Genomic DNA, 50,684 nt, shown 5'->3' with positions numbered 1-50,684 from the left:
TTCGAATTTGGACAATTTGTTTATCCAAAAGCGAGGATTTTCTGGGCTTTTTTTGTTGTTGTAATCTTTAATTGCAAATGTACACTACTGTGCAAAAGTCTTGAGCAACCCAAGACAATTCTTTTTAAAAATTATAACTTGAGATAAAAATGGATATGCAGTACATTACGGTAAAACAGAGTTTGTGGAGTTCAGACAAGCTTGAAAGTCAATATTTTCTATGACCACCTTTGTTCTAAAGCACAGCCTGAACTTCCCGAGACAAGGTTTTCAGTCTACTTCTTGCGTAATTTGGCGTACCTCAGCACCTTCTCTCTGTTTCCCTTCCTTAAAAGCAGCTTCTTGACAGTCACCCTTTCACTGAGAGCATTTCTGATGAAGCTACAGTGAACAGTAGATGAATAAAAAAGGGCCAGATGCATACTTCAGGTCCTGCGGCAGGGCTTTGCTGGAGTTTTTTCTTGGTCAGTTGCAGGAAAATTAATGAAAAAAGCCTGGAGTTTTGTTGCTTAAGACTATTTAGAAAAAATTATAAGAATGTTCAGGTCCTTAAGGAAAATGTAAAGAAAAGAGGGCTGACCCTGATCTGGATCTCAGCCGTCTTATGGCACAAACGTACTTATTCTATGTGTGTTATATCAACAAGTTTAGCTGTTTTTATTTTAGTAAAAGATATTAATACTTGTCTGAATTTCCCCCCAGTTTTTCCTTCTAACTACAGCATGTAAATCTATTAAATTAAATTTCCAAAAGTCTTAAGCAGAGCTGCAGAAAAAAAAACAAGAAACATGCCCCATTTATATTTATATAAGATCTTTAAAAAGAAGACTTTTTTTCAGGAATTAACTTTTTTAAAAAAAAGATGTGAGTCACGCATTCACGTAGAGATACCTAACGCATGACTTGCTCACGAATTCCAGTCACACTGAAGGGACCTTCATCTTCCATGTTGCCAGAGTCCTCTTAATCATTACTGAATCATAACTCAAGTAAAGCAAAATCTCCTTGAGCTTACTCTTGTTTGGAAAGAGGTCTTAAAAGGACACCAATTGGAAAAGATATATAACACTTAATAGTTTTCACTGTAGAGTAACTTATAAACTTCCTTGTAGGTTTTACATTTGTATTAATTTTAGTTTGATGCTTAGTCTCGTGTTTGTCTTTCTTTAATGTATGACCATTTATATCCTTTTAAGCTGATTCTGGTTCTTGCACAATTTTCAAACTATTTTTTAAAAATGAATCCTTTAGAAAAGAAGACAGGAAAACATTTTATTAAGCAGCAAATGTGCTATCACCATCCTGGTCTAACTCAGAATACACAAATATCTCTGTGAAGCTCAATCTCAGAAAGCTCTGAGGTTCCACAGAAATAAAAATAATACAAAAGCAACAAGGATTTTCCAATTCAGCTTCAGCATGTGGCAGATTAAGCTGGATACCAGACCTCAGCATCCTGGCAGAAATGGCGAGACAGTCTCTGTTTGTGTAAACATTGCTTATCTTCCACAATCTGTCTCCTGCAGGTCCTTTGTGAGGACGGCAAACAGAAAGTCGCTGCAGCAATGGTACAGTGATTCAGAAATGCTGGAGACTCTTCATCTTTGTTCGGATCTGGAAATTGCATCACTTTGTCTTGATTTCAGCATTTCTGCATTGAGCACGTTATTTAAATGGTAGTTGTTCTAAATGTTCATCTTGTGCAATTCTAACAGTTTAGTGTGTGCATATTTACATATACTAAAGTCTTTCTATGTTCATACGACAGACAAATCAAAGGCAAGTGTTGTACGGCACTGAATAAATCACACGCTGAGAACAACAGAGCAGATTGTACAGCTGATCATTTATTTATTTGTTGTGGGTTTGCGATGACAGTTATTGCATAAATGTGTGTGTGAAATAACCAAAGACTGCAGTGGATGTACAGCAGGATGGACAGTTCTTCAAATATTATGCTATGTTTATGTACATATACATGTATATATTTTTAAAAAATCATCTTCCACTTGTAAAGACAACATGGTTATGAACTACCCGCACAGTTACTGTGCTACAAGAACAATACATTCAAAGACACCAACCGACTCACACACTTCTTAGGAACACACTTTTAACACAATGGCTCCGGGAGAGAAAGGGGGAAACGCTAGTGCATTGTTGCCACCTAGTGGCTGAATCCATTCATAACAACATCCAAGCAGGACCGCTTGCTTTTTCTTTGAGGGACCTTCAAAAAGAAAATCCTGTAAAAGGCTACATTCTCTCATTTCTGTGCACAGAAGACTTCTGACTAGTATAGGACTGACTTCACTGACAGGCTTTGAGATTGCAGTGCTATTATTTCCGAGTTAGGTTTTTATGTTTGCCTGCAGGTATAGTGCAATCAGGTCAACAAGTGGTTCAAATGACAGTCTCTACCACGGCTTTTAAATAATTACAAAAACAATGTCATAAGGAAATAGATATTTCTGACGCTTGATAAGGCACTTTATCGAAGAGCTTCACAGTTTCTACCATACTGCGATCTTGTCTATTTATTGCAAATCTTTTTTTCTTTTTTTTTTTGCATTTGTGTGTGACAAAAATCAGCTAATCTGTAGTTAACTGGTTTAAAATGAAAGGACTCTCTACTCCTAATGTGCAATAGTCAGGTGTCAAACCTGTTACTCTGTTCTCATTATTCTCCTTTACAGCTTGTTTTGCAGTTTTTCTTTAGAGCTCTAGGACACAAAGCTCACACAAGTCAAGTTCACATTATCCACTCATCACATGTGCTCAAGTGTCAGGCCTTGGTGCTACAGTTCATAGTTAGCCTCAGCTCATGCCTCCATCACAGAGATCTATCTCCCAGACACACATTTCTTCCGAAGGTCCAGCCCTTCTTCCTCTCTTCCTCATCCACCACACTTTGTGAATTTATACTGCCAGGTCATCTTGGCGAGCCCTGCTGCTGGTCCCGCTGGTCTTGCTCAGGCGCCGTTTGTCCTTCAAGTACACTGAGTGTAGCAGAGGCAATGGCGAGCAGTTATTGGGCAGGCCTGTTGGTACCTGGTTGTATCTCATCCTGAGGAAGTCTTCATCATCCTCCAGGTTGTCGCAGCTACGATGTCGCTCAGTTGCCAGATTGGCTGAGTTCTGCTGCAGCGCCATTCTGGTGTTGAAGGGATGAGAGGCCATGGAGGTCATGCGGTTTATGGAGGCGGGGGCTGTAAGGCACTGGTTGAAGTCAGGAGGTGGGGTGCAGGAGACTGAGGGTTGTGGTGAGGTGTTGGACTCCAAGGCTGCAGACACCGCTACCGTCACAGCTCTCTGCTTGCTCTTTTGCATCATCTTTTTGTGTATGCACCTCTTGATGCTCTTCCAGCCGAGATGGTAGAGCTCCAACACAGAGAGCAGCAGAGAAACGCCGGCCACCACCAGCATGAAGACGATGAAGACATTCTTCTCCGTGGGCCGTGACATGTAGCAGTTAACCGGATTGGGACAGGGCAATTCCTTGCATAGGTACAATGCATCGAGGAACACCCCATAGATAAGATACTGCACCACAATGAAAGTCACCTCCATCATTGTACGGATTAAAATGCTCAGGATGTAGGTCCGCAGCAGCGCCCCTTTTAGGCGAACTCTGCCACTCCCGTCAGCAACCACCTCCTTTCCGCTCTCCTTCTGCTGGAGGTACTCCTTCTCCCCCTCCAGGTCTCCTCCCTCTTCACCTCTCGCCTCTCTCTCCTCCTGCTCCCTCTTTCGCCGCTTCTCCTCCCTGCGCACTGTGTGCATGGCGTGGCCCATATAGATGAGGGAGGGCGTAGAGACAAAGACAATCTGCAGCACCCAGTAGCGGATGTGTGCGATGGGGAAGGCCCTGTCGTAGCACACATTGGTGCAACCTGGTTGCTGGGTGTCACAGAGGAAATCGCTCTGCTCGTCCCCCCACGAGGACTCTGCCGCCGTGCCCAGCACCAGGATACGAAAGATGAAGAGGATGGTGAGCCAAATCTTTCCGACCGAAGTGGAGTGTTCCTGGACTTCCTCTAGGAAATTCCCCAGGAGGGTCCAGTCCCCCATCACTACTCACGGCCTGGGCGCACACCTGAAGCACAAAGAGCTGGTAGGAACAACGGGGAAGGTGAAAAGAGGGTGCACCGGAGGGGGAAAGGGGGAGTTTCTGAGGTGGAGGATGAATAGAGTGGAAGAGGAGGGGGAAAAGGGGAAAAGAGAAATACAAGCAGACAATCAGTGACAGCTGTAGGTCATCTGCATTCCCGCTGATGGGAATGACCTGGTGTATGAGTGGCATTGTGTGGCACAAAAATAGCCTCTCTGCCTGTGAATCGCTTTAGGGCTGGATACTGTCACATGAGAACAGCCATTTTTTCCCCTGAGAGACAGACGGAGGAGAAGAAATTTGGTAGCCATGTAAAAGAAAATAATAATATTATTATTAAACATTAGATTATGTGTGTTTACATTCCCTCTTGTCCTGTTCCAAATTATTAAAACAGATTAAATTACAGAAAGCGAAACACACCTCCATCAAAGGGGCGAGTCAGCACAGAAAGACTTTGCCCTTTTTCAGTGCTGTGACCTGGCCTGAACTGGACATTTCCCATTTCCCCCCGCGGCACACCACTCACAATTTCAGTGCAATGGCTTAGATGGCCACTGTTCTCCTTTGCTGTGATGAAACCCTCCTTCAGATTCCAGTCTCCATCTATCTGGAGGTGTCAGTCAGACTGCTTCTTCTCTCTCTTTTTTTTTTTTTCAAACTAATCTCTTGACTTAAGCATTATTGAGAGTCTGGGTAAGATCCAAACATGGCAGTGACAGGCTGGGAAGTCTCAGCTGAGAATGACCCTATAAGGCGGTTTACTAGACAGCTTTATGGGTGACACAGATGACCGCCATCATGGAGGGGTTAAGAAAACCTGTCAAACTGGATCAAGTGGTGACTTCTAACATTTATGGGCTGAATATGCATGTAGCTACTTTTAGCTTTTACTACGCAATTAAGAAATAAAAGCCGGTTAAAACACCTCAGAAAGAAAAAAGGGTTGAAGGTCACAGGTCAACAGGTTTTTCCAACGCGTCACGCATTTGAAGTTAATGCTCTGTTTGGTGGTGTAGCAGAACATGTAGACATTACTCTAAAGGAGCCAAAAGCCAAATATACTTTCATGGAAGGAAATTATATACAGTATAATCCCTACAAGCAAAGTAAGTAAGCAAGATTTTATTTATACAGCACCTTTCAAGATAAAGTGCTTCACAATAAAACGCCAGAACATAAAACTAAAAGTTAACCAAGCACAAGTCTAAAGAGAGAGAGAGAGAAAGAGAGCTACAAAAGCCACAGGGGATGTTAATATGATTTCTTACCACCTCTCATCTCTTCCTGAAGGAAATCCTCGAGCAGCTGTTTCCATAGCAAATAGCTGTTTGGTCCACAGTGCAAGGTTTTGAATCGACTGGCTAACACTGACTCTGGTTATGTGTGACAGCGAGATATGGTCTAAATGACCATGACCATCTGTCTCGCCCCCTCCCTCTGTGTCTCTATGAAGTATATATATGGCAATAAGATGGAAAATCAGGGCATTGTGCTCCGTATCTCTACAGCACAGAGTGGTAGAAAACAAAACACCAGTATGACAACATTTTGGAAAAGAAACGTTTAACCTCCATCCACAGCCCAAGGCTGACAAGCCAATGCGCAGCACAGGAAAACTGCGCTGTGCTATTTTTCCAGCATACATCTGACACCTTGGATAACTGGACAGCAGCTGGCCCAGAGCCTTAAACGGATAAAAAGCTCACGATCTTTACTGGAAGTAAATCGCAAACAGCCGCAGAGTTGAGGAAGTGACTGAGAATCCAGCCAGCACAATGCCAGGAGACCGCACATTAAAACAGCCACGCTCTTATCAGCTGATACTGACAACAAACCTGTGCAAACCTGGGTAACAATGCATTTCCCCCTGGGCTATGACAAACTATGTGACAATCTCTTGCTGGTTTGCATGTGTCATTTTCTAAATGAATCCCAGATTCGAGCCGTGAGCATAGAAGAGATCCAGAACAAGTCATTTTGTAAAATGATGTTCTTTAAGAGGATACACGTTTTTAATGAGTTTTGCTTTTTAAAGGGAGATTAGGTGAAGACTGATTGTTCCCTAATCTATTTGTACAATGGTACAGTGGTATTCAGACTCTCACACAGTTTCTTAATTTAATGCAATATTAGTTTCAAGGCTGCCAAAGTTCCCCCCGTGGTTCTAAAGCTGTGCACCATTTAGATGCTGATATCTTGTAAGCAGGATTTGATTGCGTAAACTGCCTCTTTTAGAAAGGACTTATAGTCCGTCAGTCTGGGCACATGGTGTACATACACAGCGATGAGAAAGGAAGGCAAAGCAGAATTCAGAACAAGTGGTGTGAGGCTGTTTTCTTGGCTACGGTCTCCTTCCCTCGAATACCTCTTCCTGCTCTCAGAGGAAGCAATCTCAAACAATATGATTTCCTGTGGACAGCAGGAGCAAGACATTGAAATGAGCAGAAGGTGAAAGGGGTGGAGGTCAGAGACGAGCTGCTCCTATGAACCGTTTCTGTCAAAGTGCCTTTTACTGCTACTGGTTGTCGATCACACCTGTGCTGCAGGGATTTACTGTGATCCACTGTGCCCTTTTCTGAACAGTGCGCTTTGCCTGTGCACCATCACAGCTGTCAGGTCTGTTTATAATCTCAGTGGTATTGTAATGGAGGAGTAATGGAGAATCTAGTTAGGTTGTATTCAAAATAGCAAAGTGCGTAAATGCAACATTACGTATCCCTGACTTATTTCCTTTGACGCTGATCGAAGTGCCTGTGTTTGCACTGAGAGAGCTTCACAGAAGGAATGTTTATGTGGTGGAGGGATCCTGTGATGAACCAAACAATAAGCTTAGCTTTCTACGAACTGAAGGAAAAACGATGATGTTTCAGCACTGCAAGGTCAACTCAAACCGGGCTCACAGTGTGCAGCCTTATTGTAATTTCCAGTCAGAACATCAGTCAGGCAGCTGAGACAAGTTAAGAGAAAAGCAGCAGCTACTTCACTGAGAGGTGATGGCTGCTGCTGTGACTCACTGTAGACCAACAGGAAAATTGTTGTGTGTTTTCTCTCCCTCTTGCGGTGCCAGAGGGCGGTGGAGCTTGTTTAAGAACCAGTGAGGCTGGTGGCAAGGCCCGAGGCTAGGGAAATCTTACAGGAACACGAAGCTATGTTTGTATTGCTATAAATTTATGCCCACCAGAGTCACCTTGTGTCATAACACAAAAGAGACATAGGCACATTCCCTCAGTTGTGGTTTCTAAATCTTAGACAATAAAATCCTTTTGATGATATTTTACTGATGAGCTTTATAAACTACACACTCTTTTTCCAACTCCCCCTCAGCCTGCAGTGTATCCACAGCCCGGTAACAACAGGGGGCAGGGTTGATTTAAACTTTCCTTCAGTGATGTGCACCTTTCAGCACTAAGCCGTGTTTGACAGACTCCGGATGCTCTCAGGGGATCAGGATACACTGGTTGATCTGCGCTGTCATCACAAGCACACAGACAGTAAGGTGGTGAGTTATACACTTTCCTGGCTCGCTTCCCTCTGATGGGGCATTGTTTAGACTACCATCAGTGGAGGAAAACGTATGTTGTGCATTAAGAACAATCGTGTTATTCGTGTCTGAAAGGATTTGCTGAAGAGATCAGGAAAAGTCATTTCTTTCCTACGGAAGGACAAATTTGGCCTAATTGTATTTTGGAGTTACCAGCATACAAAACCCTGTTAACTGAATAGCCAAACTAGGGAAGAAAATGGTCATGTGCGTTATTTGAAGATATTTAATCGGCAGCTATAAGGCCTGATGCATTTATAAAGCCTCTGTAATGAGCTGCATGCGCTAAGATGGTTTTTTAGTGTCAGAAATGTGATCAGTGCTGGGAAAAAACAAAACAATCCATAACGCTGCATAGATTTCTGCAGGAAAAAGTTAAATAAACAGCAAGACACTAATGGTGCACATTGTGTTTTAAGCACCTAATTGTTTTTACATGAACCAGAGTTGGGTTGTTATGCTTTTAATTCAATTTTAAATCTAAAAATTATGATATATTGTAGTGATATTCATCTCTATCACATCCTCTAACCAGGTATAGCATACAATAAAACTTTATTATCTGAAGTTTTTTTTTTACTCTTGTCACTATTTTACTCTATGACCTTGGTTGTGTTGTGTTGTGTTCCTCTCAATGAAACAGCCTCAGTATAGCTTTACTACAGAACCGCCATGTGTTAAAAACAGTACATACAAGTTTTCTGAGCTTATTTCAGTTAGATATCAATAGCATAGTGGATAAGGATATACAAGTTGAAGTCACTCACACTTGGTTATTTTTACTCTCTCGTACTATTTTTCCCAGTTACAATGCACACACATATTTATTTTTCTAATGCTTGAACTTTAGCACGTCTCCAGAGTCAGTCCCAGTCCTGCAGCAGCTGTTTGGGTTAGGGACTTGTTCCTGAAATGCCAGGATTACAATCGAGGATGAGCGTGTTTAAGTTTAGCTATAGTGGCACGCTGGCTGGTGTTAGATTGGTGTAGGGTGACCTACAAAGTGGATCTGATTTGGCACGAGAGCGAGAATTCTTCGCTCTCATGTGAGTCACCTGTTGCCACTTCTTACAGACCCGCACGGGTCTGGGCTCCCATATATCAGTCACACCAGCAGAAGCCAGCAGGCCGATGTGCTGTCTGCTACCTTACATGGCTGTCTGGCTCTTCATCTACCCACTACTGTACACAGACCCACAGCCCTGTTATGATCTATTGTTGTGCTGCATATGGCATTACGCTGGAACCTTCAGGCCAGAAAGCTGCAAGGTGTTTCAGGGAGCAAAACAACCTCCTAACAACCTCCTGATCATGAAAAGCAGTTTTATCTATTTTTATTTCGGTGTTTACTTATTTGAAGACAGTCTATATACTCAGTAATACACATACCATTCAGCCGTGGCATAGGGCACTGCTTTCAGATTAGCGAGCTGGTAATCTTTTATCTTTTACTGGCAGGTATTTAAACAAATCTCTTTTTTTATGATGGCAGAGGGAGTCTCGATTCACACTAAGACATGCTAATGGCTACTTTTAAGTGTGAATGTATCAGCTGTTGGTGCTTGAATGTCAAACAGAGGAACACTGATACAGATTTAGGTTGAATATCCTGCTGAAATCACAGAGTAAGATTTTTTTTTTTTTTTTTACTGAGCATCACATGAAGTTATAAATCTGTTATTTTGAAATATGAAGTCCTAAAAGTTCTTATTTCCTACATAAAAACGGCACTTTTTGGGGAGTAAGTTAAAAAGAAATGTACAGTTCATCTTTGAAACAAATCCCTAAATAGTAAGTAAAGGAGAAAAAAACGCCCCAAACTGTATCATTACGACATTAAATACCGCCCGTGTATTTAAGAGGCCTCTTTGATTATGAAAAACTTGCTTATAATAGAGCAGTTGTGCTCCGTAGCACTGTTACTAAAGAATTTAAATGTCTTCCACCGTTGTTCAAGCCTGCTTGAACAAAAGAGTCCTTTAGTTTTTTGTTTTTTTTCGCCTGTATTTCTCTATGAACACTCAGAAGAGTAACTGGTATCTACAGGCAACTCATTAATTTGATTTTTATCACTTCTCTGTAGAAGAACAGAAACTGTAAGGGTAAATTGTGCTAGCATTAAAGTAGAATTATCACGGCACAGGGATGACGATTTCTTAAAGTCTTCATTGAGTAGGTATGCATTGCTGGTGGCTCTGTGCTTTAGGTTACCTCCAGTACTGTGCTTTGTTTGAGTATATTTGTCTTATATGAAAGCCACGAGGGAAGAAGAGCGAGACGAAAAGAGTTAACGTAAGTGGGTTGACAGCTGTACCTGCCGGGGAGGACAGGGGGTTTAACACAGGCCAGGCCTCTCACTCCATCGTACCTCTCTTCAAGATATCATCACTCCCTTAAAGACTGCTTTAGTAAGATGCTCGCAGCTTTTTACCAGACAGTCTGCATCATTTCACTGAAATGTCATTGAGTATTATTAGAGGCTTCTATGCTTACCCACCGTTCTGCTTTAGTGCCGATATTCGAGAAGCTGCTTTCAATCAAGCAGAGATGGTCCCTCAGAGGAACTAAGTCTTCCTTAAGTTAGCGGACAGATGGCAGGTGTAGATGTAGATGACCACAGCGCGATTGTAGGACCACCTTCTTGTGGACATCAGCAGAAGATGACTCTTGACGCCGGCATCTGAGCGTCGTGTCTTCCCACCACGAGCTGTTTGTCCACACAGGGGGCACGAGAAGAAAAAACAGGGCATCACGAGAGAGTGTTTCCCCCATGGACCTCCCTTCTCTTTCCCTCTCTCTCTCTCGCTTCCTCCTCCTCCATCTCCTCCTCTTCCTCTCCACACTCCCCCTTAATTCTTACATCCCTGGTGCTCTATTTTTTGCTGGGAAGCGTTCTCTGGAAGGGGAAGTTGAATTGTTTGTCTGGGATCAATGGCAATTCCTGTCAGAGTAAACTTCAAGACAGTTATTTACCATGCGACTCTTGGGTTTACTGCTGAGTTTTCTGTGTTCAGGGTGAAATTCCCACAGTGTGAGATGTAAACTGTAATGAGGTGAGGTAAATCCAAATTATCTAGTGAAAATGGGATTAGCTTTAATTCAACGACCAACAACTTTACTCTAAGTTGTGTTTTCAGGAAACCAGTAAACACAGGAGAATCAAGATTTTGGTCAAAACACCGTACCTGCTTTGTTCACTTGTTCGTCTCAAGGTTTCCCTTCATCCCTCCTCAAAAGTCACGCAGACCTGCAACCAGTTGGTGAAGTTTGGGATTGCAACAAAGAGTCACAAACAAAACCAAAATAGCTCATCCTCCTCTTCCCTTGTTTCCCTGTTTGCTGAATGTAATGTGAGTGTCAGCCGAGGACCCCCTGTACTGGCCTCTGCCTGCAGACACATGTTCTATTATATAACAGGAATCTTTCAGGTTTAATTCCTCCTTGCTGGAGGCCATTCCAACGGTTATAATGAAGCATTGAGAGCAAAAACACACAGGCAGATAACTTCCCTTCTCGCATGTCCTTAACGTCTTTCAGAAACATTCAGGTTTCCCACCACTTCACATTTCATTTTAAAAATAATACTAGGTCATTTAGGAAAATACATGTACTTTATGTGGAACTATACCCATTATGCAGTGTTAGCGTCATAGAAAATGTAACAGCAACACCAGACTGGTTAGCTTGGCTTCCAGGAAGTTACTGCACCTGGCCAGGAAATAACCTGCCTCGTACCCACGCCTATAACCACAACAGGGAGGAATGAAGATTAAACAGGTCCTGTAATCAGACGAGAGGTTATTTGCTGGGAACAGAGAGGAGCTGCTGGGGACAATTTACAAGGTTTATCTGAACTTGGTTATTGATGAGAAGATTTTAATGTTAAATTTACAATAGGTCTACATACAGAGTTTTAAAGGTAATTTTTTGTGGGGTTTGTTATGTTGAATCAAGTTGTCGTCGTTTACTTGATAATAGTCTCTCACAAAGATTATGCAGCATATTGAAGAGCGGAGCTTTAACTCAAGCTATAAGAGGTACAACTACTGTACCAAAAATGTTGTGACTTTTAGTTTCTACTGGTAATTTAATTAAGAGGATACTTCAAAGCCTACAAATGAAATTATTCTAAGTCAGATATCAACAATGAAGATTTGGCTTGCACCAGATTACACTGCCTAACTGTCTTTTTTAGCGATACTGAGGCCTCGAGGTCTTCAGCGCTGATGAGTGTCCAATAAAACTCTAAAAATGCTGGGAGCTAAAATTTTGTTTACTATTATGTACAAATTGTTTTTTTTTCCTAAACAACACCAGGTTCTGGAAAGAAAAGCAGATTTAACTTACAGACTTACAGACCTTTTTTTTTTAAGCATTGTAGTCCAGTCTTCCTTTTTTGAAATGGTTTTAATGCTCTGTCTAATTGTCTCAAGATTCTGGGACAAAGAAAAACCCTTAATAAAAATGTCTATTCACAGACCACAGTAAAGTATTCCCATCAAACGTCTGCAACTGTATCTACTTTTTACACATTCAGAATAAACATGGGTATTTATCCATTTGATTATGTGGCACAAAAGACCCTTTTCAGGGTCTCAGGAGCCTATCCCAGCTCTCTTAGGGTACACCCTGGACAGGTTGCCAGTCTGTTGCAGGGCTAACACATAGACACAGACAACCATTTGCACCTATGGGCAATTTAGAGTTACCAATTAACCTATCCCTACTAAATGCATGCGATTGAACTGTGGGAGGGAGCAGGAGTACCTGGAAGGAGCCCACACAAACACAAGGAGAACAAGCAAACTCCACATCAAAAGGCCCCGGGCTGATGAACCGAACTCAGGACCTTCTTGCTGTAAGGCAACAGTGCTAACCACCAGAGGTGGGACCAAGTCATTGTTTTGCAAGTCTCAAGTAAGTCTCAAGTCTTTATCCTCAAGTCTCAAGTCAAGTCTCAAGTAATGTCAGGCAAGTCAGAGTCGAGTCTCAAGTCACTGGTGTAAAAGTCCGAGTCAAGTCACAAGTCTGAAACTTTGAATTTCAAGTCCTTTCGAGTCTTTAAAAAAAAAAAACAACGAAAAAATAATGTTGCAGTTATGCTAAATGTAAATATTAGACCATGTAATTTTAAAATCTGTGTTTTTCTCAACACATGACAAAATAGTGAACTTAGAAAATATACACAAATTGTGAAATTGCACCTCTTTAAAATGCAGCTCAATTAAACCTAGCTCCAAGAATAGTTTTCACCGACAGTTCTGAGATACGCTGCATGTTATTCTTGGATGCGGTTGTAGGACCGGCTTTAAAATCGCATGACAAAAATATCATACACATTAAAAAAACTGTATCACCAACGTAGCCTGGACAACATTTGCTAGTTAGATGAAGTCAGCTATCTCATCGTAGCATATTTATATGCATATTTATAATCATACGGTTCTTGGAGTGAGTGCATACACTCATGAAGTTTAGTAACTTCAGGTCACTGCAACAAGCCCAGGTACAGTTTACCGACGGATGGGTGCAGGACCTTGAAATGCACCGTGTAGAACGAAAGACCATCGTACGTATCATAAGTTTACCAGTCTCACAAATCGTCATCATAAATACACATTCCTTAACCGTTTATTAATATAACCTTTGAGCTCAACGGTAATTAATTAGTAGTGGAAATAATTTCTGGTAGCATCACAGAAATGTAGCAGTGACAATAATACTGTATGCTGTAATCGTACTGGGCAATTAGTGATACAAAAAACCTGTTTTATCCTGTGAATAAAAGTATATGTTTTTGTCAATGTACCATAATAACAGAGGCGAAACGCAATATTGTGTCAGGACAATTCACTATTTATGCACAATAAATAAAGGAGCATAGCGCGACAATTTCTGTTCAGGGCCAGACTTGCTTGTAACCTATATCACCAGTTATGTTATGAAAATGACGTATTAACTACTAAAAAACACTGACCTTTGTGTAAATGCTTGGAGCAGACTAACATGTGAGCTGGAGTGTTCTGGGACGTTATATTTGATCTTTGAATGGCTGCAATCCAGGCCACCCGTGGCCTCTTTGTTACTTCGGAAACATGGCTTGAACAATTTCTCTTCAATGAGGTAATCCGATAACAACCGATCTCTTTACCCGTCAGCTTCCAGTGGCTGTCATGCGACCGGCTATTGCAGTTAATAATACAACGGCTTCTTGTGTTTCTTTTTATCGCTGTATAACTGATTTTAATTGAAAGCCTGCGTGCGCTAGTACCGCTTGCCACGAGTTCCCAGAATCCTTTGCGGTTCTACCCGTGAATGACGTCACATTTTCAATCTCTATATAATATGCATGTTAAATTTTGTATTTGGGGTAAAATATCAAGTCTTTTCAAGTAAACCGGTTCAAGTCCAATTCAAGTCCCAAGTCATTGGTGTAAAAGTCCAAGTCAAGTCACAAGTCTTAGAACATTTTTTCAAGTCAAGTCTAAAGTCATAAAATTAATGACTCGAGTCTGACTCGAGTCCAAGTCACGTGACTCGAGTCCACACCTCTGCTAACCACTGTGCCACCATGTGCCATGTTGTTTAAGAGAAGTAGGACCTCTAAGTGCTCAGATAATTTGTATATAATTCTGATCTGATGTGATTTGATTGTTGATTTTATCTCTGAAATTGTATATGTCACCTTTTGTGTTATCTTTTCTTTAACTTGTCGGCCCATGTGACCTGACTTTCCTTCTTAACTCTTCAGGATTTGTCAAAAGGTTGTCAACTGCACCTTCACATTTAATACTTAGGCTCTTGACAAGAAAGCAAATAGGATTATTTACCATAAAGTCAAACTTTTCTTTTACAGAAGAGTTTCCATCGACCTTGTTATTCTATTCAAAGACTCCCATAACTTCTTAATTACTGATTTGGGCCTCTTATCCTTGCCAATTTCATGGCCTAAATTGTCATATGAATGGTTAAATTCTCCTCTTTAACAACTGTGCCTTTGACTGTGGAACTGGAAATTTTTTTAAGTATAAATAGCAGGAGCACCAAGTAAGAAGGATCTTGTGACAAACTCATTAACTTCTGGCCCGAGGAGGTATGACCTCTGCTGTACCCCCACCCATATACATACAGTATGGCCATATATATGTTTTACATTAGTTTTATATAAGTCTGTTCTTTCCCACTCTTTGCATGCAAGCTTAATTTAAAGAAATGTGTCTGGGTGTAATGTTTCTGAATATTTCTTCTTTCCTTCTTCATTTTTCAAAGGTTGCTGGTCATTAATTAAATAATTTACTCTTTTTTCCCTTCATTTCCTTCTTCAAAAGCCCATGGAGTATCTAACACCCCTTAAAGGCTTCAGTTAGCTTCACTCCATTTTTTTGAAGGGATGGAAAAGTTGTTGCTAATTCCTAATTACGAAGCTTTCCACAGTTTAAAGGATGTGCTCTGATGGTCCCATTGTGTTGAACATCAGGATGGATTTAGAAGCGGAACAGCATTCACATCCAATAACAGCACGAAGAGATTTGTAACAAAGAAGTGCTGTCCATGACTTCAAGTAATCTTGTCGCTTAGAGCTTCTCAGTAGTGCCAGGATGAGGTCTGAACATGTGTGTATGTGTGACAGTGAGCTCAAGAGTGGGAGAGGATTGCATTATATGAATTTCTATGAGTGAGCGTAGTATGCAGAATTTGTACTTGAGTGTTTGATGGAAAAATCCCACACTGCCAGGATGCATTAACATAACCCTCCCCAATAGCCTGAGAGTCTGACCCCTGCACATTTCAGCCCTGCCTCACCCAAGTCCAAGGGAAGCCATGCTTGATGGACATGTACTTCTGAATGGTCATCACAGCCTTATGTGCACCCACTAACGGGAATTTGTAATCCACAGTAGGAAATTCTCAACACGGAAAGTCAAGGTTGTTTAATGTAATTAAAATAATTATATGCGCTTGTATGTACGCCTATATCACCACAGACTCTAGCTGTGAGTTCATAACCAACGGATGGGTCCCTCTTTTCTTAAGCCCAGACAAGTGTTGGCCCAGAATGTCACTTCCAGAAACAATTCAAAATTTCAGATGATCAACCCACAGGGCAGTTTACAACTTTGCCTCAGTCCATCCAGCGAAAGTGGCGGTTTTTAGTAATGTTGTTAATTCATTTATGTATTTATTTATTTATGAGTATAATAGTGAAACATGTTCCTAAGGTTATGTCAGGATTTCCAGCACAGAAGTGTGTCTGGTTTTACAGCCGACGGGGCCAGAAGATCACAGAGGCTCAATGATAATTTTTTTGAAATACACAGTCATGCCACTGACTACCAATAAGCATATTTAGCTATGATATTTCCAGATGTTTTTTCTTAACCACTACACATATTTTGGGTCTTAAATAAAAAAAAACAAACAAAACAAAAACATAAAATACGCTCAAAGTGAATTTTTTGGCAGGTTTTAACTAAGATCATGCTTTAGAGATAACCCCATGAGCTAATGATAATCTTTCTTGAGTTACAAAGAGACATATATACGGTGGCCAATTTCCCAAGGTCTAGCTCGCGTAGTCCCATGTGCTCCAGAATCAGTGTCCTCCTCAATCCTGGTGATTGGTGCAGATCCTGCCACTATAAACCAAGTAATTAACACGGGTTTAGTTGTTACTAGAATAACTTATTTGCAATATGCGTATTTAACATTTTCATTACAAAAACACAATACTTCATTTTAGTTGTAGTTGAGGGAGCACAGTGATCTACAGTGAATAGTGGGGTTATCCAGCTAAGTTCAGGCTTAAGGAAATGGTGGGTTTTCAGAATAACAAATCTTATCAGGGTTTATCACCATGGTAACCTGTTGCTACAGACACCTTAAGTCTGCAGAAGATTTCCCAGAATACATATTAACATTGGTACCAAACGGAGAGATCATATATCTCCAGCTTTAGCCTCCCTACACTGGCTGCCTGTCTACTACAGGATCCAATTTAAACTTTTACTTTTTGTTTTTAAGTCACTTCACGCCCGAGCCTCTTCTTACCTGTCTGAGCTCCTTTCTGTTTATGCTCTAGGAAAAGTCATGAGGTGTAGCTCAAAATTAATGCTATCCATCCCACGGACTAATCTCACATCTCGTGGTGATAGAGCCTTCTCTGTGGCAGGTCTCATACCTGACCAAGTGCACAAACACTTGATCAATTTAAATCACTTCTGAAGACATATTTTTATGTCCTGGCTTTTAACACACTATGACCCAAGCATTTTGGTCTTATTTAATAGTCTTAGTTATTTTTTAAATTCTTTTATTATCCTATCATTGTTTTATATTGTTATTATTGTTTATATATTGTTTCTTTTTAATGGCATTTTTATATTGTTAAGCACTTTGTGAAGCATCATCTTTCTGGAAGTGTGCTTTATAAATAAATTTGACCTCTGACCTTAACAGGTACGAAGTCACCGCCTACTTACCAATCAGCTGAGTCACCATTCCTGATCCTTTGGATGTCTGCACATGTCTATGTTTTTCCCTGATGAGCATCAATATAGATACTTGACTTTATTTCTCGATTTATTTCTTTTTTCTTTGTTAACAGCAAAAATGCCATAATGAATGATCCTAAAATGCTACACCTCTAGTAGACCTTACATCAAATCTGCACAAAATCTAAGTATGTGGTTGAATTTTGCTTTTACATTTAATCTTTAGTATATTCTTAGATGGTTTAAACTCACTGGGCCTGCAGGTGAAATAAACTATGACTGTCTTACACCCCTCTAAACATTAATTTAATGGATTAACAATATTAATTGTTAATCCATCTGATTGTTCTGTGTCTAAATGTCAGGGCATTGAAACCCTGTTAACTGATATAGTAAGGACACTTTCAACCTTCAAATAGGCTAAACTTTGTTAATACAGTGTGCCCTTTCCAGTCTTCAAATATTCATAAAGTGTTTCAAATACTGCACCAATATTATACAAGACACATCTCCTGGATGCACTGGTACGCATCTTCAGTGATGTATCCTGGGGTCATCAGGTGTTTCGGGTCTCACAACATCATACACCCTCACCCAGGTGACCCAGCCAGGGTGATCAGGCCCCGACTTGCGTACCAGTAGCTACCCACGGATCAGCCCTCTTAATCCACAACCACCAAGTGGCTATCTCTGCCGCTTCGCTCACAGCCTGGATGACCCTCTGTTTGGCTGCCCCAGCCACACCCAGTCGGCCTAGGACTTTGCAGAGTGATCGTCCCGCAAGGCCCCTACAACCCACTTCTATGGGCTCACAGAAAGTCTTCCAGCGCCTTCCCCTGCACTCCTGCACTAGTTCCTGGTACTTTCCACATTTCCTTTCACTGGCCTCCTCAATCCGCTCTTCCCAGGGCACTGTGAGTTCCAGCATGATCAGCTCTTTTGAGGCCTCAGAAATAATGATCATATCTGGCCGGAGGGATGTTTTTGCAATGTGCTGTGGGAACTTAAGTTGTTTACCCAGGTCAGCCTGTAGCTGCCAATCAGAGGCTGTGTTGAGGAGGCCGGTTGTTTAAATGTGGGTGCACCTGGGGTTTCTCTCCAGCCTTTATGAAAGAGATTGCCTTCCTTGGAGCATGATGGTATATATAATGGTAATATAGACTACATTGCTATAGTACCCGGCTGGTATCTTCATATCAGCTATGCATTAGGCTATATGTTTAACCTCTTCATATTTTCCTGATGTTATGGCTTTATCTTCCTTGCAAAATGAGACCAGACGCTGCTAGCGCCACCCCTTTCATGTGACTGTACCTACAATGATAATTTCCAGTTTAGCTTGTCAAGATAACAAGTATTGTACGATCGCTCAGCCTCATGTTAGCATAAGTGACGGCAAAAAGCAGAAAGATATCCTGTGTATGTTAAACTTGCTTCATATTATTACAGGGAATAAAAAGGGGCAAAATCTTGACTGAAGTCAAGCATTGATGCGAATGGCATGAAGTAGTGGTAGCTAGATATACATCAGGAGCCTGATAGTAGATGAAACTCAGGTTCCCAGGTGATGTGAAGATAGCAGTGGAATGTCACATCAGATAAAAAACACACAAATCCAGCGAGAATGATCACTATCTTAAAAACACTACTCAAGGAGAGATAAAAAAACAGAGAAAACACTACGAATGACAATGATACTGTATTGATATTTCATTTATAAGTGACTTAACAGTTACTCAAGCCATGAGTTTCCAATCGTAAGCTGTTGTAAAGTAAAAAGAAGACCTTATTAGTGTGATAGTGACACAGTTTTTCAAGGCAGTATGTTTCAAGACCAATGGAAACACAGACCACACCCTTTTCTCATTGGCGTTTTTACTGAGAACTATTGGTTATTATTAAAATACTGTCGCTCCGTTGACAAGCCGTGCAGAGCATGTGGTTGAGGCACTAAGTGATTAGCCGTGCTGTCTGCACATTATAGGCCGACAAAGCTTTGAACCAACAAGGTCGAAATTGCAAGAGGCCCACAGTCGTTGTATTTTAGACGTCACATAAGTCTCCACAAAGTGAGATCAGCTCTATTCTTACCAACAACACTTTGGTCCTTATTGTGGCACAGATGGCAAAAAGGCTGGATATTCATATTCACAGCCTCATCATGTGTACCACAGTGAGGACTTCTCTTTAACATGGTTTTATTACATTTACAATGATTGCCTAACGGTGGAAAAGGGACCAGGACCCCCTCGTTCCACTGTTATTTCTGTTCACAGTTGCACTGATCACAGTCTGTGTTTTTATGGCAACACTGAATGTGTGCATCTGAGGCAGCATCACATAATTAATACGACAAAGCCGTCATTGTTGATACAAGAAGTAAATGAACAACGCTGGGAAATTAGAATTTTCTCCTGATTTTGTGACATTCTCATATGGGGCGCAACAAACTTACAAACATAAACACACTTCTGAAGACTCGCTCTGTCTTTATTTCTTGTTTTGCTTTTGCTACAAATTGTTTTAAATTTTTACCTGTGTTACTGTCAAGCCACATAATAACAGTAGCACAGGTAGAGGAGTCATAAAGGAAGTGAACTATCTGAGTATGTTGAGTAATACCAACGGCTTTGGCACGGACTACTATGTACAGTTCAGTTGCGATCCTTTCAATGGTGTAATGAGAGAATGTGGGATGTGGGCTGTAAACCTTTTTTGGCTCATGATCTGTGACATGCCACAGAGAAACAACACTACATGATAACGGTTGTTTTCAAAGGCCTCACTTTACATTTGAAATTTGGAGGATTAAATAAATCACATAAATTAAATAACAAATAGTTTGAATTTAAACTTCACACTGTAATATTATTAGCTGACTCTAAATTATTTAGATGCATACAGCTGTTTGACTTCAGCTGGAGACACAAGCTCCATTTTAGGTTGTGCCAGCAAGGTCCTCTGGTGTAAAACCGCTAAATCAAACATGCAAAGCAACCTGCTGTGGTAACACCCTTTAGCAAGAGATGAGCTGAAATTAGATTAGTCCTTCGATTCTACATTTTCCAGTCTTTTGTTGTTCCGTTTTGGTGAGTCTGTGTCATGAATTAAGCATTTTTACCCAGAGAACTACTGCTCACTGGATATTTTCTCTTTTTTGGGCTATTTTCTGTAAACCTTAGAGATGGCTGTGTAGGAAATTCTCATTAGCTCAGCAGTTTTTGAAATACTCAGAGCAACAACCGTGAAATGTTGTTGGTACCAATGACTTAAATCACTTTTCTTCCCTATTCTGATGCTCAATTTGAACTTCAGGGCGTGTTGACCATGCCTACACACCTAAATACACTCATTAACTGATTAGATATTTGTGTTCCTGAGCGGTTAAAGAGATGTAAGTAGCCATGTGGTCAGTGACTGTGTTATACCCTTTCAAGTTAATACGGTGAACAGGTTAGCAAACAAGAGTGTGATTTATATTATATTTAGTTATTAAGTTAAAATACTTATTTGATTAACTTCTATTAACATTAAAGAACACTAAAGATTGTTAAAATGTAGGTCTGACATTTTGTTTCAATCTCTACTGTCTCCTGAGAGCTCAGGGTTTAGCTGCTAAATCTTTCCATATGTTCTCTAGCAGCTGTACATTCTGCTGCTGATGCTGGGGGGTAAATTACTGGTTTGTACAGCCACATATGGCAAAATAAGCACAGTTTGAATACACGCTGTCAAAACAAGCGGCACACTTTCTTTTTAAAACAAGGCTGGAGAGTAAATGGACCTGTAGCCCACTGTATTTTAAAGAAAAGCCATTATTTTCTGCATCTGTATCAAATATTAACATATTTACATGGAGTGAAAAATACCCAGGGGCCTCAAATAAACGTCAGTGAGGCATACTGTAAAGTCAGCTATCAGTGTTTCTATTCCAAAAGCTTTTATAAGATTATTGAATGTTTGAATGTCGAAATGAAAGCAAACAAAATCCATGCAGAGGGCCTTGTCAGTTCCTTCTCCACCCTCCTAAGAACAAGGTTATCAAGATATGGAAAGAGCCGAAGGAAACATGGACTTAATGCCATATTTTCGCCACCAAGGTAGAATTACAGCATCCCAGTGTGCAGCCGTGGAGAAGGAGCCTAACAAATGCAGGAAGAGGGATATCTGTGTGACCCCTCACCCAAGACGACTAACTAACTGAGACATGAGGACAGATGGGTACTGTGTGTATGCATGTGTGTGTGTGTGTGTGTGAACAAATTTAGCCCATATGTTTTCAGTTTGTATGATGGCTGAAGACAGACACGGGGTGTGTTTAAGTATGCCTCCTATATAACCCTAAAAACAAACAGTGAATGAAAGAACAGCTTTGTTGGTCAGATCCAGCAGAAGTGCAACATGCAGCCACCAGGCAAGGGCAACAAAAAAGCAGTTTAGGACTGCTTCTTTCTGCCTGATGGACCCCTGAGTGGAACTATTTTAAATCAAATAAATAACAAGCAAGAGGCACTTTTACAGCTGATTTAACAATTTAAGTATGTTCATGAATTGTTGTTGTGTATTTTCTGTCTTAGACACTTTACCGTGGCTATGTTTTATGGCTTCCTGCTCATTCTTAAAGTGTCCCAGATGCATTCGAAGAAACACGATCAAGTTATAAATCATTGCCAGTGTAGCATATGTGAGAACACCTCGGTGGTGGCTGCCAGTAGCTGGCTGACCGCGTGTCCAGTTCTATCTGCAGATAACATTGTGTTGGGTGGTTGGCTCACTGAGAGGATCTGAGCATGAAGTCATCCTGGGTCTGGCCTGGATTTCCCTGATAGAGAGACAGAGGGTGTTACTCTCTTATAAAGTCACGTCCAGTCCTTGAGACTGCTCTTCCTGCCCTGAGTGATATGCATGCCCACAGGTTCATTCTTACTCTGCATTTCTCAGAACCTTAGTCACCCTTTCGGCACTTTCTCAAAAAATCATAGTTTTCATCCTCCTTTTGTTTTGTTTCCTTGCAGGTTTCAAAACACCTTGTTGATTCCCAGGCAGAGGCAAGTGTGCTTAGCTGCACAGGGTGATATATTTTTTTTTATATCAAATGCTAAAAATGGCTTTTAAATCTTAAACATGTTGTAATCAATATAAGTATAAATGATCTCTCAATGAAAGGCGTTGCTCATATTAACACTCTGAATCGGAATTCTCCCAAGTATTATATCATCTTTTAACACCTTTCATGGTATTGTTTTGGTTTCACAGATGACAGCATTTTTTTCCTTTTCGTTCTGCTGACTCTCAGCACATGTGGCTGTTGAAACCAATAACCCTCAGCAGTCAGGCAAAGTTACCAGAAAACATATGGAAACATTTAAAACGTATGAACATGGAAGAAAGGTGAGTTAGGTGACCTTGAACGTTGCATGGTTTTTTGGTGCCAGACAGCCAGGTCTGAGTATTTCAGAAACTGCTGATTTGCTGCTGATTTTCCTGCACAGACATCTCTAGGGTTTACAGAGACTGGTTTGAAAAAAGAGAAAATATTCACTGAGCAGCAGTTCTTTGGGAAAAATTGCCTTGTTGATTCCAGAGTTCAGAGAAGAACAGTCAGGCTGCTTTGAGCTGTTAGGAAGACAACGGTATACCTGAAATATAAACACTCATTGCAACTAAGGTATGAAGAAGTGAACCTTGGATCCACAGCAGAAGACCACGGATGTCAATCCGGTCAGCTAAGACCAGGAAACTGAAGCTATAGTTTCCATGGAGTCATCACAATTTATCTTAGATATTGGAAATGGATTGCCTGGTCTGATGAGTGTCAATTTCTCCTGCAATGTTTCAATGGTTGGGTCAGAATAAAAAAAAAAAAGCGACATGAAAGCATGAATCAGTCCTTATCAGTCAGAATCAGAGTAATTTATATTAATCCCAGAGGAAATTATGTGGTCACAGTTGCTCCAAGATGCTAAGCAAAGTACCTTACCTACTTTGTATCAATGATTTTCCTGGCACTTACTACCAACTTAGCATCGTTTAAATACCACAGTATTGTTGCTGACCATGACCATTTCTTTATGATCACAGCAGACTCATCTTCTACGTAAAGAACAATTAAGCTGGCTCAGATACATAAACATAAAGATACATAAACAGTTATCTACACATGTTTCTTTGTATTACTAAATGCACAAGAACTATTGTTAACCACTTTAAGGCCACCTTGCTGGTACTGGGTACTTTATTTATTTTGAGCACCTGGCTCTTTCGTCTACAACCCTATGAGAGACTTTATGTCCTTTTTGTAATGGCTGTCAGTATTTTTGCTACTTGGTAATCTTTGATTTTCATCAAAACAATATGAGAGAATATGAGATAATATTTTAAGGATCGGCCACACTAATTGTAATAACATAATTGTTACACTCGGCCAGACACTTAAATCTCTCTCGTGCACTTGTTCTCAAGCTGTTTTTTTTAAAAAGCCAATAAAGTTTCACAAAGGTCAGAAGATGTCAGCTTGTTTATTTTATAAAAATAATCATATTTACTCAAGTCTCTACACACCTGACCCACAGTGGCTCTGTGTCCCAGAGCAATAGAATTAATGTATATGAATAATATATTAATACATGTCCCAAGGAATGCATCATTCTGGAAAGGTTGTATTCAGGTTGTGAGAAAGTCAGTGCAACAAGTGATATGTGCACAAAAGTCAAGGAGTTTTCTCCTGAGTGGTCGTCCTAAAATGCATCTTTCTCATCCAGGTTCTTACATCTAGTCGGGCACAGGACTTACATCCTTCCTCCATTCACACCTCCTGTCTGCCCTCCCCTCTCCTTACCCCATCTCCATTGTATGCGCACCGATTCTCCGCTTCCATAGTGCCTGGTGTTGCTAGAGCGGAAGCTGCCCCTTCTTTATTCAATGGTGAGAACAATTCATGCCTTGTATCTCACCCAGTCTCTCTCTGTCACTCTCTCTTCTAGGGGCGGACTCAGTCAAGCTCTCAGGATGGCTCATTTCCTCATGCAGGGCTGAAAGCCTGAAAATCTGTAACCCCCCCCAGTTGCAGTTCCCAGGTTGTCTGTGACTTTTACATCTAATATCCTCTGACTCAAGCTCAGGGAAAGTGTCAACAGTTTAAGAATGACTTATTCAAGCTGGAATCTTCTGATCTCACAGTTAATTTATCTACTGAATGAACTCTTGTTCATTCTGGGTCTTTGGAGGTGAATGATGCGGTTGAAATCCCTGCCAGTTTGTATAAAACATTTAATTCGCATGTATTGAGGCATTTAGGATACAGCTGTGGTTGCTCCTGTTCAATCATGTAAAGCTTGACCAGGAAGTAATCCACCTAACCACCTCCTACACCGCAGCCACCATGCTACTTCATTTATAGCAGTCAGAAGTCATTCTGGGTTCCCGTTTTTATCTCTTTAGCCATGTCTTCCACATTTTTAAAGCTATATGAATGACAACTTCTTATTTCAACTGTGTTTTCAATTTTTCAGTCCTCATATCGTCATAAAGACATTGACAGATGCTATGCTGAATTACCGAATGAGTAGAAAGCAGTCACAAAATCCCTTTCTTACAAAAAGACTGTAGCAGACTGCTGAAAATGCCAGATGAAGTTGGTGAGAGTTTATCAAACTTTGCCAAAAAACACTCAGAAATTAAAACACTATTATCAGACTGCAAACAAGTTGGGATCTGATATCGGTGGCCCACTGAACAACCAGACACAGGAGGATGGTGTTTGCTAGTCTTAACAGGACACGGAAGGGGAAGCCTTAAACACAAATGCAGGTAGTTAGTCCAAACAGTCCAATCTTCTCACCGTTTAAACACACTGCTCTCTTTTCCAACAAAATGTCACACAATAACCGGTAAAAAATATTTACCAGTGAACAAACTTTAATTTGTCAGCACTACTACTGGCTTTGTCATGACACATTTTACTTTCTCAGCAAACAGAATTTAATGCATATGAGTTTTTTTGTCTGCCATTTCCTGTAGTAAAGTGTGTTCTGCGGGCCTGGTTATGCACTTCCAGGCTCTAAATGACCCTGTCCCATGAGACTAATGCCCGTGTGACCAACTGAACACATGAAGGTCAGAGGGTTGGTCCAAATTCAACAAATATGACTTCCCAAAACACAATGGTAGAACTCATTTCCAGCTGGGCGCAAGAACTCAGCCCTGAAACACACAATGCTGTGGCTCGCGACCAAATGCGACACATGTAGGGCCTGTGTGTGTATGTGTAGATTCATGTGAGGAGGTGTGTGTATTCATTATATGTGAATTTTAACTAATTTGGAAGGCTTGGCATGGTTTTGTTTTGGCTTCAGTTTAGTTTCACCATGTCATGCTCCTAGACTGCAGCTTTTGTCTGTCTTCTCACCAGTTTCTGTTGGGTAATACAGCAAGTGTTCACTCAGTAAATTCTGAATGCCTTCACGAATGGTTTCACCCTTTCTCCCCATTTCAGGAAAGAGACACCAGCTCGGCACCAGTTTTCGAAGGAAATGAAAAATTTGACTGAGAAGAATGTTTTTTTGTTTTTTTTCCTGAAAGCGAAGAACGTCTGTGTGAAAGTGGAAGCATAACTGTCATGGTCCTGGGCCATGTGGGCCCAGTATTCTTAGTTTTCGTGTATTTTTGTATTTTGTTCTTTATTTAGGCCATGCTTCCTGGGTTGATCTGTTACGTTGTTCCTTATGTGTTTTCCCTTCGTGACTCTTACCCCCTGTGTGCCCCTCTGTGTATTTATGAGCCCTCGTCTCTCTTTGTGCTTTATTCTATGTTTTCCCCAGCCCGTTATGTCTGCGTTCTCCCCGTGCTCTCTCTCCTCCTGTTTGAACCTCTGTGTACTTCCTGCTTTACTTTGCCCATCTCCCATCAGTGTTACGTTCACTCCTGCCGTGTCTTGTTATGATTATCAGTGTCACCTGTGTTCCCCGTGTGCATCCACTTCCCCTGATCATCCCTCATGTGTATTTAGTCTCTGTGTTTCGTACAGTCTGTGTCGCGTCGTCTGTGTTCTCACCTCCATGTTTTCACGGTCAGTCCTTGCAGTGATCATCATAGTCTGAGTTTTCTTAGTTTGTCGCAGTATTAGTTTTCCCAGTTTAGTTATAGTCTAGTCACGCCATCCCTGCTTTGTTTGTGCACTTTGTCTTCAGCCATAATAAAGGCTCGCTTTCTGTTAAGTCCACTCCCGTCTACTAACTTGTGTATGCACCTGGGTCCATCACACACACCACCGCACGGCCTGTCTCTGCAGACCGTGACAGTACGACGCGACCATGTCGGACCCAGCGACACAAGAGAGGGAGATCCTCCAGACGGTGGAGTCGCTATGTGGTAGATGGCTGCGGTGCTCCGGAGAGGAGGAACGGGAGGAGTTGGCCCGCCAAGTGGGAGTATGCGTGTCTGTGTTTCCCTGGCTATGGGAGGCACTACACCCGCTGATCACCGACCTTCTCGTCACCGCTCTCCAACTCCGTCCGCAGCCACGGCTGCCTAGTGTGCAGGCTATGCCGCCAGAGCCCTGCTGTTGTCCCGTTTCCCCGCTGCTTCGCGAGCCAGAAGCAGTTGCAGTTGGAACGGTGAGGCTCGCCACCGACACACCTTCCGCTCGCGCCCCGTCGGCTTCCGCGTCTTCACCGCGGTCTGGCCGCACGGCGTGGCGCACGGAGACGACGGAGGCCATGGACTTTGGCGAGGAAGAGCGGCAGCAGGTGTTACGGGCTTATCGGGAGGACGAGCTCCGGTGGAAGCCCTGGCTCATCTCGGAGCAGGACCTCTCATCTGCTGCACAGCCTACCAGCCGCTCGCCGTCTCCAATCCGCTTAGACTTTACTTCGCCTGCCTCATTTCTGGCAAGGATGTGGGCGGACGACCGGGAGATCGCCGCTACATCACCCCCTGCATTGGTGCCATCAGCGCCCATCGCGCCAGCTACCAGAAGGGGGCGGCGCCGGCGCTGCCGTGGCACCGCATTAACTCCGGTGAGTGACTGCGTTTTCGTGCCTCACGTCCCCTCTATGAAGCAGAGTGAGATGAGCATTGATTTGCCGGGGCCGGACACTATGACTGAATCGTGTTCGGAGACTGACAGTACAGTGTTTAGTTGTTTAGAAAGACCTACTAAGGAAATCATGGAGCCCGGTCTCTGTGAGCAGCAGCAAGCAGCTTGCACCCACGTAGAGGAGGAGCTCCGGGGAAAGCCGTGGCCTACCCCCGATTGTCAGCACATCTTTCGGGGAACACGCCTGGCTCTCGGGGGCCCTCGGAGCCGCCAGGGTCTGCAGCCTCTCACAACTCAGTTAGCTCCCTCGCAGCCCTTCACAGCTCAGTTAGCTCCCTCGCAGCCACCCTCAGTTCAGTTAGCTCCCTCGCAGCCACCCTCAGTTCAGTTAGCTCCCTCGCAGCCACCCTCAGTTCAGTTAGCTCCCTCGCAGCCACCCTCAGTTCAGTTAGCTCCCTCGCCGCCACCCTCAGTTCAGTTAGCTCCCTCGCAGCCACCCTCAGTTCAGTTAGCTCCCTCGCAGCCACCCTCAGTTCAGTCTCCAGTGCCGCCTGTAGCGCAGGCCCCAGTAGCTCCAGTGCCGCCTGTAGCGCAGGCCCCAGTAGCTCCTGTAGCCCAGTCCCCGATAGCAGTACGGTCCGCTGGTCAGCTTAACATTCAGCCAGGGGTCTCAAATCTCTCTGGCTCTGCATCAGCTCCTGCTGGGAGCTCGGATGAGCTCATCCAGGACTCCGCGGCTCCCACGCCGCCACCTACCTCGTCAGCTGGAGGGTCCGAGGGGCCCGTTCAGCCTCCTGTCTCCGCTGGAGGGTCCGAGGGGCCCGTTCAGCCTCCTGTCTCCGCTGGAGGGTCCGAGGGGCCCGTTCAGCCTTCTGTCTCCGCTGGAGGGTCCGAGGGGCCCGTTCAGCAACCTTCCTCGTCAGCTGGGGGTTCTGGAGAACCGCACCAGCCTCATGCCACGTCAGCTGGAGGGTCCGAGGGGCCCGTTCAGCCTTCTGTCTCCGCTGGAGGGTCCGAGGGGCCCGTTCAGCCTCCTGTCTCAGCTGGAGGGCCCGAGGAGCCCGTCCGGCCTCACGCCTCGTCTGCTGGAGGGCCCGAGGAGCCCGTCCAGCACCATGCCACATCAGCTGGAGGGCCCGAGGAGCCCATCCAGCCACCTTCTGCTACGCCTGGTCCAGCCTGTGCTTCGTCAGCTGCAGCTCCGGCCTGTGCTTCGTCAGCTGCAGCTCCGGCCTGTGCTTCGTCAGCTGCAGCCTCAGAGTCTTCGTCTGCTGCAGCCTCAGAGTCTTCGTCTGCTGCCGCCTCAGCCTGTGCTTCGTCTGCTGCCGCCTCAGCCTGTGCTTCGTCTGCTGCCGCCTCAGCCTGTGCTTCGTCTGCTGCCGCCTCAGCCTGTGCTTCGTCTGCTGCCGCCTCAGCCTGTGCTTCGTCTGCTGCCGCCTCAGCCTGTGCTTCGCCTGGTCCCGCCTCAGCCTGTGCTTCGCCTGGTCCCGCCTCAGCCTGTGCTTCGCCTGGTCCCGCCTCAGCCTGTGCTTCGTCTGGTCCCGCCTTGACTGGTCCCGCGCCCACCGGGCCTCGGCCAGTACGCCTGACACTGGAGAGCCGCCGCCGCCGCCTTGCGCACTGCCGGCCCCCTGAACTGCTTCGCCGCCGCCGCTGCCTTGCGCACTGCCGGCCCCCTGAACTGCTTCGCCGCCGCCGCCGCCTTGCGCACTGCCGGCCCCCTGAACTGCTTCGCCGCCGCCGCCGCCTTGCGCACTGCCGGCCCCCTGAACTGCTTCGCCGCCGCCGCTGCCTTGCGCACTGCCGGCCCCCTGAACTGCTTCGCCGCCGCCGCTGCCTTCCGCGCGGTCGGCCTCCGGATCTGTTCTGTCACCGTGGCCACCTTTCCCGTGGCCGGCCTCCGGAACGGTTGGACTGGACTTTTGTGTTGTCGCCTCTCGGGTTGGCCTCCCGTCTACTAACTTGTGTATGCACCTGGGTCCATCACACACACCACCGCACGGCCTGTCTCTGCAGACCGTGACAATAACAAAGACAGTTGCTAGCGAAGCGATGGTATCTGAATGTCAGAAAGCTTTACTCAACACCACTCAAAAACCAAATTGATGATTCATGAAGAAAAAGGATTTAAAAATAAAAGGAAAGAAACACAAAGAAAAACTTTGTCAGTGAGGCAGTAGGTCATGGAATACAAAGAGAAATGATGAAACTCAGATATTCACACACACATGCATGGCCTTATGTTAGCAGACTAAACAAACAAGTTTAGAAACAAGCGTATCCCTGTCTTTAAAACATAAGCCTTATGTCACTGAGGTCATAGTGTTCTGCTCTGTCATGAGACACACTGCTGCCCTCGGGTCACGTTGTAATCTGTGAAGGGCATCGCTGATGCCATCGCTTTAAACCCGCAGTGAATGTCTCCTCTGTGTGTACAGAACTACGAGCAACAGAGATGATTCATGTGAAGTTCATGTGATTAAAAGAGTGTGAAAAAAGACACAATAACATTATGAGTTTGAAAACAAGAGGTTTTTTCTTTAAAGTGCTGTGTGATCAAACTGGGCTTGTAGAATTCTGAACTGATGACGTGCAGCCGTGCAACAAAAACTCAGATGAACACACCACTACAGCTTCCATCAGTAAGTGTGAGCGCCTCTATAGAAGCAGATGCTTTGGCAATTTGCTGGCCTGCAAAGGTCAAGGAAGAAAGAGATAAGCAGTTATCTTACAGAAACAATTGTTGCCATTTAGGAAAAGTCATGAGGGGATTTCCAAACAATTGGAAGTTCCTAAATCTATAGAGAAAGAAAAATACTTACAAGTGGAAAAAAAATTCACATGGCTGCCAGTCTTCCCAGCAAATTTATCTAAAGGTCAGACTGTTGCTCAGAGGAACTGGAAAAAATATGAGTTACATCTCAGACTCTACAGGCCTAAGTTAGTATGTTAAATGTTAAAGTTCAGAACAATCAAAAAACGACTTGTTTAGAAGAAAGCCGGTAGAAAGCCTCTTCCAATGGCAGCATGGCTTAGGTTTGCAAAGCTGCATCTGAACAAACCACAAGATGTTAACACTAAAGTCCATTGGATGTATGAGATCAAAGTGGAGATAATGCACAGTGGCACATTGGGTGGAAACCAAACACAGCATATGAGCACAAACACCTCATACCAACTGTCAAGCATGGTGGAGGAGGGGGGTGATGATTTGGTTTTATTTTGCAGCCACGGGAGCAACACCTTACAGCCACTGAGTTAGCCACAAACTCCGCTGTATACCAACGTATTCTAGAGTCAAACGTGAGGCCATATGTCTGACAGTTAAAGCTTGGCTGAAAGTGTCACGCAACAGGACAATGATCCCAAGCACAGCTGCAAATATAACCGAATGCCTGAAAAAGAAAAGAATGAAAATGTTGCTGTAGCCTCATATATAATAATCATTAACATGTTATGTCATATCACAATCATATGGCTTGGTACACTAAGAATATAGCCGTCCTGTCTTATCATTTTATGTCAAAACCAAAGATTTAGATATTTTATACATATATATACACATACAATACATACATGTCAAGAAGTGTGCTGATAAACCTTGAAGGCAAGTCGCAAAAAGAAATGATAACAGTTGCTGTGCACAGCAGTAACACAGCTGGTGGTGCTGAATCTTCCTCAGGCTATGCCCTCTTCTGAGAGGATGGATCAAAAATTCATGGATGGCATGGAATATATCTCTGTCTTCTGTAATCTCGGTCTTTTCTCCTTTTCTCTCTAGGCTCAGTGATGTTGCTACCGAACATCCTTTGCATTTGTGGACGTGCAGCCTCAGAGTTGCTGGATGCCAGTTCTCTGTTGAGTAATGATGCCCCCTATTGTGAGATTATACAAATCAATTTCAAAAGTGTGTAATGCATGAGGACTGCTGTGCATAATATGCAGGCATTTTAGCTGACTGTTGAACTTCGATGTCTTTAGAAAAAAGTATTAGAGGAGAACTGTGGGTCTGCAGGAAGTTATACATAAGATTAGGCCCATGGGATGGTTTAATATGCTTGTTGGGGTCACCAATTCCCATTAAAAAATGTTATTAGAAATTAACTGATGTTTCCTGCCTTTTAATTTGGGTTGCTGGCAATATTGACATCAACACTGACAAGTTTTCTTTTCTTATTATTCCATGTTCTGTTTTTCTCTGATTCCTTTGATCCACTTACTTCATTTCTTCACCTTGTAAAAAGCTTCTTTTATCAAGTATTTTGATATTAAAGTGTGAGTGCTTGTTTGAAGCTAAGAAAAAGAGTATTTCTATGTGCACTGCAGCCCCTGTTGGTGACTGCTTCCACAGAGAGTGATGAGAGTCCAGCCATTAACTGCAGCAAGGACACGACCCCACGATGGGGTCAAAGCAGAAGCACAAAAGAAAGAAGAAACAACCTTCTGCTTTAATTGCTGATGAAGGTGTAATTGTACTGTATGCAGTCCTTATATATGTGTTATGTGTCGTGCATACAAAAGTGTTTTGTTGCTTCTAAAGTACTCCTCCTCTAAAAATGTTTTCCCTCAGGGAGTGGTGTGAGATGTTCATTGTGTGAAGGGTAACGGGGAGGCCAAATCAAACCAACCCCCTGCTACTATGTGTTGGAATCACATAATGCATATTGTTAGATGTAACAGAGGTCTTAAATTGCATCACATTTATAAGTTCATTACAAACCTAAGATTTTGGTTACTTTCTCTCTTTCAAAGGCACTGTGAGCAGGAAATGCATGGCACCATCACGCTGTAGGAAGATCACCGTACGATATGTTTGTTAGCGTGTTGGCGTTCTGATTAACGTCCAGTTGGTGCCCTGCTTCGAGGTCTAATCTGGCCTCACGCCTCAATGCACATGCTCAATAGGGTCCGCACCCTGCATCATGACATCATGTCTTTGTGCGAAATCCCGGAGCCATTCACGGGCCCACCGTAGGGCTTAGCATGCAAGCGTCCACTATACCAACACACAGCTCTTTAAAGGGACTCCCCTGGTCCCCCAGCTCAGTGGATACACCCTGAAGCCTCTACAGGGCTCTGCGCATGGCTTCTATTCTCCAACGCACAACGGGCGGAGCCCATGTGCCACCCAGGGCCAGAGGAAACAAGGATTTGGCCTTTTTGTTGGGAACATTTCTATAAGGGAAGATATGATTGCTCCTGGACACATGGAGACATACTATATCTCTATAGTCAGGCAACATTTACACTCAAGTTCCTGGCTGCCATGTCAGGCAGAGAAAAAGTGTAGCAAATGATTCGGGGACGTTTAACCCGGCAAGATAGTGCCTCGTGCATGGTTTGCTAAAGATTACATCATTCATTTGTGAAAAGCTGTGGGATCAGCGGAGCTCTGTTTGGAGGCCAAATCTGCCACCAACCAACAGATCAGAGAGCAGACATCAAGAGGTGGATTTGCTACTTCACCAGCCCTGTGATGTCACCTAGGCTTGTGAACACCATTGGCTGAGAGAGAGTGAGGGCAGGCTGTAACATGGGCAGAGCCGAGATACGCCCATAAAAGGAGTGATGACTTTTATCGATTAATGAATGCTAACTCTGAGTGCTGATACATCTTTTACACGTGGCTTTCGAGCATGAGGTCACCTCCAGCGTCTATCTGAAAAATCTGTAAAATAAACTGAGAAAACAATTAATCAGTGATGGTGCATCTCTTTCTTTTATTAGATATTGATAATGCTTACTACTTTCTGTTAATCAAATAGGCTACGTCACTCATCTCGCAAACTCATGTATAAATAAATGGGAAAAGTCACTAAGCCATGCAAACATGACAAAAGACGCTAAACAGTGTGACTTCAGGAACAAGCAGAATAGCCATATAGCTCTTTTAAGAACAAGAGCATTGTTCAAACATCTTTCACTGAAGCCAGGGACTACAGGGCATTTGTGGAACTTGGAAGTGTGATTGTGCAGAGGGAAGTGAGTTGTGTAACTGTCAGACTGTGACTGTCCTGTAATTGTTCTGTTCTTTCCTTTAAGTTGGGGCATCGATGTTTTACCAAGAGAGCGAGTTTTCAACAGTTTAGACTAAGAACAAACAAAAGCTTTCTTCAAATAAACTCTTGCAAAGTTCAAGTGGGGTTTATAATAAAAGTATTAAATGTTGGCACAAAGAAATCTCAATGTTGATATTGAACAGGGCAAGCCTGCCGGGCTGGTAAGGTTTTGCATTTCAGTACAAAAACATCCTAATGCAAAACATCCTAATTGCTTATACTTATACTCGTATGCTCATACAGAAACATGGGGCATAGTAAAGCCATTTATTCACACAACACCATTTTACAGACAAGTAGCAACAAACATATGTTAAATCATTACTGGTAATGTTTTTAATGATGGTAATTATGAAGACTTTACACACAGATACTACAAAGGCAGTAAGGTTGAAGTTGCATCTTTATACTAATTAATTAGGAGGACAAACCTTTACCAGTGTAAACTTCAGTATAATCCTAAAGATTTTTACTTTAAGTAATCTGATTACATGAAAATGGAATGCAAAATGTTAAATCTAATGGTATCTGGTCAAGCAAAATGTACTTGACCAGTATACATTCTTTTATTACAGAGCATATTTTTAAAATGATTATTTTTTGCATCAATTAAACCTTTGATTTGATCTTTTTCAGCTGTCAAAATGATTGCTTCACGTTTACGAGGGCATAGAATCATTCTTTTGAGTGTAAGCATGTACAATTTATTTCTAAAGCATTTTTCAAGAAAAAAAAAAACTGTTGCTCAATATCACAAGATGAGATGCCACATATAAAAACAAATACAAAAAATAAAAATAAAAATAAATCTTCAGAGTGTTCAAACATTGCAACTTGTTACAATGTAAGATCAGAAAGATTTGGTCAGTAGACCACAAAGACCTGCTAGACCTGCTAGCTTTCCTGCTAAAAAAACGAATATTATTAGTTTGATTTTATTCCCGTAGGTAAAGGAAGGCTTACTGACTGTCATTATGACAATTCAAATTACACTTGGTGGATCATTTCTTTATTATATGTTATAACTGATGGTTAACGCAAATATCTAATCCGCCAATCATTTGGCAGCAACTCAAAGCATTTAGGCATGTAGACGGGATCGAGATGACCTGCTAAAGTTCAAACTGAGCATCAGAATGTGAAAGAAAGGCCTAACTCCATGGTATGGAGGCCTATCTCCCCCCACCACTCCCCCTGCCAGTGGCAGACGCCCTCAGACATCGGTGCATTGGTGGTTCTTTGTGTCCGGGGATGGGCATCCAGGTACCCACCGGCTCACTCCTGGTGGCTGCTTGTCCCCCACCCCCTTCGGGTGGGGTGCCCTCGGCCTCTCGGCCTGGGGGTCGGTCACTCTGGCACAGCTGGCTGCCGGCAGAGCTCACGGGCACGTCACTGCAACCCCCCTGGCTTCTGCTCCGCGGCTGCTGAGCGACCCCTCATCTGGGGCTCTCCTCAGCTCTTTCTGGGATAGTGGTGCGGCTGCCCCTCTGTTAGTCTTCCTTGGTCTCCTTTGCTCTTGGGGCCTCTGGATGTCTGGAGCCTTTATCTCCTCCATACCTGCGTCATGCCCTGGAGGATGGGGCTGTGGCTCCCCACACCCTCTAGCAGATCATTACATGAAGGAACCTTTTAAATACAAGCTCACAGGTGTACACACGGGTGCTCACACACACAAACTACACCCTTTTTGGCTGCTACCTATATTCACATAGATCATCGCTATGATGTTGTTTATTATATTGCTCTCTTTTTCTTTGCTTGTTTTCTCTTTTTTCTTTCTCAACAGGTGATCCAGGTGATTGACATATGTACTTTTTGTCTGTTTGTTTTGTTGGTTTTTTGTTTTTGCCCTTTATCACCGTCCCTCTTCCCCACTCTTTTACTTTCCCTCTTTCTTTCTCCCTTTTCTTTTCCCCAGTCAAGTCTGTCCCGTGTTCAGCAAATGAAAATAAAATAAACAATAAAAGCAAAGGTGAATCAAATAGACCAATATGGCAAGGCTGGGATGGTCCATTTGGTAAAGTAAATCCGTCCGGCATCTTTCTTTGCCTTTAGACAACAATTCTGATGGCAAAAGAACCAAACGGGACAGGAAAGAAAAAAAAAGAATATGAAAGAAAGGCAATTTAGCAATTTAGGGAACTTTGATCGGCATGATTGCCGATGCCTGAGCTAATCTATATATTGCAGAAACTGCTGATCTGCTGGGATTTGCCGCACAATCGTCTCTAAGGTTTACAGAAAATGATCACCAAAGGAAAAAATAATTAGTGAGAAGCAGTTATCTGGGTGAAAATGCCTTGTTGATGTCAGAGGTCAGGGGAGAATTGCCAGACTGCTTCATGGAGATAGGAAAGTAATAGTAACTCAAATAATGGCTCATTAAGGCTGAGGTATGCAGAAGAGCTTCTCTGAATGCACAACATGTTGAACCTTGACCAAAATGGTCTACATCAGCGGAAGACCACACTGGGTTCCAACACTTTCAAGTAAGAACAGGAAACTGAGACTAAAAATTTTGGATGAATGCTGCCATCTAAGATGGCACAAAGCTCAAATCATTCCAAACTTGAAGTTGGCACTGTACTCAAATGGGCTCCAGTGTAATCAGATTTTGAGCCACCTTTGGGATGAAGTAGAATGGTAGATTACCATCATGCATGTGCAGCCAAAAAATCTCCATCAACTGTGGCATGCTATCATATTGACCAAAACCTTTGAGTATCTTGTCAAAGATACAAATATTTCAGAACGTTCTGAGTGCAAAAGCAAATCCAACCCAGTAGTAGCCAGGTGCAGCTAGCACTGTAGCCTGCAGGGTGTCCAGTGAATGAAGTTTATTTGGACATTAAGCCACACTCCAAAATCTATGAATTGCCCGAAAAAGATACCAAAGTACCAAAAAAGGGCAGCACAAAAACAGTCAAGCTGAATTCCACTGCCTTATTTCAGTGATAAATGCAGCTTCACCTAACAATTTGTAAGAAAAACAGAACCCTTCAAAGATTACCTTTGGTGCAGTCTGGCTGGTACTTTTTCCATGACATATAAACTTTCTAAAGTACCCCTCTCTCTCTTTGTACCCACACTCACTCACTCATCCTTCACTTTGTGACTCTATCTGGTAATCTGTGCTGTTGGTTTCAGAAATGGTTTTTACTCTCCTTTCTTTTCTGCTTTTCTTGAGGTTACTCAAAATAACATAACTATCAGTTGCTGGTTTCTGGGTTTGCCCGTCTGCTTTCTCAGTCACAAGTCCTCCATTTTTTCACCTTTCTGACAATAGCCCCCATCTGTGGAGGATGAAAGATTGAACTTAATATTGGTCTGGTGACTACAGTGGGCTTCTTTGTACGAAGTAATAGTGCTCAACCCTTCCCTGCTGTACCTTTCTTTTCCATCTTAGCAGTTACTGCTAATGAACCAGTTCAAACTGGTGAAGTTCGTCATGTTTATCACTGACATGTTCCACATATCAGGATAAACTGGACAAATTGGAAATTAACCTGCATCGTCTAACATCTCAACGTGTATTTTTACGCTTTGTGGAGTGGATATATGACTTATTTGGTTTGGTAGAAAATTATTTATTTATATTTTTAAATAGGCATCACATACCAGTTCGCCTATCTTTATGTTTTATGTAATAGCCTTATAAAACTCATGGTGATTTGTTAATAGTGTAATTGTCAAAACAATGGAAAACAACCTCACTGGGCACCGCTGCAGCTTTTCCTCTGTGCAAACATCTGTGGAATGACTCTGAGATCAAAGTTTGCAGCTGAATGTTTTTCTTCTCTCAGCTGGCAGAGTTTGACTAGTTCCCTAATAGAGACATTACAGCGTGTACAATCATTCAGTGCTTCACATTTTTCACACATAAATGACACACGTATGAGATACATACACACACAAAGGTCTCTTCTAGCATTAAAAAACTCACATTTTGTTCATCTAAAAGTTAAAATTTTAAATGTGTTTACATAATTTTTTTTTTTATAAAATTGCCTTTATGGTATTTTTAAACCAGAAATAATATAGATAACAGTGTGCAAATAAACAAGATGTATAGTCCTGATTTATGTACAGAATACGAATTAGAGACATGCTTATATTTAACAAAAGTCTTTGTTTCATATAAGGACGAGTACTATTTTTTTCTTCATTTATTGAGAGACGCAGATTCTAATTTATTAAAGACAAAAGAAAAAGACTGTAACTGGTGAAAGAGGTTTTCCTTTTTTTAAGTAATATCTTAATTTTGAAATGTTGGAGATGGAAAGCCAAGAAAAAAAGTGCAGAAGCAGATTTTCCCAATCATCCATAGTAAATGTTGTGTGGATATAAATGTCGTGTTACTTGTAAACCATGTGCAGAATAATCACAGCCACATGCCAGACATAGTTGTAAAAGTCATTCAGTCAGACAAATAAAAGTGGACAGGAGCAAGCCACTGTTTCCTCAAATTTGGGAAAATACATTAATTAACCCTTTACATAGTTGAAATGACCTAATGCTCACTTTAGATAATCGTATAAACAACAGTGTTCAGTGTTACCGCACAAGGACATAAGCTCTCCTTCAAAGTTTGTCACTGACCTGCCTCTCTGCTCTAATGTTGGCCTGCACAGCCGGAAGCACATGCTGCTGCTCTTGTATCCTCTACTGTATCTATGCTTCTGTATACAGTATGCATGTTCGAGGAAGTCGCATGTATGTAGCCTGACTGCTCCGCTGTGGACCCGGTGCCCTGGCAGTACAGTGGCCATGTTGGTGTGGGAGCCTGAGGCCTGCTCCCATACATCCCCGCTCTGGTTTTGTTGATCCTATTGTCTCCTGCGTCACCACACGTCGCCCGGCAAATAAAGGCCGTCTGGCTCCAAGCTTAAATATTGCAGCAAACTAAAAACCAACCATCAGAGCCGATTCATTCACATCTGCTCAGTGGGGCGACAAGGACAGGGCTTTAGGTGGGAAAGAGGGCAGAAAAAAGTTCACTTTTCCCTGCTGGGTGCCAAGAGAACGGGACAGGACTCAACTTCGCCGGAGCCGCAGCTGTGGCAAGTTGCCCATTTGATTCGATTTATTATACATTTCAGGAAAAAGGGACTTTATTTTTATTTAGTGATCTCTTTTTTATTGGTTTATTTAGATATACAGTGTGTTATAGTCTGATAGCTTAGCAAAAGTAAAAGCTTGTAGTATTCACATTTGTTAACTTTCGTTAGTCCAGTTCACGATGAGAATATGCAGCCATTAGTACAGTTAAATCAATGCCTAGCTTAAAGGTTATTTTCATATTTGAAATTACCAGCAAATTGCTGTTTGTTGTTTACTTTCATCTTTCTGTATATTTGTGAATGTGTGCGTACAAATCAAATTTACGATCAAATTCTGGCGTTTGTTTGATTTTTAAATGTTTGCAAGTTTTTTCCTCTCATGCATAGCTTACTTTTGGCACCCTCTTTTCCCCTCCCCCTGTTGGTCCCTGCCTACCCCACCCTCCCTGTCCATCTGCACCCTTCGTGTCCCTCCCTACCCCACCCTTCATTCTGCAGTGCTACGGACCGATCATGGGTGACTGGAGTTTTCTGGGTAATATTTTAGAGGAAGTCAACGAGCACTCTACGGTGATCGGCCGGGTGTGGCTCACGGTGCTCTTCATCTTTCGCATCCTCATCCTGGGCACAGCAGCAGAGTTTGTGTGGGGCGACGAGCAGTCTGATTATGTGTGCAACACACAGCAGCCTGGATGTGAGAATGTGTGCTACGACGAGGCCTTCCCCATCTCCCACATCCGCCTGTGGGTGCTGCAAATCATCTTTGTGTCCACGCCGTCTCTGGTGTACGTGGGTCACGCTGTCCACCATGTCCACATGGAGGAGAAACGCAAAGAGCGGGAGGAGGCAGAACTTAGCCGGCAACAGGAGCTGAGTGAGGAGCGTCTTCCTCTGGCACCTGACCAGGGAAGCGTCCGCACCACTAAGGAGACCAGTACGAAAGGAAGCAAGAAGTTCAGGCTGGAGGGCACCCTGTTGAGGACCTACATCTGCCACATCATCTTCAAGACACTGTTTGAAGTGGGCTTTGTGGTGGGCCAGTACTTTCTGTATGGCTTCCGCATCTTGCCGTTGTATAAATGCAGCCGCTGGCCCTGCCCCAACACGGTGGACTGCTTTGTGTCTCGCCCCACGGAGAAGACTGTCTTTATCATCTTCATGTTGGCTGTGGCCTGTGTCTCACTGTTCCTAAACTTTGTGGAGATCAGTCACTTGGGCCTGAAGAAGATTCGCTTTGTCTTTCGAAAGCCAGCCCCTGCTCCGGGGCCTTCCCAAGGCGAGGGGTTGGCCCCCCTGCCGCCACAAGGGAAGAGCCTGCCCCCCCTGGCTGTTCCCTCTCTGCAGAGAGCAAAAGGTTACAGGCTGCTGGAGGAGGAGAAAGCTCCCCCCATGACTCACCTCTACCCACTGGCTGAGGTGGGCATGGAGGCTGGCAGAGGGGCCCCACCCTTCCAGGGGTTGGAGGAGAAAGCGGAGGAAGTGCTGCCCATGGAGGACATCTCTAAGGTGTATGACGAGACTCTGCCCTCCTACGCCCAGACCACTGAGACAGGAGGGGTGACATTACACGAGGAAGAGGCTGAGGAGGTACAGGCACCAGAGGCGGAAGCAGAGAGGGTGGATCTGGCTGCAGAAGAGGACATCGAGGTAGAGGAGGCGGTGAATGGGGAGGGGGCAACTCCAGCAGAGGCAGGAACGGAAGCTGCGGAAACGATAGAAGACAACAGGCCGCTGAGCCGACTGAGCAAAGCCAGCAGCAGGGCCAGGTCAGACGATCTCACCGTATGAACCTGTGAGACACCTGCACACACTAAAACGTTCAATGTGAAAGAGAGCACACACACCTATCTCAAGACAATGCACACTCTTGAACAGGCAGGTCAGAAACCAAATGTATGAAAAACAAAATCAACAGGGACTAAAACCTTTTAGGATTACCAAGTTACAAAAAACCCCAACAAAAACAAAAAAATGTTTGTGATAACTATGAAATATTAAAAAAAGAGTAGATTAGAAAAACAGGAGTTTTTTTTTTATTAAGCGTGTTCTTATATTTAAAAATATATTGAAAGGACACATGTGAGGGAGGATGTTTTTACTTGACGATCCTTGTTCAATTTTTAGAAACATCTTTTCTATTGAAAGACTTATAATAGTACATACTAGAGGGATAGACCTTTTTACACAGGGTTTGAGTAGATAGGGGAAAAAGGGGGTTATAATATACTTGTGTGTCTGCATTTCAGTTCTATCGCCGTAGTTAGGCACCGACTTTCATTCCCATTCAGGCACCACATACTGCAAATGCAGCATGTTGCTGCAAGCCTTGCCAGCGAGAAGGCTCTCGCGTGGAAAATACACCTGACTAAATGTCGGCACATTAACGTGTAGCCTGCAAAGGTCTTTGTGAAGAAGCAGAACAAGTCCATTTTCAGGTTTTAGAAGAGCATTCCTCTTTTGCACATTCAGAGGTTTCAGCTCTATGCAAGGCCTTTAACCCTCACAACACCTCATCCATTGCATCCATGTACACAGGATTCTTTTGAGTAAACAGAGATGTGCATCAGTATTGGAGCGTTTCTCTCTTTTTCATGTTTATATACCAGGTAGCGCAGCCAGAGCTGAGTAAGTCCGGAATAAAGAAAAAAGAAAAAAAAAAAAAACAGAAAAAAAGAGACCACATGTCGAATGTCTTTTTCAGTCCGCATTTCTTCTTTTTGAGATTTGCTTATGTTGTGTTGCCTTTAAGAGCGCTGCGTACTGTGATATCAACAGCCCGTGGAAGAGAGCAGAGCTTATTTTGCCCTATCAGAGAGTGAACTATAGCGGCGACCTCAAACCAAATCCTCTCTTTTCGTGCTATACAAACAAGCGTCCGGCCGATAAAGATCATGCACCATCAGCACAAAGTATTGTTGGAGGCGGGACAATAAAAGAAACCGTGCTCATCAATGAAAACAAGCATCCTTAACCTGGCTGTGGAGAAAAAAAATCTTTCTGCGTGATTTTATCCAAGCACAGCAGAGAACATACCCCTTAAGAAAACACAATAGTTGTGATATGCTTATAAATACAGAGAGAAACAACTGTAGGGGAGGGGGGAGTCCAGCTGTACATAATGCCCTATCACATGCCTAATATTGTACATAGTGTGCAGCTGTTTTTAGTTATTTCACTGTCCACTGCAAACACACATTCTCATTGTGACAACACTAATAATTTAATCCCACAAGCCCACTGTAGACAGAAAATGCCCAGCAGCAGGATCATACATCTATCTGAGTAAAGGAGACCCATTTCCTCACTATTACAAAGTGTGTTTAAGCCTTGGATTTATTAAAATCTTCTTGTTTACTCAAACCAATGCAACTGTGAGACTTCCAGTGCCTTTTCTGTAAGTGTTAATTATTGTAAGTGGTTTCATTGCTACGTAAACTTGATGTTTTACTTCCTTTTTTGTTTTTTATGATTGGTTTCATTTCTTTGTGACCCCTCTGTACACACAAACACCTCCACGTAACATCACGTCTCTGTAATATACCTACGACGATAATATAATGACTTTTATTTTAAACATGTTCAGATAGAAGTGCATAAAGCTTCACGTTTGTGGACATTAACCCATTCATGCAAAATGAGCTGATGCTCAATCTGTGCCTCTATGCCACACATGTACATCTCACAGTGTTGGATTTGGGGGCACTTCACCTCCCATAATCCCATGTGGCAGAAACTGAGCCTTTAATGAACAGCCAAATTATTAAACACACATATAACAATGTTTTGCTCAAATATGCTGCTGGCTGTTTTGTACATCAATATGCTGGTATTGTATAGTTCTGTGTATTTTAAGACTGTTGCATTGCCTGTATGTTTGTAAGAATACATGATTAATCTTTGGAAAGGAGAAAAAAAAATCCTTTTTACTAACTTGTAGTCTTCTCTGCTGATAGATGTGTGGCTGTATCTTCTTTTGAAAAGTGAACCGACGCAATAAAAAGTCACACGTGGTCAAGACGTGTCGTGTCAGTGTTTCTCTGGGGAGCATGCACCCAATGACGCACACTGAGTGAAACAAGATACAACATCAAAACAGAAATAAGAGGAAGATAGAAACACAGAAGAATTCCAGTCCACCCCCTACACACTATAGATTTAGTAACTGTGTAGGGTGTAGTGGGTAGAGTAGTGGGCGACGTGGGCTTAAGTTTCAGCTTGTAATATTTGGTGTAACACAGACTTGTGCTTTTTCCTTTATACTGACTAAATGAAAATCTAACATGAAAACTCTATTTATTGCACAGTTCAAAAGTCTGTTATTCAGTTCAGATTTTCCAGTTTTATATTATCATTTTGATTTGCCTTTTTTTTAATAATAGATCAAAGACATTTGCCAATGCAGAAGCAGAAATATCAAACTGTGGACGTGCATATATTAAATAATAAAAAACAACAATGTATTTATCTTTTTCTTCTCCTTTCGGCTGCTCCGTTGAGGGGTCACCCGAACAGATCATTTGTCTCTCTCCCTATTTTACTCCTGCCTAACAGCTCCACAGTCCCTATATTCAAAGACCCTACCCCTCTGATTTCTCTCTTGCTGTGTCCAAACACACCTTCTCCCTCTCCTCCTCTTCCTCGGTCTTTGATCAACAGCGGCACAGCTATCCATGCTGGTCAACAGCACTGATGGCAATTGCCCTTTCTTGGGGGCCTGCATTGGGCTTTGGCCTCCCGTGGAGGTGTTAAAACAAAATTATTATAATGCAGAACTTTCTATTTCAGAATGACACTTATTAAACCATTAGGCTGTATCTTAACACTTTATTTTTGCAGATGTTATGATTAACTAAAATATTTAAAAATGATCAGATGTAGTGGAGATTGTATACGATTGAAATGTAAGTATATAGGAGTATGTTAACGTTGCACTATGGTAAAAATGGCAAATGGCCTGTATAGCGCTTTACTAGTCCCTAAGGACCCCAAAGCGCTTTACACATCCAGTCATCCACCCATTCACACACACATTCACACACTGGTGATGGTAAGCTACAGTGTAGCCACAGCCACCCTGGGGCGCACTGACAGAGGCGAGGCTGCAGAACACTGGTGCCACCGGGCCCTCTGACCACCACCAGTAGGCAATGGGTGAAGTGTCTTGCCCAAGGACACAACGACCGAGACCTATACTCAAGTACATAGAATTAATTTCACCCATGACTACTTGCCATCCTCCCAGGTATTTGAGGAACTAGGAACAACATGACCCTAGAGTCTGCGACAGATAGAAAAGAGAAGCAATCACTATCAGATCTTAGAGTAACTGTTTCCCATTTTTACTTAATCTTCTTCTTTCTGGACGAGCAGAATACACTCATTCATTGTTCACAGTTTTTAATTGTCTCTAAGTTAAACTTGATTTAACCAGTCAAGTGATGAAAGGCTGTGAGGCACCACTAAGGGGCAGTATTGTTAAAATTAATTTTAGTCCACATGCCTGTTCTATGGCATAATTTTGCATGTGGTAATCTGAAGATCATGGCTTTCTGTCTACATTTTTATACTATTAATTGTCATAAACAAAATCTCTAACATCAAACAAACTTTAGATGAGGATTAACAGAAAATTCCATTTCAGAGAAACTTTTGTTCCCTCTACATCTTGCGGCATCTTGGGCTTCCTCTTGAGTTAAGATATAGATCTTGTGGTATCACCATATCCTGTACACCTATTTTGCAAAGTTAAAAGTTGTATTAACCCTAGAACACTATCGCTGGGTGAATTACACCCGAGAAAATACATTTACATGATTTCTCTCTCCTGCAGCTGTTTGCGTGTCGAGGAGCCTGTGCCATCACCAGGGAAGTCTCAAATGTCCCAGGAATAGGTGGACCAAAGACCAGCTTTCCAGAGTCATTATTTTGTTTTAGGAGTTTTATTTTTCATTTTGTTAGACATGGCACAGTTGAAAGTAAAAGAAGACCACTCTAATTTGTCATGTGTTGTCATATTTTGATATATTTGATTACTTTTCATTGGTTATATTATATCGGGTAAAAATCACCCGGCATTAGTGATCGTGTTACTATTTATAGCGATAGTGTTCTAGGGTTAAGATAAAAATGAGGGCTTGGTAAGGCTGAGGAAAGCCAAGTGAGACAGTCATAGCATATTATTATTTTACTACTTTAATAACAACCATGTAGTTCCACAGTGTTTTTCTTCAGTCAAGTGAAGTAAAAATGCCATAGCAACACAAGTTTGTTGCCATGCCATTTTACAGTAATATGCATGGTGGATCACCACAAATGGTTAGTTAGGTTTATATGAGCAGGCAGAGCAGCTTTTAGCTAAAAAAAGAAATTAGGCCACATAACAATTTACAATTCAATTTTATTTATATAGCATTAAATTAAAACAGCATTTTAAATACATCAGGAACAACAGAGTTTTAAAACTGCAAGCGAAGTGCTCTAATGAAGGGATATGGTAATATAAGGTCATTAATATAAGATAGGGCCTGATTATTACAGACAAGTGACTTTTATTTGGCCTTTCAACCATGTGCAGTGGTACAGTACAGAGTGAAACGAGACAACGTTCCTTCCTGGTGCTACATATGACATATAACAGATGAACACAGGACTACGTAAAATGCAAAAGGGCAAAACAGTGGAAGACCGGATGGAACAGGACGATACAGACACAAGACAGTGCAATGGAAGTGTGCAAAATGCTATTCTATTGTGCAAAACGAGTGAGTATTGTGCAAAAAGTAGCTTGGTGTCTGAAGGTGTGCATGTGAAGCTTGGGCTTCAAGATGGCGCCAGTGTGTACGGCTTGCCGTCTGATTCTGTTTGTACTAGTGTTTTATTTTTACTTTGTTTTAAAACATGCTAACTCTCTGCTTGTATATGATCGTCAAATGCTGCTGGCTATAAGATCCTCTCAGTTAAAAACTCTTTATTGCAATCGTGGATATCAGGGAACCTTCTCCCCACCACTCCTGTCAGGAGTTCCAGCTTGTCTCCGTTGCGTTCCGGCGCTACCTCAACTGAGAGGGCGCCGTAGACGCCGTGGGAAACGCAGTGGCTTATTGGTGAGAATGAAGGCAACCTGGACACGATTTCGAAAAATACCTCACCCTATCCCGACTGGATTTGACCGCGTCAACTACTGGCACTCTTTGGACACGGCTTACACCTGCCTGACACCTGTTGTCGGGCTTACGACAATAACCCCGCGCCAGCGTCCCCCCCGTCTTCGCTCAGGTGGAGTAAACCCTCAGAATCTACGGCCGATAGGTCGGGCACCCACATCGGCTGCTGAGCCACCTGTACCACTGAGATTAAGTCTTGTTAATGCACGATCGCTAGCAAATAAAACTTTTATTCTTAAGGACTTTTACCAATCGGGAGCTGGATCTAATGCTTTTAACGGAAACTTGGCAGAGAGTCGGTGAGTCCAGTTGTTTTACTGAACTTTTACCGCATGACTGTGAGTATCTTAATGTGCCGAGGATGACTGGGCGTGGTGGTGGAGTGGCAGCTGTTTTTAGGAAGAAGCTCTCTTGCAAACAACTCTTAACTGACTCATATTCTAGTTTTGAACTTCTGGCGTTTGAATTGGGGCATCCCCGCCCGACACTCGTTGCAGCTGTATATAGACCTCCAAAATACCACAAGGATTTTACCCAAGGCTTTTCAAACTTCGTTGGAGATTTTAATATTCATGTGTGTTGTCCCTCCAATTCGCTGGCCAGAGACTTTTTAAGCTTGATAGACTCCTTCAGTCTTGCTCAACTTGTGTCTGGGCCAACCCAGAAACAGGGTCATACATTGGATCTTGTGCTGTCTCTAGGGTTACCGGTCCTAAACATGGAAATATGTGATGCTGTTTTTTCTGATCACTGCCCTGTTGTGTTTGACATACTTTTATCTCTCCGCCATTTTACACCTCTTATTTCAACACGTCGTTGTTGTGTTTTTAACCCATCTACAACAGAACAATTTTCTATTGCTTTTAAAAAAGTTTTAAGATCTCCCCTTGGCTTTGGCAGGAAATTGCAAAAACTGTTGGATGAGTGGAGTCACCTGTAATCCAGAGGGCGGGTGCAGTAGATGTCCTGGAGGGAGGGAAGAGATGTACCCATGATCCTCTTCGCTGCTCTCATTACTGACTTTTCCTGGCAGGACTGTGTTCAGGAGCCATAACACACAGTGATGGAGCTTGTGAGTGTACTCTCAACGGTGCCTCTGTAGAAGGTGCTCATAATGGGGGTTGAGGCTCTTGCACACCTCAGTTTGTAGAGAAAGTAAAGTAAGAGCTAATAATAGCGAATATTAACATTTCTCTGAAGGAAATTTCCAAGTGTGGAATGTTTTGTTTTAGTGAAGGTAAACGAACCGCAACATTTCTAAAACTCATGTGTGTGTGTAATGCCTGAAAACATGAGACAGGCTGTGAACTACGACTCACTGAGGTTGAACAATCCACAACCGTGCATTCATCACAAAGACAAAGTAAAACACAATCATAAAACAAACAGACAACAAACAGCCATAACATTGCTTAAGTGTCTGAAAGCTCTGCTACAGGAAGATGTGTCAGAATATCAAACAACTGATCCAAAATGACAGCGTGATATAAATGTGAGCAAGTGGTGCCTGGATATGTTAGTGTGTGTCTCTGACAGATAAAAATAGCACTGTCTAGGGTCAGAGATTCCAGTAATTTATGCCTCAGAGGTCCAAATATATGAGTCACATGGATTGTGGGTAAAAGTACTTGCTCTCACTGCACTTTGCAGATGTTTTCAGTTTTTGGAGACTGCCTTCTTCCCGAAACCTGGGTGAACTACTATTTACTATTTACTACTTTATTATAAATTATTATTGTTAAACAGATAGGGTTTGCTCAACTGTAGCTTGGAACATTATTTTCAAACTCAAGGGAATCTTTTTCATATCTTGCACTCTTTTATGTTTGACTTTTTACTGCCTACAATGCCAAGTAAGAGCACAAAGTTGTGACTGCTGAAAGGGGTTTCGTTACAGTGTTCCTCTTCCTAGTTTCAAGTGGACTTTTATGCATTTTTAAAAATGACAGATGAAGCAAATACATGCCATGCGATCTGTAGCCTCTCGCTGTGGTGTTGGTATAAGTAGAACATTGCAATAAAGGGTTGTAAGCGACTACAGCATGTACTCTCAGAGCAAAGGCCAACCAAACAAATATGAGCATGTTTCTCACATGGCCACAGATCAAAGTTTTTCACTTCCTGTGTGGAACCGTATCTGTGGTATTGTGAAAGAACGACAGCGAGGCTGTATCTTAACGCTATGCACGTATGCTCCCCGTAGAAGCTGTGCCTTCTAATTACTATAGCTATTAGATATTGCTTTTTCTTGCTTTTGCGACCTTAAAGCTGTTGTCGTATTGAGATAAGGACCAAACAGCATATGGCAATCAATACTGGTAAGAGAATTGCTGTTTATTACTCTCAAGGATATTACATTTCAAATCTAATTGAAGCTCTCGTAGTAAAAGATGCAAATAAACTACCAGTTAGAAATATTCGCAGATCATCCAGCACATACTGAAAATATGTTTCTAAATTATCTTTCCTTCATGTTGCTATGGAAGACTTTTCAAGATATTTGGGCATCAACTGGACCTTGACTCTGATATGGTGCTTCTTCTATATTTTCTTGCAAGCAGGTAAAATAAATTTGAACTCTCTCTGACAATGTGCAGAGCAATATGTGACCCATAGAACAGCAACGATAAGCTGAATATGTGGGTGAGTTATAGTTGTAGCTTTTTGCTAGCAAGGTTGATTTTCAGTTCAGTTACGACAGCTTTAATCGGCAGAAGACTGCTACTTAAACTTTAATGCACTACTTTTTGTGGCTTTGCTCCCTACACTTTGAAATGCAAACATGACTATGTTTAAGTTACTTAATCTCTATAATTAACAAAAATATTACGCTAGCAATGTATGTACAGTTTAAATGATTTGCAAATCAATTAATTGTCTTTTTATAGACATTTTGAGCTGTGTTCAGATTTTTTGAGGAATAGTTTTATTTTCCTGTTGCTTTAGTATTCAAAAGTTTCCAGCAAAAACAAAACCTACAATATGATTTTCTTTTTTATCAGAAACACACAGGATCTCACAGACAGCTGGGAGCACAGTGACCCTGAACTGCAGCAATGACTCAATTAGCAAATTAACTCAACTGGCGTGGAAAATGAATGGGGAGATTCTGTTCACTATCAGGACAGACAAAACCTTAAACAGCAGCTCAAATGACTCAAAGGTCAGATTTGTAACGTCCTCTAAAGCTGAGAGCCTGAAGCTGAACATGTCCATGTTAAAGAGCCAACTATATGCATTAACCATAACGAGAGCCCAGAGGTGGCACACGGGAAACTACACTTGTGAATTCTCCGCATCAAAGGGAGTCGGGGAAAAGAAATGGGAGCTCGTAATTACAGGTGAATTACTCATTTTGAAGTTTACAGGTCACATAAAAACACAAGCATTCCTTAAACACCTGAAGTAACAACAAGAGAAATTATTTATCATGACTGAGGGGGTAGTCAAGCTATGGAAACAGGAAGAAGGGGGCAATAACGACACTTTCCATATCAACTTCTCTCTCTTTCTCTCTCTCTCTTTGTATCAAAGACAAAAGTTGGGACTGCCAGTGGTTTGGAAGCTTTTAGGGTGGAGTAGGTGAAAGTTGAGTTTCCCCTACCACTGCTTAAATGTTATTCTAGGGGAAAGTCAGACACTGAAAGTTGCCTCTGTGTTCAAACACAAAAGAGGCGAAGACATCTGGCTTCACTTACATTGCCTTTATATTTGTGTTTCTTACAACTCTAGACATTTTGTGGTTAGATTGGTTTAATGTAAAATTTATTTTCTGTAAAGCTTGCAGGTTTCGGAATTTGACACAAAGAAGAATTATGAATAGGAACATGTTTTGAGAGGCTGAGGTCTTTAGAGAGACCACAGGGGAAGTGTAAGCAGTGCTAACTTCCTTTCTGCAGGTCTAAAACAGACTAGAAAACTCATACTGGTCTTCCAGTGCATAAAAAATATATTAGATCACCCAATGTAGGGTTTATAACACATCACTAACAGAATCCTTTTTTATGTTTCTGCAATGGTTAATAGGCTTAAAACATGGGCAATAAAAACATCCAAAAGAAAGGCTCATAAGAATATAATCTTAAAATGAGTTTCTGACAGAGTTCTAAAATATTTGTCTTTAACAGTTTTTAGGATAGGTGGTCTAATAGATTTGTTAAACACTGTACATGGAAGTGAAAAAAGTTAACTGAACATTAGAACTGCAGTGAAACAAGTTCGTTTTTGTATTTTACAGAGGATGCTGAAGCAGGAAATCAATCGAAAATCCCACTTGCCATAGCCGTTATTGTACCTTGTACATGTTTCCTGATCTTTCTAATTACTATTGTGATCATTCAGAGAAAAGTCTGCAAACGACGTTCACGGTAAGTTGCCTGCAGTCACTGCTTTTAAACAGTTTTATGCTAAATGTATTACACTGCTAGGATTAAAAACAACATGTCTCTCTCTCTTTTTATAGCTCTCGTTCTCCCGCTTCAATAATGGTAAATATAATAATTTTTATATTGTCTGTTGAGAAGCAACAAGCAACCAGTCTGTTTCTATGCAAGATCAAGCTGGTCCACTACCTTTTCCACTTTAGGTATTACTAAACATCTGGACATGTTTAGTGGTGCCGAAACATCTGAATTTGGTTTTCTTCCCATGTTTTTGTGCAACAGGAGCAGAAAGAAGATATTTATGAAAACTGCCTGGAACTTGAAAATCGCCGACGTAGTCAAATTCAGGTTCAACCTTACAAATACAGAGTTCAATGATATGGACCACACAAAAGACTCAACTTTTTATAGCAACAGATTTAAACAGCTTTCTTACATGTAATTTAATAATAAAAACAAATATAAAATGTACTTAAAGCTGCATTTTTCTTGGCTACTTGAACTTCTGTCAGTTTATAAATAAGTCAGCAGTTTACACATTTGCCATTTCAATAAGGAGAGATCGTTCGGAAGAACTGATCTCTATGATATACTGAGATAGAGAAATGGATTGATGTATCTGGTGACTGAACTATGGTCCCAATGGTGATCGGATTTAAGACAAACCCCATCTGGAGTCGTAGTGCTGATGGTGGTGAAAATGAAGATTATGGCTCTGAGTGACTCAGCAAGGTGGAAATGGGGAGGAGGTGGGTTGCACGTATGAGACTCTGAAAGTGTAAGTAACAGACCATTGAGATTTAAACTCTGCAGAGTGGAAGCTGATTGGCTCAAAGAA

At 42.3% G+C, this 50,684-nt stretch overlaps 4 protein-coding genes across 7 annotated transcripts; 3 read left to right on the top strand and 1 right to left on the bottom strand.

Annotated features, from left to right (window-relative positions):
* Nucleotides 1-1,818: 1,818 nt before the first annotated feature.
* Nucleotides 1,819-13,726, bottom strand: LOC147311472 (gap junction alpha-5 protein-like). Of its 3 annotated transcripts, none has more exons than XM_086267682.1 (3): nucleotides 10,841-10,882; nucleotides 10,149-10,362; nucleotides 1,819-4,171 (listed from the first exon to the last, which is right to left on the bottom strand). In XM_086267682.1, the coding sequence occupies exon 3, from the start codon at nucleotides 4,069-4,071 to the stop codon at nucleotides 2,920-2,922; it is 1,152 nt and encodes a 383-aa protein (XP_086123808.1). In that variant the 5' UTR covers nucleotides 4,072-4,171; nucleotides 10,149-10,362; nucleotides 10,841-10,882; the 3' UTR covers nucleotides 1,819-2,919. The 3 variants fall into 3 exon arrangements, with proteins under 3 accessions (XP_086123808.1, XP_086123807.1, XP_086123809.1); XM_086267681.1 differs by having other exon boundaries at nucleotides 10,153-10,362; XM_086267683.1 differs by lacking the exons at nucleotides 10,149-10,362; nucleotides 10,841-10,882 and adding an exon at nucleotides 13,633-13,726.
* An 11,994-nt stretch (nucleotides 13,727-25,720) lies between these two features.
* On the top strand, nucleotides 25,721-28,817 carry LOC147311471 (uncharacterized). Its single transcript, XM_086265659.1, has 2 exons — nucleotides 25,721-27,569; nucleotides 28,706-28,817. Exons 1-2 carry the CDS (start codon nucleotides 26,458-26,460, stop codon nucleotides 28,815-28,817), a joined length of 1,224 nt encoding a protein of 407 aa, XP_086121785.1. The 5' UTR covers nucleotides 25,721-26,457.
* Nucleotides 28,818-38,814: 9,997 nt separating this feature from the next.
* Nucleotides 38,815-42,288, top strand: LOC147311470 (gap junction alpha-8 protein-like). Its single transcript, XM_086265718.1, has one exon. The coding sequence runs from the start codon at nucleotides 38,815-38,817 to the stop codon at nucleotides 40,087-40,089; it is 1,275 nt and encodes a 424-aa protein (XP_086121844.1). The 3' UTR covers nucleotides 40,090-42,288.
* Nucleotides 42,289-47,552: 5,264 nt separating this feature from the next.
* On the top strand, nucleotides 47,553-50,311 carry LOC147311469 (uncharacterized). Of its 2 annotated transcripts, XM_086265720.1 has the most exons (6): nucleotides 47,553-47,782; nucleotides 47,951-48,025; nucleotides 48,467-48,805; nucleotides 49,702-49,831; nucleotides 49,927-49,951; nucleotides 50,129-50,311. In XM_086265720.1, exons 1-6 carry the CDS (start codon nucleotides 47,767-47,769, stop codon nucleotides 50,222-50,224), a joined length of 681 nt encoding a protein of 226 aa, XP_086121846.1. In that variant the 5' UTR covers nucleotides 47,553-47,766; the 3' UTR covers nucleotides 50,225-50,311. The 2 variants fall into 2 exon arrangements, with proteins under 2 accessions (XP_086121846.1, XP_086121845.1); XM_086265719.1 differs by lacking the exons at nucleotides 47,553-47,782; nucleotides 50,129-50,311 and having other exon boundaries at nucleotides 47,944-48,025; nucleotides 49,927-50,120.
* Nucleotides 50,312-50,684: the final 373 nt, after the last annotated feature.

The sequence above is a fragment of the Aulonocara sp. 'chitande type north' Nkhata Bay genome, linkage group LG16 (assembly GCF_057382095.1).
Source record: "Aulonocara sp. 'chitande type north' Nkhata Bay isolate Kocher_YH1m ecotype deep benthic linkage group LG16, A_spYH_male_GT1.1, whole genome shotgun sequence".
Taxonomy (NCBI): Eukaryota; Metazoa; Chordata; class Actinopteri; order Cichliformes; family Cichlidae; genus Aulonocara; species Aulonocara sp. 'chitande type north' Nkhata Bay.
Note: the sequence above shows the minus strand (reverse complement) of the source record. Positions and strands in the feature narration are given on the sequence as shown.

Bases quoted from the DNA above. Each gene is read 5' to 3' on its own strand.
- LOC147311472 (XM_086267683.1), bottom strand. From the start codon at position 4,071: ATGGGGGACTGGACCCTCCTGGGGAATTTCCTAGAGGAAGTCCAGGAA.
- LOC147311471 (XM_086265659.1), top strand. From the start codon at position 26,458: ATGTCGGACCCAGCGACACAAGAGAGGGAGATCCTCCAGACGGTGGAG. The intron at 27,570-28,705 runs GTTAGCTCCCTC...GTCCCGCCTCAG, and splicing joins TCGCAGCCACCCTCAGTTCA to CCTGTGCTTCGTCTGGTCCC.
- LOC147311470 (XM_086265718.1), top strand. From the start codon at position 38,815: ATGGGTGACTGGAGTTTTCTGGGTAATATTTTAGAGGAAGTCAACGAG.
- LOC147311469 (XM_086265719.1), top strand. From the start codon at position 47,944: ATGGAAGACTTTTCAAGATATTTGGGCATCAACTGGACCTTGACTCTG. The intron at 48,806-49,701 runs GTGAATTACTCA...TGTATTTTACAG, and splicing joins ATGGGAGCTCGTAATTACAG to AGGATGCTGAAGCAGGAAAT. The intron at 49,832-49,926 runs GTAAGTTGCCTG...CTCTTTTTATAG, and splicing joins GTCTGCAAACGACGTTCACG to CTCTCGTTCTCCCGCTTCAA.